We start from the raw sequence: 72,089 nt of genomic DNA on the forward strand, positions 1-72,089 counted from the left end.
ATATATATATATATATATATATATATATATATATAAAAGCAATATCTGCATTTTTATAGTAGCCACCCCCATCACTGCAAAACAGGCATTCCCTACTCCCAGGCCCACAGATACAGAAGAGTCTGTTCCGAATCTGCGCAATTTGAGCGACACGCGGAGGAACTGAAATCTGCTCTCATACGCCAAAAATATCCTCCAAAAATAGTAGACGATGCCATTGAACGCGCCCGCAGCTTAGATCGAGCACAGATAATGGGAGAAAAGGTTAGCAATAGCAATACACAATCAGATCCAAACTTGGTCCTCACATACACCACCGGTGCTCCGCGGGTCAATGCCATTCTCACTCGCCATTTTAATATCATGAAACAGAGCATCCGACTCACTACTATCTTCAAGCAGCCGCCTCGGGTTGTGTATAGAAGAAACAAAAATTTAAGGGATTTGTTAGTCAGGGCGAGGACACAGAAGTCAAACACGCCCAAGGGCTGTGGACCGTGTGGGAAACCTCGTTGCAAGGTATGCCGTCACATGACAACAGCAGACACGGCTGAAGCATCGAACTCGCCCTTCGTATATAAAATTACCGAAAATCTTGACTGTGATTCCAGTAACGTCGTGTACAAAATTCGATGCGAGGTGTGTAGGCAGGAATATATCGGCCAAACAGAGACCCCTTTTCGCCTGCGGTTTAACAATCACCGCGCGCATGTGAAAAGTCTCCCCAATTTACCCTTCTCCAGGCACGTTCGGCTGCCAGATCACTCCTTTGAACGCGTGAGCGTTGTGCTCTTGCAATCTGGTTTCCAACACACCCGTGCACGCGAGCAGAGAGAATCTTTTTTCATCCATAAATTTGGAACGTACACTAAAGGAATTAATGAGAGTCCGGGGCGGCTGACGTGCCTCCGGGATATGCCGTGAAAGTGCATGGGAAACGCGAATACATGTTCTGTACTTAAAAATTGAGACGCTGTCTATTTACTGCTTGCTCACCCCTCCGCATGCGCCTCAAGGGCGCGAGCGTAAAACCAATAAATTCAGTTTCCTGGACCCTGCCACTGAAGTGGTCATTCTGAGCGACTTATTGCCCTTCTTGAAATACGCACGTGCTGACTTGATGGCAGTTGTCTGTTAAACGTTCAAAAATTGGACCACAAGGAGGCTATTTAACTCGGCTCCCTAAATCTAAGCCCATGGGCGCACTTGCTTTGCGAATCCCATGCATATATACTTTTTTGGAACTATGTATATATTTTTTCGCACCGTAGCTGGACCACAGAGTTGCCGGAGCGGGCCGTGCCTTGTATATGTGTACTGTGACACTGTGTTTCTTTCCACAAGTTGCCGCTCTTCTGTCTTCCTTCTGGGCCCCTTCTCTATTGTGCCCCCCGCCACCCGATTCAACTTGCCCTCTCTCCCGCTACAACGGCAGCCCACGCACTGGTGTTGCGGAGCGACCGTTTTCTCCCTCCTTGCCTCGGGTGCACGGGAACCTAGCTGCCGCTACTTCCCGCCCCCCTCACTCTCCGACTCACGTCTCCCTCCTCCTGTGTGCTTTCTTTCTTTTTTCTTTTTTTCTTTTTCTTTCCTTTTTCTTTCCTTTTCCCTTTTTTTCCTCACTGACCTCCTTGCTCTACATACATGTGACTCCGCCTTCCTCTTGCCCTGCATAGCTGCCAAAGGCCGCTGTAAATCTGCCAAGGCGCCGAAAATCAATCACTGTCACAACTGTTCCTCTCGGTTTGATGTATGTAAGAACGACAGGGCACCCGGTCTGGTGTCTTCACTACCAGGGCCGGACTGCCATTTTTTTGTAAACCCTGATGAAGATCGGTCCACCGATCGAAACTGTCGAAATTAAATACTTGTTCTGTTTACCTTGTAGCACCACTCAAGTTCTTTACGTTTGAAAGGTAGCCTGAAGAATCCCTCTTTGCCTACTATATATATATATATATATATATATATATATATATATATATATATATATATATATATATATATATATGTATATTAAGCGTGAGAATTTATGTGTTGAGGTTGTTTTAGGTTGTCTCCGTGCAGTCATAATTTCAGCAAGGTTACGCAGTCTAGTTTTTCAGGCTGTCGAGGGAGTCCACAAGTGAAAAAAGTTTAAGCAATATTGTTTGGTGCGCTAATAAGCCGTAGGTGAAGGCTTGCAAGGGAACCTTGATAATTTACTGAATTCAAGGGCTTCGAATTGCAGTTAGTCAAATTTTTGATCCGAAATGTTGACACTTGAACTTGTTTATCTTTTTTTATCACTACCGCGTGATATATACTGTCTAAGTAACGGATATTTCTTTCCCTATAGAGCCACGTGCAACCTCGAGGAGGTGCCATCAGCAGTAGAGGACGACACCACAGCAGAAGGAATTTGTACGTCGATACAGCGAGGCACATCTTCGCCAACAGGGAGGCAGCAACTGCGACCATGAACAATTTTCAACGGGCCACACAGATCTACATGGCGAGGACGAAGCCGCTGTGCAGGCGACAAAAGAGCAATCGGAAAATACATTAAAAAACGCAAATGATTTATTTGAGCCACAGTTGTTCTCCCATAAGCAACAAAAATGGCCGAAATGAGGCATTTGTCTTGTCCACAGGCATGACCCTGGACAGAATGACCAGGCAAGCAGCAGCCAGATGGAAAGTGCGGATAATGGAAATTATCGCTGAATTTGACGTCTGATCATTCACGAACTTTGCAACGAGTTTTGCTCTTGCGTTCAGAATAAAGCAGATAGCTGCAGTTCCTTGCACCGCCTAGAAAAATACCGACATGTTTTGCACCGTTTGGTACTGTATACTTTAAATCATTTAATGCGGAAACGGCCTTTGTTATTTCATTCGTATCAAGGTTCTCATTATATTAATATATTTTTTTTACTTTCAACTTTACCTAGATGTCAAAGTGCACTGTAAAGTTTCATGCAATACTAGTGCTCACGAGGCGAAGCGAGCATAACCGAGAAATACTCGGGGTCGCTTTCTCGGACCTCCTGCACGAGATGATGGCATTCTCCGAGTTGCGAGCGCTTGTCAAAAAACCCCCGAATGTAGATTGATCGCCTGCGCTTGCGGCGCAAACGATGCAGCAGCAATGCCAGCACCAGCTTCCGTCGTGACCCGCCGTGGTTGCTCAGCGGCTATGGTGTTGGGCTGCTGAGCACGAGGTCACGGGATCGAATCCCGGCCACGGCGGCCGCATTTCGATGGAGGCGAAATGCGAAAACACTGTGTACTTCGTTTAGTTAAGTGCACGTTAAAGAACCCCAGCTGTTCTAAATTTCCGGAGTCCTGCACTAAGGCGTGCCTCATTCTGAGAAAGTGGTTTTGGCACGTAAAACCCCATAATTAAATTTTTTTAGCTTCCGTCGTGCAGGGTTGCTCCATGCCATCCTCGAAAGGTGCGCAATGTTATTAAGCACGAAAAAGAAGACACCTTGCCCGCGACGATGCTTGCAGGTTGGCGCGTAAAAGAAAAAGCGCGCGATTTCGAGAAAAAAAAGAAAACGGCGGGCGCGCGCGTCCGCGGTGTTGATTCTCTGCGCATGCGTATAGACGGTTGCTGTGGCAACGCGCGATCTCGGGGCGCTCGGTGCAGCGGCAGCCGGTTAAGGGCCGTTTATAGTCCGACGTAACGCACGCGCACGCTACGTCACGTCGGCGAAAACGACCCCTCTATAGTCGGGCGCACCGGCGCAGCCAACGTAACCGGCGGCTTCCGACGCGCCCCGACGGGCCCGGCGCCGACATGGCTCCTGAGCCATTCGCGCGTCGGAGTCGGCGGAACTCTCGCACCACAATGCATTGCGCGCGAAGAAAAAGGCGCCAACACAACTCCGCAGACGGCTTTTGCGGACGGCGCGCGACTTGGCGAACGTTCTACGCATGCTCCGAAGACAGCAGCCGGCGCCGCGCGCGTTGAAGTATAGAGGGGATGGTATCTCGGCTGGCGCAGCGCAACCGACGTAGGGTGACTGACCGTGAACGACGCTCGCCCGCGCGCCGAAACATCGGAGTATAACCCCGGGAACGCAGGAAAACAAAGCTTCCGTTTATAATTGTGCGCAATGGGTGGCGGCCGCATCGGTTTCTCCGCGATCCGAGCCAGTAATATTTGCGCAGCTATGATGACATTAATGGTATCTTCGACTGGTCGCTTGTATGCCCCGAAGCAGAGTCGGGTAGATCGGTCGTTTCCCGAGCTCGAAGGAAGGGGACAAGCGCGCAAACCGAACGTGGGACTCACTCTCGGAGGAGGAAATTGCTGATGCGAAACCACGTGACTACTGCCAACGTCCGATGTTTCGCCTATCAAAAGCTCCCGGCGCTGCCCAAAAAGCCGGCAGACGTGCCGGCGGGACGAACGTTCGTCGAGACGCCAGCATGCAGTGGCCTAGGTTGCCAAGGTTACGGTGGGCCGTCGCCAACAGCAGCGACGCGGCGCTGCGATGACGTTTCAATCTCGATGACTGCTCCGACGACAGGGCTCGGAGCGCCTCAGAGCGATCCAAGATAGAGGAGAGCAATCGAGAAGAACCAGCCGAACGCAGGGCGCGCACCCTCTTTCAACCAGTCGAAGACAACGCCGCTCGCGAGAGCACTCCAGAGTGCTCAGAAACGACCAGCCGAAGATAGCATAAGATGCACGGCGCTGCAGCAAACGGGGTGTTAGAACTGGTTCACAGGTTGCTTCGATCTCGAAAACGAATCGCGGTGACAGAATGAATGTTTGATGTTTAATGACGCAAGGGCCAGGTATGGCCTAAGAGTGCCATGCTAGTGTTAATTCGCAGTGGAATGAGGGGTTAGGTGAAGTTGATGTGACATAATTGTAAATGGGCCCTAAAAGAGTTGATGTAAATTGCATATCTACGTGTAATAAAATTATGGCAATGACTAATGACGTGTACTATGAACATTAATATGCATTGCCAAAGAATGATGCAATATACAAAATATGTGAGATGCTAAAATTTCCTAGAGCACTACTGCCTCACCAGAGCCCTTGAAACCCAAGGGTCTAGAGGCTTGTGCTAAACAAAGAAAGCTATCATAGCGGCATCCTCTGGTAAGAGAATGCGCCACGAATTTAATGGGCTTGTAACATGTAGCACATCATTCAAGAAAGTGAGGACTGCTTTGGTCTTAAAAAGTGGTTCTTCACCAAGAAACATAGCCGAATGTAGAGGGACGCAATATCGGTATGCAAAAGGAAAGTGTTTCCTCCTGTCTCTTTCGGCTTTCTGACACTCCAGGAAGATGTGGAGGACAGTCAGCCTGTCACCACATCAACCACGGGTTGGATGCTCATTACCAGTCAAGAGAAAGTTATAAGTGCCAAATGTGTGTCCTATTCTTAGTCAAGTGAATAGGACATCTGTCCTTCGTGTTTTCGTAGTTGGGTGCCAGAAACCTAACTTCGCCTTAATTATGTGAAGCTTATTACTCGTTTCAGCTTCCCACAAGCGTTGCCAGTGGCTTCGCAGTTTCTTTCGTAGGAAAGGTCTGCGGCAGGGACAGCAGCAGAACGAATACCCTGCGATGCTATTGTTTTGGCGATCTCGTCACCAAGCACATTACCCTCGATTCCTCTATGGCCAGGAACCCAGCATATTACTACATGTGTATGCGATAAATAGACATTGCATAAGAGTGAGTAAAGTTCATTGAAGACAGGATTTGTGTGCTTTTGTAAAGAAATGAGTGCTTTTACAAGACTTAACAAGTCTGTGAATATGATTGCTCTGTCAAGTTTTTATTTCTTTATATGTTTTACCGCAGACAGTACTGCATGGGCTTCTGAAGTGAAGATACTTGTCAATGGGTTCAACACGTCAGATTCAGAAAAAGGGGGACCAACAGCAGCGTAAGATACGCCAGCATGTGATTTTGACGCGTCCGTGTAGAATTCGGAGCAGGAGTACTTCGATTGAAGTTCACGGAAATGCATACCGATTTCGAGTTCAGGAGCGTGCTTTGTGACCTCTGCAAAGGTTGCATCACAGTCTATCACCTGCCACTCGCAGGGCGGTAATAGCTTAGCTGGAGGCATTAGGCGACGTTCAAGAATTGGGACATCCATTTATTCGCTAAATTCTCTTACACGCAGTGACAAAGGAAGCCTCATAGAGGGTCTGTTACGGAAAAGTGTTTCACATATCGAGTCGTTAACTGTTGTGAAACATGGATGTTTGTTATTAGAGCGCACTAAGAGAAAATAGGTGAAGCTTATGTATGTTCTCTGAAAATGGAGTGACCACTCATCTGACTCTACGTATAGACTTTCGACAGGGCTTGTTCTAAATGCACCAGTGGCCAGGCGTATGCCCATATGGTGGACGGGGTCTTAACATTTTAGCGCGCTCGGGACGGCAGTGTGACATACCACGGTACCATAGTCTATTCGTGATCGAACTAGGCTCCTGTAAAGATTCAATAAACATTTCCTGTTTATCCCAGGTTGTGTGGGATAGGATATTAAGTTCATTGTTTTTAGACATGTCGCTTTAAAATATTTTATGTGTGGAATGAAAGTAAGCCTGGAGTCAAGTATAGCACCTAGGAATTTGTGTTCTTTGTTCACAGATATTTGTTGCCCATATATTTCTACAGTGGGATCTGCAGCAAGCCCTTTCTTCTTACTGAAGAAACCGCTAGAACTTTTGTTGTGGTTCACTTTAAACCCGTTTTTTCGCGCCACTAAGAAACTTTGTTCAAGCACTGTTGTACTTGTCTTGCACGGACTGTTAAGACTGTAAAGGCTCAACCAGACGTACGCGTTCCAATGCGCTCGCACGCGCCGCACCACGCCTGGGCGCGTACGGCGTCAGGCGCGGAGGCTGTTTCGCGTGTAGGCGCGCGGCGGCGTGGAGACCTACAACCGCTAGAATTTTTGCGCCCGCGCCGGAAGCTGCCGCTCGCGTCAGTAGCATGACGCACCTCACATGACCACGGCGAGCCAACGTCACTTCCGAACGACTCTTCGCGCGACGTTCAGGCAAGCCCGGGCAAGCTCCTTCAGTACCTCCTTGTTGGCTGTGCGTGTTGAGATCGGTCTTCATGGCAGGTACGGAAATTTTCAGCCGTGATGGCTGTATTAATAATGAAACGTTAATAGCCGAAGTGCAATGTCGCCAACCACTGTGGATGGCCTCTCATAAGCAACATAAGGACCGCAACCTCAAAGCGGCACTGTGGAATGAAGTGACGGCCGCCGTCCTGCCAGATATCAACATCCAAGGTAAGCACGAGATTTTGCAGCTTCCACGTGAATAATCGTTTACTAAGCAGTCTTGCATTTCTCTGCGCAGTGGGACTGGAGTTGGTGCAGAAGAGATGGAAGTCTCTCCGTGATAAGTTTCGCCGCATCTTCAACGGCCGCATAAAGACACAAAGGAGCGGCGCCGGCGCCGACGATGTCGAGTCGGTCGACACAGCATGGCCCTTTTTTGAACTGTTGCTGTTTTTAAAGGACACCATGGTGACGAGACCGTAAGCTTGACATTATTGTTGTTGCGAACATTTTGCTGGCCAAAGGAAACCCACCTTGATTACATCTATGTCAGTGAGATGAGGTGCTTGTTTCTTCCGAATGGGCAATTAACCTCATCGTAGAGCGAGATAGTAAGCCTTTTACCGGCTAATAATTTTGAGATATACTTGGCTAAGCCTACTGCCATGAACGATGGTAATGGGCATTTAAATGTAACAAATTTCAGTGTGCAATAAGTGGTTTTTGCGTTGGAGGCGCGTACAAAGGAAGGGGGCCATCCTGTGCTTGGGTATGCACCAGTGGTGCAGCCAGGAATTACGAGGGGAACAGGGTCCGGCAATTAATCAGGGTAGGGGAGTGGTGGGGAGGGGCTTGTGCTCGGTGTTACTACATCCGTATTTTTTGGCTATGCTGATACCCACGCCTGCTCACCGAAGTAAACAAAATGAGGGGGAAAATTGGCAATTCAACGTTTATGCAAGCAAGCTGTAATATACAGGTGGCCTTCATTGTAAATACCACATGCCTAGGCTGTGAATTGTATAGTTTTCGGAGTTATCACAGTGCAATTTCACTTGTGAACAACTAATGGTAAGGGTTTTCACATCTCCATGTTATAGCATGTGGTGCCGCTTCGATCATAGTAATTACCTTAAATCATGAATATGATGTGCATGGCTATGTTTCATGTATGCTTGCCAAATTGCTGACATATATATAAGTTACTTCTAGTATGGCATTTTTACTGCGATTAGACACTTTACAAGGAATATATATTTTCTTTTACAGATACACTGACATGCACGAAAATATTTTGATGCACCTTTACTTATATTTTTCTTTTGCATTTCTCTTTTGCACAATGCATGGTAATACGGATCACATTAGTGAATGACAACTTTAACATTATGAAAGTGCTAGTATTGTTCATAACAGTTTTACAGTGTGTGAGGCTATAACAATAATGAAGAGCAAGAAAAACACTGAAATGGTTTCACTTTGTTTTATTGCAATGTTACAAAACGTCACAACATAGAAAACATGCATTTTTTCCTATGTGCAGCACTTCAGGCAATTATGTAGTGCCTGCAAGTCCGAGAGAGGAGGCGAGCCAGCAGCTGGACACAAGTGAGCCACTAGGGGGGAACCAGCAGCACAGTAGTGCAGAAAGGCTTTTAATGGGCATTGCCCAATTTGAAGACCAGGATTTGGATGAACAATCAGATTTTTCTGATCTGTCAGGCCTGGTATCAGCGTCCCAGGTCTCGTCAGCCTCGACGTCATCCCCAGCGCCAGCCTCAGCATCATCCCCAGCGCCAGCCTCAACATCATCCCCAGCCTCGACGTCTACGGCACAAGGAGCGGCTGCCCCAAGTCACCAGGGAGCCGCTAGCCAAAGACTGCAAAAAAAAAAGAAGAGAAGGCCAAGTGAGGACGCCCTTGTGACTGAAATGGGCGAACCGTCCAAGACCCTTTAGAGGGCTTGCCCTTTAGAGGATGAATTCTATCATATGGCTATGAATATAGGAAAATTCTTGAAGAAAGTGCCAGAGGAACGGCAACTCGACTTTCAGATCGAGTTGCTGCAACTAATAAAGAAATATTCGGAGTGATGAAGGGTCTGTTGCACTTTTCTTAACATGAAAAATGTTTTACTGGTCTTCACCAAGAATTCTAGCATGTACGATCATCACAGAAATGTCTTGAAAAGACAAGGCTTGTTTTCTAGCCCCCCAGGAGATGGCACTATTTTGATATTCTCTCAGCATTGTGCTCATACTGTCTGTGGTAACAACGCAGTTTCGTCGCATGGATTCCCTTTAACGTTCGATTGCCGTATACTGCTTCGCCTTGAATGGCGCCAATTAACAATGCTGTTAAGTGCAGCAGAAAGGCAGTGAAGTTCATGGGCAAATGTCGTAAGACATGTTTCACTTTCATGTTATGAGTGATTCCTATGAAAGAAGGATTAACCAATGTTTCTACAACGCTACAATTACATTTAAGCATTGACAGCCATTCTAAGAGCAAGTAGTATTTTATCAGAAGTTTTCAATGCATTTGCTGGCGTGCACACATCTCGTTCCCCCTTAACAGATAGCAGGCTAGCGGACTTGCTTCAGGCTACATTCGCTGATTTTCCTCAGTTAAATCTTCCTCTCACTGTGAAGCGGATATGTTGTACAGACACAGCCCAAAGTGTGGGATATCTATATAAGCATTCTTAAAAGTGAAGTATCGTGGGATGCAATTGTTTTGAAGGACAATAAGCAATGTTTCTGCATGTATATACTGGTTTTCCTGCATACAAGTAACAAAACAAATAATTCACCATATTTGATCACAGGTTCTAAAATAAGTATACCTTGTCCAGCCATCTAGAGTTAATGCAAAATGAAAGGCCACTGAAAGCAGGAGCTTTGATGTCAGGTGCGAGCGCTTATTGAATTTAAGCATAGCTCTCTCAAAACGAATTAGCTATGCTATGCCTAGGCTCCAGGTTAATTTAGAGCACCTGGGGTTCCTTAATGGCCACCCAGTGCATAGTGCACCAGTTTTGCATTTTGCAGCCGAGAGAATAAGTCATTTCCATTTCATGATTGACAGTGAGCTTCTAGAATGTTTGCATGAATACCTGAAGAATCTGATCATGAAAAGTTACAGAAGAATAAAAATGCGTTAAGGCCCATATGGCAGGCATTACCAAATCATGACTGCCAGGTTACTGCTACCACTGAAACAAAAGTGTGAAAATATTGAATACTAGTGGTACCTAATACAAGGGATACAAACTTGGAGGTTCATAAACCAGCGTGAGTTGATGTGAAGGACCGTACAACGAGCGATGGAACGAAAAGTTAGGTCTAATGTTAAGAGGAAGGCAGGCGGTGGGGTCGCTATACGAGTTGACATTAAAGGAAGAATTGGAGCTAGGCAGGCTATGCAATGTGTAGAACATACAGCCAGCAGTCTATGAAAGTTACAGAGTGTGTGCCAAGGGGAACACAGTCAAGGATGACAGAAAATTAGGGGTGTGATGATGTTAGGAAATGTGAATACAAAGCCTGAAATCAGCTAGCACAAGACAGGAGTAATTAAGGATGCCGAGAGAGGGGTTCGTCCTGTAGTGGACATAAAAAATGGCTGATGATGATTCTCATTTAGCAATGATGCACTGTGGCAGCAATTTTCAGCACAAAGGCAAGAGGACGTGAGGAGACTGTAGTAGGGAAATGATTGGACATCAGTTATACATTCTTAGCAGTGTACTGGAGATATGCATACACCTGCTCATGTTTATCACCATACCATTTGCTTAGAGGATAAAATATGCTTTTCAGAATTACTTGCACATCACCATGTCCAAGTGGATCCCTACAAATGTTTAATTTCTGTTCTAATCTTTGTAATAGATTCCCGAGTTATTTCTGTCACTCTAAAAATATGTACAACCTTTGTGGCAAATGTTATCCCCAGACAATCAGCCTATCCTGCTTACATATTCCCATCAAGATTGCAATGTTACATTGATAATGCACATGTTGTTCATGACCTGGAAGTACTAGGTACCCAGCGTTAAAGGAGGTGTACGTAACACAGAAGCATTGTTGTTACGTGACAAGACAAGTGAAGGGGCACTAGCTTTTTTTTAAAGCTTAACACAACAGAGCCTGCAGGTGTGATGTAAATGTAACGAATAGATTTCTTTACTGTGAACCCATAAACTGTGACATGAGGCTTTAGCCTTGTAACTTTCATAGCTCACCATCACTGAATTGTTAGATGTGTCTGCTCCCGTAGCCGCTTGACAACTGCTTCTTTGGACACCCCAGGGAGATTCCATTGCCAAGGAACCTCCCCAGCACTGCTACAAGAGTATGCTGCGAAAAGGTTCCTGCTGGTTGCCGCATTACCAAGGTAGTTCCTGCAATGTGTTGCCTTTATCGGGAAGAAGTGGGGTTCCGAGTTGTTTCCCGATGCTTGTTGGACACCTTGTCGCCACTGTCCTGCGACGAGGTTACCAAAGCTGTCCTCTGTATCGGTGAACTTGTGTGACTGTGGGTTGTGGACAGTGAGAAAATTGTGCAGAATACAAGCAGCCTTGATAACGAAGTCCACATTCTTCGGTTTCAAGTGGATGGTACGTAGCAGAATTCTCCATCTGGCCGCCGTTATACCAAATGCGTTCTCTGCACAGCGCCTGGGGGAAAATTGAAACACCTTGAATGCCAATTTTAAAGAATACAAATACAGTTGAATCCCGCCACAACGAATACCGCTACAACGAATAATTCTTAATTCCCCGTCAGTATTTCATAGAAATGAATGCCCTAAGTTTCTCTGCACAATGAGTCATTTTTGGGGAACTTTCCGCTTCACCGAAATTTTAACGGTCAAAATCGAAACCGAAACAATTGTTATTGGCAAAAGAGAACTGATTCACGTGAAGAAATGCCGTGATTGTAGTTTCACCATTGTGGTATCAGTTATCAGTTCAGCACATGCCTATGACGTAGGACTGTCAATGCTATAGAAGCAGAGGTGCTCTCGAATAAAGCACATTCGTTCCTGCCCTGGCTTCCTGCGTCGTGGTCTTTCCTTGGCCACAAAGATGGGATGATGCTACGATTCTGAACCAAGCACCGGCGCAGCTGTTGCGGCGCAACGGACGGCTGGGCCACCATCCGAAGGCAAACATTTAAAAATGGCAATCCCTGTAGCTTCGCAACGTTTCGGAAGCATGCCAGAGTTTAACCCAAGAAGCGAGGATATCAAGTCGTATTTCGAGAGGTTTGAAAATTTTGTGGCACTTAACGAGGTTCAGGAGACAAAGAAGTTGAGGTTGTTCTTGAGCGTAATAGGCAGCACAGTGCAGAGAGAGCTGAAGAAAATTTTAGTTCGTGACAGCCCTAATGACAAGACCTTCTCGGAAATATTGTACTAGAACAACACTTCAGCCCAGAGTATTCAGTAATAGTCTAGCATTGCAAGTTCAACAAGCACACGCAGCAGGAAGGAGAATGCTTCGAAGACTTCATGACGGAGCTTAAACGTCTAGAGCGTAATTGAGAGTTCAAGGCGTTTCTGAATGATGCCTTGAGGGATCGACTAGTGGTAGGATTACGCGACCAAGAGACTCGAAGGATATTGTTCGCAACAGAAGGTTTAACCTTTGAAATGGCATGAAAGATTGCGCTCGAAAAAGAACTTGCTGCAAGGCAAACAAAGGAGCTGCATTGCCAGGCTGAACGCTCGACTGACATAAGGGTGGTAAACGAGGGAAAGCGGAAACGAAAGCCAGGCCGTTGGGGCGTAAAAAAAGAAGGGGGCACAAGCAGACCGTTTGTTAAAGCTGCGGGAAAGGGCACAATTCAGACAGGTGCTGGTACCGCAACGCGAAGTGCCGTTCATGTGCAAAGACTGGGCACCTGCAAACGATCCGCCGAGAGCGAAAACGTCGTCCAGTCAACTATGCTGAAGCGAGAGACGAAGAAGTGGATGATTCCGAGACATTTCACGTGTTACTATGCGCGTGAGATGGAAAGCGAGGCTACAAAGTTTCCGTGCAGATTGAAGGGAAGCCAGTTTCTATGCTTTTGGATACGGGTGCAGCTGTCGCGTTGATGCCTGAAAGTGTTTTCAGAGAATGGTTTCCGCGGACTGAATGCAAGCCAAGGTCAGTTTTGAAAACGTATACAGGTGAGCCTGTAAAGCTGCAAGGAAAGGCGACCGTAACCGTTGAGCATAATGGCTGCATAACTGAGCTTCCATTGCATATAGCAGAGGACCAGGGTAAGGCTATGCCTACACTTCTAGGCCAGGATTGGCTAGAAAAGTTGCAACTTGATTGGAAAACCGTCAGTGGTGCCACAGAAAACGCTGGTGTCAATTCTCTGCGCGAAATATTTCTGGAAGTTTTCCGCACAACACCGGGCGGGAGTAGTTTCGAATTTATAAGCCAAAATATCCACAGAACCAAACTGTACGCCTGTGTGTTGCAAAGCCAGGCCTTTGGCTACTAAAGAAATAGTCAGCGAAGAACTTCGGAAGCTAAAAGTCAAGGCGTCTTAAGAAAAGGTACCACCAGCAAGACTCCCATTGTACTGGTTTCGAAGCGTGGTGGCGGAATCAGAATTTGCAGTGACTACAAAGTAACAATCAATCAAGTGCTAAAGACCGATTGTTACCCGCTCCCGCTTCCTGAGGATTTATACTCGATGCTAGCCGGTGGTAAGGTATGTTGTGTGCTGGATTTGTCTTCTGCGTACCAGCAAGTGCCTCTTAGTGAAGATTCTAAGCCACTGCTCACGATAAATATACATCAAGGCTTGTACAAAATTCAAAGGCTTCCATTTGGAATTGCGAGCACACCAGCTATATTTCAGGCCATGATGGATAGAGTTCTACAAGGAATTCCCAATGTCGGGTGCTATATAGACGACATCATCATCAACGGTAACAGCGCAGAAGATTTCTACACAACTACCACAAGCGTTCTCAAGAGACTTAGCGAGCACAACATAACGCTGAAAGAGGAAAAATGCAAGTCTTTTCGTGATTCAGTAGTCTGCCAAGGCTACAAGGTTTTGAAAGAGGGCATCGATCCCTCCGCTGAAAAGATAAAAGCAGTACGAGATGCCCCAGAGCCCAGCAACATCAAAGTGAGGGCTTACTTGGGTCTTCTAAACTTCTATGGCAAGTTTTTGCGGCATTTGGCAACTGTGGTAGCCCCTCTTTATCAGCTTCTTCAATAAGATCACAAGTTTAAATGGATGCAACAGTGCAAGAAGGCCTTCGAAACAACTAAGTAAATGATTCTCAACAGTGAAGTATTAGCCTTCTAAGATGTCACAAAGCCACTCGGACTTAGTTACGATTCTTCCGCTTACGGCTTGGGAGCAACTGCTTGGAAGGTGAGCAACGTGGCTGGCATCTTAAGCAACTTCGTGCTGGCAGACATCGACAACGCCGATGAGACCGGGTTATTCTACGAGATGTTGCTGGCTAAGACGCTCGACTTCAAGGGGCAGCGCTGTCACGGCAGCGAACACAGCAAAAAATGTGTGACCGTGCTGCTTTGCACAAACATGGATGGCTCTGACAAGCGTCTGCCATTAGTCCTTGGAAAAAGTGCCAATCCGCGCTGTTTCAATGGATCCCATAGCCTACCTGTGCAGTACAAGGCGAACAACAAGTCATGGATGACTCGAGCTATTTTCACAGAGTGCATGGTGGCATTCGACCGCGACATGAAGCGGCAGGGCTGTAAAGTTTGCTTGCTTCAGGACAATTGTGGATGATAAAATTATGCCAACTAGCACAAGTTTCAGTTATCTTTCTACTGTCTCTCAAATCCTGCAAAATTATAATGAATACAGTGGAATGCAAAAAAACCTTCCATAATTTTTAGAATTGATTACTGCAATAACTGCAAGGGTGGTCTCCACAAACTAAGATAATCGGTCTTGTATGTTGCTTACTTTGCCTGCTACATGTAATAGTGACATGAGGGATTGAATGCCACATACCTTGCTCGGCTTAGCCTATAGTTGAAGACCCGTCTTTCATCATCAAGCTGCCTGGCTGGATAAGGACGAAGAAAATCCTCTCTCAGCTGAAAAGCCTCGTCGCCTACGAAGGCATATGGTGCATTTGTTGCAGAGCCAGGAAGCCAATTCAGTGATGGTATATCCAAGTCTCCTTGAGTGAGGGCACGTCCAAACTCAGAGTTTTTGAATGTGCCACCATCACTGAGGCGACCCTCGGCTCCCACATCGATGAGGGTGTACTTGCAGTCACTGTCGACCACAGCCATTAGGACCACAGAGAATGTGCCCTGCAATTATGAGCACAAAGCACAGAATCAATACCAGTGCAATAATTGTGACAGCTGCACCACTCTGAATAAGCGCAATATCGGTATATCTCATTGAAGTGCAAAAGCAGCTGCCCATAATGTGAAGCCTAGAATCCCGGTACAACAGTTTGTGTAAAATTTCATCGTAATGTATGACTGAGGAAGTAAAAACATCTCACACCAAGTGCATCCATTCTCCTGTCGTTGTGATTGTTGTCTGCATGACAGTAAACGCTTATGGCATGTACAAAGTAATAGAAAGTTTATTGAGCGACTTGAAAGTAATCACAGTTGTTAAATGGTCTCTGGCAGTAGCACTAATACAAGCACTTGAAATTGTTAAACGTCCTTAGTCACCTGATGCCAAGAATCAATTCTAGAGAAGTAACTTGTTAAGCTCTCACAGCTAACATCTTTTCGCACTTTTTTAAAGTCTTTTTTGCACCTGTCAAATAATTCTGAGGCATCGAGCAGTCATGCTGCTCCCCGTGATCCCTACTGTATATATGAGATTATATCTTGTGATTTATTTGTGTTCATTGCCATTGGTATATAGCAAGCTTTTGTACATTTTTAATAATGCACTAGAATATGTTCACCTTTCTTGATTGATTGTGTAGATGTCCACTGTTATATGCATGCGTATTTTTTTTTGTTCTTGCTGTTCGTGCTTGCTACCACCCTGTATGCTTTGTAATGTTTGTTCTCTTCGCCCCCCCCCCCCCCCCCCCCCCCCGCTATAATGCCATGAGGCGCTATGGGTATGATGTAAACATAATAAAATTCGGGGAATAAAATAGAAAATAAGGCCAAAAGCTTAACAGGATTCTGCTGAACCATTACTTTTTAATAAATGACATTTATGAGTCATTTGTTCTGCTTTGGCACTGAGTATTTGAAAGTGCCTCTCCACCCGTGCAAATACCAATATTACCAGGTGATCTGAGTAATGTGCTCATCTGGTCAAATGCAAGTAAACAAAGGTAATGCTACCTTGTAGTTGAAGTAGACGCTGCCAGAGTTAGGAGGGCTAACAATGGCAACATGTTTGCCGTCCACAGCACCTAGGCAGTTCGGGAACTGCCATCGCATCGAAAAGCCCTGGGCTATCTTCTCCCACTCAGCTCTGCTGGGTACCTAAAAGAGTTGCACAGAATCATCAGTGCTCCACTACACCACACAGTAGCTGATTTGATGTCTGCAAATATGGGATGCTGTTTTGAAATATGATCTCAAAAGTTCGAATGATACATGGGAATGATTTGAGGGGAATACGGCAAAGTTGCTTACAAGTCATATTCAGAAGAAACAGTTTCGAGAAATTTTTTGTGCAGGGGCCAAGGCAAAAAAATTAATGTGAGCACTTTTCTAAGTTACCATTCATGAAAAAGCATGGTGGTGACAGGCGTACTCACTCTTACAAGCCACTCAGTGGATGCAAGGGCAGTGAATTCGCAATTCGCAGTTTCTTTATCAACAAAGCAAAAATAACAAATTGTGCCAGTGAGCACCATGAAGAGAGGAAAGGCAATGAAGATAAATACTGACATAATAAAGATATATGGTTTCGCACTGGATAGTCGCCAATTAAAAATTCTACGGGGCAGACAATGAGGCTGCAGGAGCCAATGTCGTTTAGAAAAAGGTTCACGGTCATACTTGCAGCCCTCGAACAACATCTGCATGATTTCTAAACAGAACAGTCACCCACAAAAGTTTACGCGGCAGGGGTTTCACGACAAAGGGGAGTTTCTGCTCTGGCAAAGCGCAATGCTTCCAATTCAATGGATCACAGTGTAGACAGCAAAATTTACTACGGATCGAAGCTTTTAATTAGAGACTATGTGCACGGGCTTCGCGGAAATGTAGTCATGTGTAGCAACGCACATTGCGGTGAATAGCTGAGTATGTGTACGGGGTGATCATTTTAAGTGTTCCAGAATTTTTAAATATCGTCTGTGAAAGATAGAAGAATTCTTGTCCTTAGGCTGGATTATTCGAAGAGGCAGACGTTACTAGCATGAAAACAGATATTCAACTTATTAAGAAAAACTTGCAAGTTAACTTCCTAACTTTACGGCACATATTGCAATTTCTGAAATGTGCTGGTGATTTTAAGACATATCTTTTTAAAGTTAATCACTCGGATGACACCAGTTTCGAGAAAGTATTTCCAAAGTGTGGGACGAAATACATCGGAGTTTGTTACTTTTGCGTGGAAGAGTGCAATCTTACGGCGAGTTTGACGAGACATATATCTCTAAACTGGTCTCATTCTGAAAATTAATTTAACGTGTACACACCTTCCAAACTCACCAGAGACAATTAGTAAATTGCCATATGTGGCGTAAATTAATTAACTGAGAAGTTGAATAGCCAATTTTGACTTCTCATGCTAGTAATGTCCGCCTCTCAATAATCCAGCTCAAGCACTAGAATTATGTTATCTACACCAGGCGACATTTAAAAATCCCGGGAAACTTAAAAATATTCTGCCCATGTTTTGGTGAAGCACACAAGCAGCACATCTCAGACGCATTATGAAAGCATTCGCTTACCTTCATATAGTGATCCTTTAGTCGTGCCCAGAGGGACCGACATGTGACGTGTATGCACATTCGTGCAGTTTCAATGCCAACACGATATGCAAGTGCGACATTACCGATGTCTTGGCCTGATGCCAGGTAACTGTAACACAGAGAAACAAAATCCCAAAACATGTTTTTGAATATTTGGTTCCATTTATTACCACAATAATTAAGAATGTTTCTTTTTTGAAGTGCTGCTACCATTACAATCTTTAGGTGCCACTTTCTTTCGTGAACAAAGAACAAAAGTGCTCTTGTAAAAGTGCCTAGTATAGTCTAATATGGTACTGCTAGTTGAGTAATTTTTTCTACAAAAATTGATACCACATTTTAATGTCTTCTTACACATGTATCTTAACCTTCCACATTCTATGCCGTTCCGGTGGCTCCTTTCTTTTTTACTTATAATGCCAAGGCAAGCAAGTTCGAGCAAAAATTCCCAAGTTAGACGGGCCTCACCTAGCACTGCTTGTCATAATAGCTTGCAGGTGTTATAAGCTCAGTACAGGAAAAGTGAGAATTAAATTAGATGCTATGCTACGCATAACTGAAAAAAGAAAACGAAAAGACAACACAGAAAGACTTGTACCCAAGTTTCTTTGCCTCATATGCCCAGTTTTGTGCAGCAAACAGCCCATTAGTAAGTATGAAACTAGTCCCACAAGGTCTCCATTTGTAGAACCCTAATTGATAGCACAACACAGGCACTACCCGCTAGTGAAAGCACTACATACGGAGAACTGAATACATACGTACCTTAATGCTATTGCCAGCCGTTCAGCTGGCTCCAAGGGTTCTCTTATGAAGTTCTGACAAGTTAGGTCTGTTACAACAAATGTCAGCAATGTATCAAACATCTGAGGCGTCATACGGTAAAACTTGAAGAAGGCGTGGTCGCCTTCACGCATACGGCGCATCTGTCAAAGGAAAAAAAAAATTAGCTGTGAACAGGTTTTCCAGGCTGGTGCCCATGTCTGTGCAGCAAGTATGTCATTAAGTACGCCATACAAGTATGTCCCACAATGTTTTGGTGACATATTTCTAAAGTCTCACAACTCCTTCATTCTCGTGCGGCACTTAAGAGAAAAGTCACTACACAAGACCTTTCACGATGTCTGGAGCGTGCCAGAATCGGCGAGAGAGGACAGTTGATATCCCCAGCACCACTAGGGCTCGGCGAGTCCGCAACCTACGGACCAGTCAGGGTTCCGTCCTCGATGCCCCTTAGCCCCTTCGGATTATCGGAAGTGCCAGCAAAGATTACTGAATAATGCTACGTTGTTGACATTTAGTACTCGCCCAAATTTCCTCTAAAAAACCAGATTACACAACTGTATGGCGCTGAGCCTATCACGGACCCATTTTTCATCATTCCGACCGAGATTGTAGCAACGACTTCGGTGTCAAGCATGTGCATGTGTATTCGGCAGCTAATTGCCTGGCTTGTTTGCTTCACAGGGAAAAAGAACAAAGTTACTTACTGCTGTGTAGTAAAGTCCTTCTTGCTTGCGTGCTGCAAACACGGGCCGAACCCACCATCGTCGCGGTTGCCGCTGGTACCGACGTCGCCTCCTCTTCAGCATTAGCAGCAACGTCATCATTTTCATGACAAGCAACACTTTCTTTTTTCTAGATAACGGTCTCATGATTGAACAGTTAGCACAAAGGTCGAAAGCTTGCAGCGCAGTTCGAGGTCTGACACACCGTACAACACGCGAGGCGCGTAGCACACGAGTGATGCTATGCCGATGCTGCTGCAGGTTTCGCCGGGCTCACAATACTCATATTAAGTCGCAGTTGAGCTGAATGACCCACAAGGAGTCGTAAAATATGTTTCTGAAATATAAAAACAAATTTTAAGCTAAAATTATTGCGTTTTCTTGCAATATGTAACACATTGCTTAACGTGGCCGTTAAGCGAAGGCTAGACTGCCTTGAACATGGCAAGCTAGCAACACTGCGCCGCCGCGACGAGACGCGCGGCTACGCGCGGCAGCTCGTGCATCGTTTGGGTGCGCGCCCTCTTCCTCCGCCGGGCGCGACGCGACGTCGAGCCAGCGCGGCGTGTGCGAGCGCATTGGAACGCGTACGTCTGGTTGAGCCTTTAGGTTGCAGGATTTGAAACATACTTGTATGTCGTCTACGTAGACGGAATAAAAGATAGATGGTGGTAATGCTTTACGAAGCGTGTTCATTTTAACGACAAAGAGCGTGCAACTGAGTACGCCTTTCTGGGGTACCCCAGTTTCCTGTATGAATGGATGCGACAGTGCATTGCCTATCTTCATCAGGAATGTCTGGTTGTGTAGATAGCTTTCTATGTTTAACATTGTGCCGCGGATGCCCAGCGTAGATAGGTGGCGCAGGATTTCGTAGCGCCAAGTTGTATCGTATGCCTTTTCCGTGTCGAGAAACACGGATAAGGATTGTTTTTGCACCAAGGCGTCGCGAATGTTTGCTTCGATGCGCACTAGATGGTCGGTTGTAGATCATCCTACTCTAAAACCACACTGATATGGGTCAAGAAATTTATTTAATTGAAGGAAGTGTAAAAGTCCACGGTTCATAATTTTTTCAAAAAGTTTGCATATACAACTTGTTAAGGCAATTAATTGGGCGGTAACTTGTTACTAATGTGAGGTATTTGCCCTGTTTCAAAAACGGAACGACAAGGGCTTCTTTCCATGTGGTTGGGAGGTACTCCGCAGCCCACATAGCGTTAAAAAGAGCTAGCAGAGTAATTTGGGTATCACTGGGGAGGTGTTGAATCATGTCGTACATGATCCTATCCGGTCCAGGTGCAGAGCTCTGACATGCCGTCAGGGAGGTGCTCAAAAAGGCAATGTTAAAAGGTGCGTTAAAGGGTTCGTTTTGTCTGTATTTACGGCCGATAACCTTGCGTTCTGCTACTTGTTTGCGTTTCAGGAATACAGTGGAATAATCAGAACTAGAAACGCGCTAAACGTCTGCACCAAGAGCGTCAGCTTGGTCTTCCAAGTGGTTTGCTTCATCGTTCACTAGGAGCAATGGATGAATTTCTTGTCCCTTTAGCTTTGTCAGTCCATCCCATACTTTAGCTTCTTGAGTATATGAATTTAAACCCGAGAGAAACCTCCGCCAGCTTGCCCTCTTTGCCTGTCGTCGCGTCCTTCTTTCCTGTGATTTAACCTCTTTAAATTCTATTAGATTTTTGGATGTAAGATCTTCACTTAGTTTGCCCCCAGCTTTATTTTGCCTCTTCCGTGCCTCTCTACAATTGTCATTCCACTAGGGGACCCGTCTTTTGAATGAAGTGCCTCTTGTTTGAGGAATGAACTTTTCAGCGGCGTCAATGATAAAAGCGGTAAAGTATGAAACAGCATGATACATACTAAAATTATCTATAAAACCCCGTAATATGTGGGTGGATGCCCTAAAACGTTCCCAGTCAGCTGAAGCCAGTTTCCAACGAGGGAAGTGTGGAGGGAAGTCATGTTGGTTTACGACGTTCAGCGCTACTGGGAAGTGATCACTTCCGAATGGATATTTAATTGCCCACCATTCTAAATCAGGGAACATAGAAGTAGAGTCAATGGACAAGTCTATTGATGAGTATGAGTTATGATGTGGATTATAATACATTTTTTCATTCTTATTAAAGAGGCACGCACCGCAGATTAAAAGGAAATGTTCAATGAGTCGACCTCTCGCGTGGCATTGTGAGTCTCCCCACATCGTATTATGAGCATTAATATCTCCCACAAGTATGGGAGGCTCGGGAAGCTGATCAATGAGATTATAAAATACTGTCTTTTCGAGATGGTGGTTCGGGGGTATATAAATGGTGCATACAGTGACCGACTTATTAAAGAGAATGGCCCGAACTGACACTGCCTCAAGGTATGTCTGAAGGGTGACGTATCGGCAAGCTACCGCCTTGTCGGCTACTATTGCTACACCGCCGGAGGCATTAGCCTCGTCACGGTCTTTTCGGAAGATGGTGTAGTTTCGAAGAAAATTTCTGTTGTTAGGTTTGAGATGTGTCTCTTGAACACACATTAACTTGGGATTGTGTTTGTGTAGTAGTTCTATAATGTCGAGGTTATGTCCTCGTACATTCCACTGTAGTATTTGTGTTTCCATTATCATAAATGTGTTTGGTGCTGTGTGCTTAAGAGACGGAGGTTAGCTCACGGGCCCTTTCCAGGTGCCATGACGTGCGTTTTTTTTTGAGCGGTTGGAAGAGGCTCGTCGCTCCTTAGGAGCGCTGTGTTTGTCGTGAAGACCTCGGCACTTTCAACGAGACCTTTGAGGCCACCGGCCCGGAGGTCGATGGTCCCTTCTGGGGTGGTGGAACAGCGTTAGCTGTATCCGCCGAGAGGGCAAATGGCGTTATTTCCGGCTGATTGTGTGTGGGCCGGACAGCCGCCGGAAGCTGTTGTGTTGCTGCCCCCTGACGCGTCACTTCGGCAAAGGTGCTCGTTGGAAGGAAGGATACCCGCCTGCGTGCTTCCTTGAAACTTATGTTTCCTTCTACTTTAATTGTAACAATTTCCTTTTCCTTTTTCCAAGATGGGCACGACCGCGAGTATGCAGCGTGCTCCCCATCACAGTTTACACAGTGGAGAGAGTTATCACAAGATTCAGTGGTGTGCTCATGAGCAGTACATTTCGCGCAGGTTTGGCGGCCTCGGCCGCTCTGTGAACTGTGACCGAAACGCTGGCATTTGAAACATCGCAGGGGATTTGGCACGTATGGCCTAACATGGAGCTTGATGTACCCGGCCTCGATGGACTCGGACAGGACACTTGAATTGAAGGCGAGTATTAGGCGTTTGGTCTCGATTTCTTTACCATCCCGCTTTATCTGTATTCTTTTCACATTGACAAGATTCTGCTCACTGAAGCCCTCCAAGAGCTCTGCCTCTGTCAGCTGAAGCAACTCATTGTCTGAGAAAACGCCGCGGGTAGTGTTTATAGGGCGCTGCGGAGTTACTGTCACTTGAACGTCCCCAAGCGGCACTAGATTGGGTAACCTTTCGAATTGTTTGAGATCATGGAGAGCACCACTTGCCATCCTTGATGCCTTAACCTGGACCAAGAGCCTCAGTTAAAGACTTTGAAACTAGAAATGGGGAGATTGTTCGTTCTTGTTTATCTGATCTTTCCGAGTGAATGACGGGAAATCGTGGGAAGTTGGGTCTTTGACGTCCAAAGAACTGTAATACATCTTCGGTGCGCCCGTTTTTCTGAGGGAGATCAGGAATGGGGGGAAGGAACTTGTCATAGAGGAATGTACTTTTCGGCAATTACGCCAGCCACCCACCATGGAGCCCTACAAGGGGACGCTACAGGGACTGTAAAAACAGGTCCTGCAAACGCCAGCTGTACGTTATCACTATAACCAAATATGAATTAACCTAGGTTGGCTATTCACACAAGGTTAACCCTTGCTGCCAGGAAAAATTGGAAGTAAAGGGAAGCCAGGAGAAGACATGAAAGATGGAAAGTGAGAGGAGACGAAGGTTGGAGGGAGAGAAAGAGAGAGACACGAAAAGGCAACTACCGATTTCCCCCGGGTGGGTCAGTCCGGGGGTGCCGTCTACGTGAAGCCGAGGCAAAAAGGGTTGCCTCCGCTGAGGGGCCTTAAAGGTCCTGACACTCAGCATCGGCTCAACCCCTAGGAACACCTTTCCCGCAACACGGCTAAGCCACGCACGGTTAATTGCGGGAGGGTCCAACCCTCGCATGCTCGGGTGCGAGGTGTCGCCACACACCAAATGCCTGCTGACGCAGGCAGACTTTTGTGTTGTAGACAGCAAGCAAATAACTCATATAGGCCCGACCCTTTGAGGAGACATTCGAGTGACAGTGCGAAGACTGCAGTTTCACGTATCCGTCACACTGTAGATAAATCCATATTGCGATGTTCGGAGGCTGCTGTAAACACAGCGTGTGGCGACGTAAACGTGGGCATATACTGTGCGCTTGCAGCGCTTGTCGTTTGCTACGCACACGCTCGCCAAGTGACGGCGCCCAGAGAGGAAACGGGGAAGAAGCGTGCGTGTGCGTGCGGCCCCACCACATTCCCTCGGGCTCTTTGGTGACGCACTGGTGATGCGCCGCATGAGACGCTCAATAAAATTGCTTTCCATCTATGCAGGCTAGATAATATAATATATTTCTGCCTTGTAATACTGAACGCTGACTATTATATGGAGAAACGCATGGCAGTAGGGTTGAAAATATTTTGCGATGATTTTTAATCAAAATGTGTTCATTAATTAACGCATAAGACAATTTTATTTTATATCGTTGTAGTTGAACGCATAGTTTAGTAAACGTTGGCGTATTTCAACTGCATTTAGTCTAATATAATGGAGTGACATCACTTTCGTGCGTCGCAGGGGTCGATTCTGTGAGAAGTCATCTGGGGAGCTGCGCGTTGCACGAGACGATGCTTTTTTTTTTCTTTTCCAACGAACATGTTTCTCTTTCCGTATTTCTGTCGTTATTATACTTAGAAGCTCACTATACTCCCCCTCTTTACTTGCTGATTTGCCGAGTTCTTCCTTGGCTCTTGTGACTATATTTGTTATTTGTTCAGCGTTCAAATTTGGACTGGACATTCTGCATTCCTTGCTCTTTTTCCCAACTACATATCGAATTTTCACCATAATGCATTTATGGTGCCTCCCTATGCTCCCTTCGTTGGCAGACGGAAGTGACGAGATATCAGCACTCCTTATAGGAACAAGGAAAAACGCAGGTTTACTATCGTAGGGCATTGTCTTTATGCCCCCAGATCACAGGGTAAGGAGAAGAAAAAACGGGGAAGTGAAAGTGATAACCACCAGATACTCGTGATAGCTGCCGCGCGCTGCGTGCGCGCTGACGTCGGAACAAACTTCTCCGCACCGCTCCCCTATCTAAGGGGAGAACTACTTGGGAGGCCTTCGGATCCAAGTGGACCTCCTCAGCAGGGGAGTGGCAACAAGGGACGGTTGGTGTGTAGATGCAGGCGACCCTGCTGCAGGTGGGTCATCTGCTTCTGGACGGCCCATGGTGCTTTCCGACCGGATGTCTGTGGGACGCTGGCCTGGTTAATTGGCCAATGAACTGTCCGAAAGTCGCATTTCGCCTTGGTACAATTTCGCCGCGGTGCACGATCTCCCCCGTAGCGCTATCTGCCGTTACCATCCGGGCGCCTTATGTTTCCCGGATCGTGGCCCGGCGTCCAAGACTCCTTTTCCAAAGTTACGTACGCACACTGGATCGCCTGTCTGCAAGAAGCCGGGCACATGAGTATGCCAGAGGTTACGTTCGACCGGAGCAAGAGGTACCACAGCGTTGTCTACTCTAGAATGCGGCTGCAACCCCACCAGCCGCTTTGCAGGTGTTTCCCCACAGGTCAGCGGGGTCCTTCGGTAACTATGCAGGATCCTTGCTAGACGTGTTTGTAAACACCCTTGCCGGGTTTTCTGCAATCTCTGCTTTACGGTTGGCACAGCCTGTTCTGCCAGTCCGTTTCACTGCGGGTGATACGGTGCGATGTGACCCGCCGTAGTTTTGTCAGTGGCTATGGTGTTGGGCTTCTGAGAATGAGGTCACGGGATTGAATCCCGGCCACGGCGGCGGCATTTCGATGGGAGTGAAATGCGAAAACACTCGTGTACTTATATTTAGGCGCACGTTAATGAACCCCAGGTGGTCAAAATTTATGGAGTCCTCCACTACGACGTGCCTCATAATCAGAAGTGGTTTTGGTACGTAAAGCCCCATAATTTAATTTTTTTACTGTGCGATGTGCAAATGCACGATGTTATTAAGCCGCAGGAAGTCGGCGAAATCTTCCGCCGTGAACTGAATACCATTATCCGACACGATCGTTTCTGGTATACCAAATGTGCTGAACGTGGTGCGCAATGCCTCGATGGTTGAGCATGCTGTGGCACTTTTGATGAGCACAACCTCAATCCACTTAGTATGAGCATCTACTAATATCAGCAACATGCACCCTTCAACAGTACCGGCGAAATGTATGTGCAACCTCGACCAACGTCGACCCGTTTCCAACGAGGGCACCGCCGCCTGTCTAGGTAGCATAGGAGCTGCTTGCACGCAAACATGACAACTTTATACGAGACGCCTATGTCAGTACGATTCACGGGTACCAAAACAACGAACGAGCTAGTGCTTTCATCGTCCCGATTACTTGATGCGTGTCGTGCAACAGATGTAGCATTGTTGTTCTTGCCTCAATGGGCACCACCACGCAATGGCCCCATCTACAGGAGTCCGTGACTAACAGTCAGCTTGTCTCTTCTGTTAAAGAATACTTCCAAAGGCTCGTCCTGACTCGCCAAATGCCACGGCCAACGTTCTTGTGCCCATTTTCGCACCTTGCTTAACTCTCTGTCTTTCGAAGTCAAGGCCACTAGCTGTTTGGCTGAAATCACCACATCGTTGAGGCTGTTCGTGAGGACATATATATTCACCACCGTTGCAATCTTCAGATTCATCGGGATGTGTCAATGTGGTTACTGGAATTTGGCTGAGTGCGTCGGCTAGAACAGGCACCTGTGTTGGATCTTTGTGCTGGATGTAGCTGTAGGCGCTCAAGATCAGGGCCCAGTGCAGCATCCGGCCCGCAGCAATGGCAGGCACAGGCTTGTCGGGATGCAAGAGGTCCGCAAGTGGTTTGTGGTGGTTGGTTATCAAGGTGAAAACTCTGCCGAGCAGATAGGCACGAAATTTGAGCGCACCAAATAACAATGCGAAGGCTTCTCGCCCTAACTGTGAATAGCTCCGCTCCACTTGGGTGAATATGCGGGTACGGATGCCAACCGGGCGTAAAACATGGTCGCCCACATCATGTGACAGCACCATGCAGATTCCGGCTGACGATGCATCGCACTCCAGAATTAGTGGCTTGTCGCCGTCAAAATAAGCTAGCCACTCGGCTTCCTTGAGCCTCGTCAAACGCTGCCTGCTGTGTGTGGCCCCAGTGCCATTTGACATTTGTGTGGAGAAGTTCGTACGGGTGTGCCATCACCGAGGACGTGTTATTAAAGAGCCCCTGAAAGGGTTCGGACAAATTGTGTAGACGCATAGGGTACAGCTAAAGTTCATGCACCACAGTTTGCGTCTCGTATTAAGAGAACTATGGATGATTACAAGTTACCCTCCTCCGTAGTCATGCATTTTCCCCTTAACTCGTTCGCCGAGTGATCGGGGCTAAGCTCCGCCTTCACTGGCTCTGCGTCATGATGACACATTGTGTCGTCGACTTCCGCTTCTCTAGCCCCTGAACCCCCTGAACAGCTTTCAGGCCTGCGCGTCACGTGATCTGACGTCGACGACGTCACTACGCTCTGGCTGGGAGGGCCGCGAGCACTTGCTGCGCGCTCACCTATTGGTAGTGGCTCGCCTCGCGAGAACTGATGACACATACAGGTTCGCACGATTTATCAAGGTAATTGTAATAATTGATACCACGAAGGGAATTATACATATTTATTGATCACAGCCCCCGCAGGGGCGTCTGCGTCAGCAGGAGTTTGGTGTGTTGCGACACCACGTGCCCGAGCACACGAGGGTTGGACCCTCCCGCGTGTAGCCGTGCGCGGCTTAGCCGTGTCCGGGAAAAGGGGGATAGTGGGGGTTGAGCCGATGCCGGCTGTTCGGACCGTTAAGGCCCCCCGGCGGACGCAACACACCTCTTTGGCCTTTGCTTCACGTAGACGGCACCGCCGGACTGACCTACCCGGGGGAAATCGGCAGTCGCCTCTTCCTGTCTCTCTCTCCTCAAACCTTTGTCTTTATCTCTCACTTTTTGATCTTTCATGGCTTCTCTTTGCCATTTACTTCCTTTCTCCACGGCGGCGAGGGTTAACCTTGTGTGGCTATCCTACCTTGGGTACACCATATTTGGTTATAGTGACGGCGTACGGCTGGCGTCGTGTAGGCTTGAACACAAGCTTTGCCGCGTCCCCTCGTTGGGCTCCGTGGTGGGCGGTCGGCGCTGTTGCCGAACATACACATTTTCCTATGGCAGCACAAGCCTCTGTTGTCTATGATCGGCGTTTGAAAAGATGCCGCACTGAAGTGCCATTCCAATTCTCCTTTCGAAGCAATGCTCAATCTTTCCCGAAGTACTATGTAGTCCACAGCGAAACCAACATGCCAGTAAGAAAGCTGTCTCCATTCCTTGTAGCCAAATGCCTGAAAGATAAATCGGACCGACATACAAAGCCTCCAAAATGTCTAGCGGGGACCTCCTCCTAGAACTGAATGATAAACATCAAGCAGAGAAGCTCTCTGAACTTACCAGTATTGGCGACGTGACAGTGACTGTTTCAGCCCACAGAACACTTTATACAAGCAGGGGAGCAATATCTGAAGAAGACTTTATTGGTTTAAGCGATGAGGAACTGCTAGAGGGTTTCCAGGAAGAAAATGTTACTAAAGTACAAAGAATAGTAATACGCAGAAACGACCAAGAAATCCCCACCAAACATGGTATACTCACCTTCGGAACAAGCGTAATGCCTACTTCACTCGATGCAGGTTATGTCAAAGTCAAGGTGAGACCATATATCCTGAATCCAAGAAAATGTTTCAAGTGCCAAATATTTGGACATGCTTCACATGCATGCCGAGGGCAAACAACTTGTGCTAAATGCAGCTCCAACGGTCACCAACCTGAGAATTGCACCTCTTCACTACATTGTGTTAACTGCAAAGGAGATCATCCCGCTTACTCGCGGTCTTGCCTTTGTTGGAAAAAAGAAAAAGAAGTAATTGCACTAACTCTTAAAGAAAAATCTTGTTCTTCGAAGCCAGAAAGCGACTGTCGTACCTTTCGCGACGCAGTTAAGCCGATGTGACGAAGGTGGGGGCATCGTCACAGAGGCCAGAGGAGTCCTGCGAGCCCACGCACAGTGGTCGCGTAGTGACGCCTCCCGCCCCCGTGGTGGAAGCAGCCAGTGCTGCTACATCACCTTCACAGGCCCTGAAGACACCAGTCCCGCAGGGCCTGGTGTCTCAAAATAAGAAAGCGTTAATCTAAAAGTTATCGCTCATTTGTATTAGCCTTTTAAATCCATGTCACCTATACCTCACCTCTTAATTTTTCCGTAGTGCCATTTCTTATCTTTCAATTTTAATATGGCTTTTATTATCCATTCAAATTGTAGGGGGCGTTTACACAACTTGGGTGACATTAAAGACATGTTAATAAACTTCTCTCCTGTGGCCCTGTGCTTACAGGAAATAAACCTAGGCGAAAAACACAAAAAAACATTTTAGAAGGTTTCACTGTTGTACGGCGCGTCCGTACTCAGGCGAGCCGGCTGTCAGGTGGTGTAGCCATTGTTCTGCCAGGTGGTATAGCAGCCAGAGAAGTTCCCATTACCACTCACATAGAAGCCGTTGCTGTCCCCGTTTTACCTCACAAAACCATCACCATTTGTTCAGTATACATTCCGCCGCATTGACATTTTACCGTAAGAGATCTAGAGTTAATTTTAAACCAGCTACCTGGACCATTTTTAATAGGCGGTGATTTTAATTCACATGACAAGTTATGGGGTAGTAAAACTACTGACAACAGGGGTCAAACGCTTGAAGATTTTATCCTAACAAATGACATATGCCTTTTAAACACCGGTGAGGCAGCTTACTGCTCCCCAAGCACAGGAGCTATGAGTTGCTTAGATCTGGCACTGTGCTCTCCATCTCTCTTTGGCGATTTTCAATGGAGTGTTAGTGACAACCCCTATGGTAGTGACCATATGCCTGCTATTATTAAAAGAACATTTCCTTTTCCTACAGTACCATTAAGACCATCCCGTTGAAAACTCCACCTAGCAGACTGGCCTCTCTTTTCTGAAAAGGCTACCATGGATAACATATCAGATGAGTTAACAATAGATGAAATGAATGAGAAGATTACCGCCTGCATACTCGTTGCAGCAGAACAGACAATCCCACAATCCTCTGGCTTCTTAAGAAAAAACCTGAATCCCTGGTGGATGAAGGAATGTACGCAAACAAAAAAAACTACAAAACAAAGCGTTGAGTATGTTTCGGCGATACTCAAGACAAGAAAATCTACTCTCTTTCAAGAAATCAAAAGCGAAAGCCAGGTACACACGCAGACAAGCAGAAAGACAGTCCTGGAAAAATTATGTTTCGTCTATAAATAGCTCAATAACATCCAAACGAATGTGGCACCAGGTTCGTCAGTTTAGACGCGACTACGCTTCTTACACTATCCCCATACTATCACCTCCAGAGACGCAAATAAATATAGAAGAACAAGTAGACACGTTAGGGCAACATTTCCGTGATATATCAAGCTCGAAGAACTACTCTGCTGCATTTCTAAAACATAAGCAATTAGCAGAAAAACTAAAGCTTCCAACCACAGGAAGTTCAGAAAGACTGTATAATGCCGCTTTAACACTTCCAGAAATCAACAGAGTACTTACCAGTGGCAAAAGAACAGCACCCGTTCCGGACAGGGTGCACTATGCAATGCTAGCTCACCTATCCCCTAAAGCAGTTGAGACCTTGCTTCATTTCTTCAACATAATCTGGGAAATGGAAAAAAATGCCAAAAGTGTGGAAGAAAGCCATCATAATCCTTATCTTGAAAGCTGGAAAACCTCCCACAACAGCAACCAGTTATAGACCCATAGCACTCACAAGTTGTCTTGCGAAGTCCTATGAAGCCATCCTCAAAATAAGATTGACATACGTCCTTGAAACGGAGAACCTGCTAGATAACCATCAGTGTGGATATAAGAAAGGTTGCTCCACAATAGACCACCCAGTCCGGCTAGAAGACGAGATACGTGCGGCCTTTCTACACAAGCAATATTGTCTCACAGTTTTCTTTGATCTTGAAAACGCGTATGACACAACATGGAGGTTTGGTATCTTAAGGGACTTAGCAGATTTAGGAATCCGAGGTAGAATGCTGAAATGTCTAGCCGATTTAATGTCGGACAGAACATTCCAGGTGCGTTTAGGAACGGCGCTTTCACGTGTATTCATTCAGGAAAATGGTGTGCCAAAAGGATGCTTACTAAGCACGACACTCTTTATTGTAAAAATGAACTCTGTTAACAAAGTCATTCCCCCCTCTGTTATGCACTCCATATACGTCGATGATCTGGAAATATTGTGCCGCGCGTCAAACTTACGAACATGTGAAAGGCAGCTCCAGATAACAAGGAATAAACTAATGGAGTGGGCTGAGAAAAATGGCTTCCGCTTCTCTACTCAAAAAACCGTTACAGTGCTATTCTCGCAAAAACGAGGATTGTACTTAGACCAGGTTCTAAAATTGAATGATGTCGCGCTGCCGGTAAAACAAGAATTTAAATTCTTGGGAGTAATCTTTGATAAAAACTAAACTTCCTAGCCCACATTAAAACACAAAAGATTAAGGCAAGTAAAGCATTGAATATCCCAAAAGCTTTGTCTCATTAGCACAGGGGTTCCGACCAAACCTGTCTTTTACGTATTTACCGGTCTCTTGTGCGTAGCCTTCAAGACTACGGCTCCGTGGTTTACGGCTCAGCCAGGCAGTCCTACATCCAACTACTTGATCCAGTACATCACCTTGGATTGCGACTGGCAAGTGGTGCCTACAGAACGTCACCCATCCAAAGTTTATATGTTGAGTTTAATGAACCCTCATTACAGCAGCGCAGAGCATTACTCACATTTTCTTACCTACTCAGAATTCAGTCATCACTGCAACACATCTGCTACCACATCGTCACACAGTGCAACTCACGCTTACACTACACAAATAAACCGAACATGATTAGGCCGCATGTCCTGCGGTATGAGCAATACTGTCGGGATTATGACATTCCTCACGAAGTCCTCCAGGTTGCCAAGAACCCACAACGGTTGGCCCCGTGGTACGATTTTACACAGTTGTGCGACTGTACATTAACACATTTAAAGAAAAGAGACACTCCACACGAACACATCATACAAGAATTCCGTGCTCTTCAGGACAAGTACCAAAATCCCATGGAATCCTACACGGATGTCTCCAAAACAAAAGAACACGTGGGTGTAGGGGCTGTAACAGAAAATTAGGAAAGAAGTATTCGTCTACCAAAACATGCTTCTGTTTTCACTGCTGTAGTTTATGCTGTATGGGTTGTAGTTAAAACGATTATCACTGGCAAGCACAAAAACACAGTCATATACACTGATTCGTTAAGTACACTGAAGGCTCTAAATCTCAAATCTGAGTGTGAACCCCTGTTAGGGGACATACTAAACATGGGCGCGCTTAACAAATATGGGTGATCAATCCGCTTCTGCTGGATACCAAGCCATGTTGGGATACCAGGTAACGAAGAAGCCGTTAGATGTGCATCGATGGCAGCATACAGACATAATAAACACAACACTTCCATATAAAGATAGTATCCGTGCCATTAAGAAGGCCTTAACATCAAAGTGACAGCACGAATGGGAACATCGTAGAGAAAACAAGCAATATCTCACTAAACCCCTACTTGGTGAGTGGAAGTCGTGCAACCACCAGGAGCGCTTCTTTGAAGTAGTTCTATGCCGACTACGCATTGGACACACACACCTCACACACAATTATCTACTTACAAAAGAAGAAGTGTCAACATCTGAAAAATGCCAAGAACAACTAACAGTGATGCATATATTACTCACATGCACACACATTGAACTACAAAGACGAAACCTTTTGCACAACCTATATCAAAGGCACATACCTTTACATCCTGCTTTAGTTTTCGGAGATGATTCGATAATCCCATTACCTGACCGGCCTAAATTCTTAGACGACACTGGCTTTTTAAACAAAATATAGATGAACATGGCCCTTTTCGTCTTATATAGTAATATAAAACGCCTCGTGTTTGGCGCAGCATAGCCTTAGCCGCTTTTGAGCCACTAAACCACATTTAGGTAACTAACTAACATATTGATCACAGCAGATACTGTCTGCAAATATATTTACCACTACACAATGTTCGCCGCTGAAATGGTTGACAGCAAACGATCTCCCGCTGTAATATAGACACATGTTGCCTTTATACTGTATACTCTAAGATCATAACTGACAGCCAAAAGAAGTCATTGCACTGATAAGAGGCCCGTACAGTAACAATACCCGAAAATAGCCATTTGTTTTTAATATAAGCACTAGGAGCCTCAGTATAACGACAGAAAGCAGAGCATAGCACACTGCAATGCCAAAGCCATGCCAAAAGTTAGAACACGAAAACAACACGGCAATTTTAATTGCAGGTTAGACAAAAATATTGTTACTAAGAGTTGCGAAGAAATGGTTTTCTTTACAAGAGATGGACGATGATCGAGCGTGATAGTAGCGCACCTTGGCCTCTCAAACTCCTCGTTCTCTTCGTCTTCTCTTCTTTCTTCTTGTCCGTGCCTTTCGTATCTGTTACATTTCCCCGCAAGCAGACGAAGCCCGTGGGGCGAGTCAGGATGGACAAGCAGGGTAGCAAGGCTTCAGGCGAGCAATATGAGTCAGCTGAGTTCTGCTTGAAGGCCGACCATTGCACAGTAGGCGAGCTATGACGTGAGTGAGTTCGCTCAGGCGGTCCACAACTACAAATGGGCCTGAATATTGTGACAAGCACTCTTGGCACAATCCACGCTTGCGTTGCGGTGTCCAAAGAAGGACCAAGTCACCTTTTTCCAGCAATACTTGTACGTGACGGTCGTCGTATCGCTTTTTCGAACGACTTTGCGAGGCCAGAGTACGAAGACGAGCTATTCGACGGGCTTCTTCGGCGAGACACAAAGTCTTCAATACAGAATCGTCCCTGTGCGGAACGAAGGGTAAAAAAGTGTCCAGAGGGCTTCGCGGTAGCCTTGCATACAGAAGATAGAATGGGCTATAGTTCGTGGTTTTGTGTTTCGCCGTGTTGTATACGTAAGTGTTGAAGGGCAGCACGTCGTCCCAGTTCTTATGATTGGAGGAGACGTACATGGCAAGCATGTTCGTCAGCGTTCTGTTTGTCCTTTCAACGAGGCCATTGGTCTGTGGATGATACGGCGTGGAATGACGGAATTGTGAAGGGCACAAACGAAGTAACTCTTTAATGGCATCAGCCTGGCGACCACGGCGACTGGCGACCACGGTCGCTGATGATGGCACGTGGTGGGCCATGACGAAGGACCACAGAACGCAGCAGGAAGACCGCCACGCAAGCGGCGGTGGAAGATGGTATGGCTGCAGTTTCTGCATACCGTGTAAGATGGTCTACGCAGACAATTATCCAACGGCCCTTGTTGTTAGATAACGGGAATGGACCCAAAAGGTCAATGCCTACTTGCTCGAACGGCGTACTGGGCGGTGTCAATGGCCAAAGGGGACCCGGGGCTGCGGTGGTCGGTCGCTTGTGACGTTGGCACGTTTCACAACTAGCGACATAGCGCTTGGTTGTTTCGTACATCTTGGGCCATTAAAAGCGCTCCTGCGTGCGGTGTAGCCTTCGTACGAAGCTGAAAGGGCCGGATGTCACATCGTAATGCATGGCGCGTTGAACGTCGGAGCGAAGACTCTCGGGGACAAGCAGAAAACACGCTCCATGCGCGGAGTAATTAGTTTTGTAGAGTAATTTATCACGAACAGTAAAGCGACCGCTGCCTTGAGGAGCATGGGCGGCGACAAAAAGCGGACCAAGGGTAACATCACTCTGTTGTTGTCGCTGAAAGCCTGTCGCGTCAGGGAACGTAGAAGCAACAGCAGCGAGACAGTCGTCAAAATTCTCAGCATCGCTGTCGGTAGCCGCAAGAGGAATCCGACAGAGGCAGTCTGCGTCAGAGTGACGACGGCCACTCTTGTACGACACCACAAAGTCGTGTTCCTGGAGGCGCAGCGCCCAACGTGCGAGGCGACCAGAGGGATCGCGCAAACCGACCAGCCAGAATAAATAATGATGGTCGGTCATAATCGTGAATGGTCTACCGTAAAGATAACACCGAAACTTCTGTATGGCGAAAACAGCTGCTAAGCATTCCTGTTCCGTAACCGTATAATTGCGTTCAGATTTGCTCAGGCAACGGCTGGCATATGCGACAACATGTTCTGCGCCACTGTGACGTTGTACAAGCACCGCTCCTATACCAATTCCTCTAGCATAAGTGTGAACTTCAGTTGGGCAAGATGGATCGAAGTGACGCAAGAGGGGTGCTGACGGTTGTGTAAACTTCAGTTGAAAGAATGATGCGTCACACTTTGGTGTTCAATTGAAGGATGCATTTTGTCGGAAAATACTTGTCAACGGGTAAACGATCTCGGCAAATCGGGGAACAAAACGACGAAAATGCGAACATAGGCCAATGAATGAGCGAAGTTCTCGTGCTGATTGCGATGGCTTGAAGGAGCTCACCGCTTCAATCTTAAGAGGATCGGGTCTGACGCCATCCTTGTCGACTGAGTGTCCCAGAACCAATGTTTGACGTTCGACAAAGCGACATTTTTTTTAGTTTAGAACCAGTCTAGCTTTCTCGATGCAGTCTAGAACAAGGCTGAGGCGTTCGTTATGTTCTTCAAACGTGCGGCCAAAGATTACAACATCATCGAGGTGACACATGCATAGCTCCCACTTTAGACCACGTAGTACTGTGTCCATGAATCTTTCGAAGGTGGCAGGAGCATTGCAAAGGCCAAAAGGCATAAGATTAAATTCGAATAGGCCATCTGGAGTAACAAAAGCGGTCTTTTCCTAGTCGGCAGGGTCCATAGGTATTTGCCAATACCCCGATCGCAAATCAAGTGTTGAGAAGAAGCAGCGTGTAAGCAATCAATCAATTCGTGGTAGTGGATAGACATCCTTCTTCGTCGCTGCGTTTAGACGCCTGTAATCCACGCAGAATCTCCAGGAGCCATCTTTCTTTCGGACCAGGATTACTGGGGCTGCCCATGGACTAGACGACTCTTGAACGACGCCTTTGTTCATCATCTCCTTGACTTGCTCTGCAATAAATTTTCGCTCGGAGGATGACACTCAGTAGGGCTTCTGGCGGATGGGGTGTGCTGAGGCGGTATCTATTCTGTGACGAGCGTGGGACGACAGTAAATGAAGGGGTGCATCTCCATGCGTGAAGCCGAATGCAGTCTCATGCCTGGCAAGGAAATGTACCAGTGCTTGCCGTTCCGATGTACCGAGAGCCTTGCTGATCATGCCAAGCATTAGCTCTTCAAGATGACTATTATCGCAAAGAGAGCAAGCTGTTGCGACGTCCGTAGTTAGTGCCGCTATTGAGTTACATGCGGCTTCATTGAAGAGAGCGATTTTCATACCGCGAGGAAGGACAACCGGCGTGGCGGAACAGTTCAGCGCCCACAATGTGGCTACTCCTTTCGTCATGCACACGGCCGAGCAGGGCACAAGTCTGTCTTTTTTAGCTCAGTTTATGCGGAGGCCTAGCTACAAGGTCAACACAATCAGCGTGAACAGTAGTTGCAGAAACACGAGCGGGCGTCAGGCTCCACGATGGTGCAATGACTTCATCAAGAACACTGAGTGTGCTGTGTCCCTGTCTTCACCACGCGGGCTTTGTTCGGAATCTGCTGATATAAATGACTTGTTCAATGATATTTCGCCACAAGCACAGTCCACGGAAGTGCCGCACTGTTCAAGAAAATCGATGCTAAGAAAAACATCGTGCGAACAACAAGAAAGAACAAGGAATCCCGACACAAATCTTTCCCAGCCAACAAAACACTCATAGCACAAGCACCAAGGGAATGAAGCCACTCGCCACCTACTCCTCGAGTAGGCGGCGAGTGGCTTCGAGTGGCTTGGAACCGTTGTTCCAAGAAAACATAATTTTGTGGCCTAGAGGGTTTTTGAAAGCCGCCTACTCCTCGAGTAGGCGGCGAGTGGCTTCGAGTGGCTTGGAACCGTTGTTCCAAGAAAACATAATTTTGTGGCCTAGAGGGTTTTTGAAAGCAAGGCTCATCACAGACACAGTCGCCCCAGTATCAACTAATGCCATGGTCGGTATTCCATCAATCAAGACATTCACCTTGTTTTTGAGCATCACAACAGGCAGAGGTATTTTTTGCAAGGACCGTCCGGCGACCTTACCTCCATTGGCCACGGATGCTAGTTTCCCGGCGGCGGTGACGAAGAATGGCGCAGCGGGGACGGAGAGCAACGGGGACGGTTTTTTGGTGGCGTCAAACTCCGCTCAGAAGCTGGCGAATCGCTGTGTCTGGTCTCGTCTGGGAAGTGGTCCATTGGAAGCAAATCGGTCGTCCGCAAGTCATATGAAGTACGGGTTCTGGGTGGCGAGAACACCGGTGGTGCCCTACGTGATTGACAGCCTTGGCGGCAATACCGAGCTATATGGCCCGTGGAACCGCAGTTGTAGCACACGGGAGGGTCGCGGCTCACAGCATCTTCCTCGAAACGGATGCTAGGCTGCTGCGGGCGGCGAGAATGTTCGTTATCATGTGGATAACGTGTCTCTGCCGCTCGCTGAAATCCGTTATATCGTTTATAAGTCACGTCGTGGTAGTAGGATCGGTGCTTTTCTTGTCGCGTCCTGACAGAAGTCACAGGGCCTCGGGGGTAAAACGTGGCTGCTCTCGTTGTGGCCGAGCGTCATAAGTAGGGCCTCTGCCGCAGAGACGTGGCTGCTGTCGGGGCGCGAGTTCATAATCCTCAGTGCCCCTCGCCGCGGGATACGGGGAGAAGGATGCCACGTTTGGCTCAAAATCTGGTGGTAGGCGGAAGCTATGAGTGCCTGGATGTGTCACTTGCGTGTGCAGGCTGAGCTCTTCCCGAACTATTTGTCGGATCGTTGATGCCAGATCGAGGAGCTGGTTGGTGTCCATGCTTGCAAGTGTTGTCACATTGGCTAGCCTGCCAAACTTCGGGGTGATGCGCCTCGTCTTCAGTTGCTCGAAAGCACGACAGTGCCGAATGATGTCAGTGACGGAAGCCAGATTGTCTTTTGCGATGAGGAAGTTATAAACGTCTTCGGCAATTTCTTTCAGGATGTGCCCGACTTTGTCTTCCTCAGCTATTCCAGAGTCCACCATCCTACACAGTTTTATTACCGCCTCAATGTTGGTCATGCAGGTTTCACCTGGCACTTGCGCGCGTGGAAGTAGCGTCTGTTCTGCCCTTTTCTTTTTCGTCGCGGAGTCGCCGAATCGCTCGTTGTTTTCGGAAACAAATCTTCCCCATGTTGTGAACGTTTCCTCGTGATTTTTGAACCACAACAACGCAGTATCCGTTAGAAAGAACACGACGTTCGAAAGCTGAGAAGCGCTGTTCCACTTGTTGGCGGCACTCACCCGGTGATAATGGATGAGCCATTCCTCGACGTCTTCGTCCGATCTTCCGGCGAAGGGACGCGCATCTCTCAATTGTAGAACGGAACTTGTCGGCGCAGCTGTTGGAATGGGCCGTTGTTCGTCTGCGTCGTGGGACTTATTCAACTCCGGTAGATTCGGTGGGAGTCAAGCAAGGTGACGGCTCCATCGAAGAACTTCTGGTTCAGCCTCCGTCTTCGGGTGTTGATTACCCCACACCTTCCACCATAGCTGTTAGGAAGAGTTGCGAAGAAATGGTTTTATTTACAAGAGATGGACGATGATCGTTGCGTGATAGTAGCGCAGCTCGGCCTCTCAAACTCCTCGTTCTCTTCGTCTTCTTTTCTTTCTTCTTGTCCGTGCCTTTCGTATCTGTTACAATATTATTTCACTCATTTATCAGATTGAAAAATGCGGCACTACAAAGGCATCAAACACAACACACTGCACTTCAGAGTCAAAGACACGCGAAAAAACCACTGTCCATTAAACACTGGTGGCCAAATTGTGGACTATATATAGTAGGATAAATAAGTGACGCAAAGAACCACTTATTGCACTGCTACAGGTAGAGGGATCCACAAGAAATCCCAACGCACAAACCAAATTGCACAATATCTCTGTATGCACTCTGCGCAAGAAAAGCACACACGGCCACAAGTTATCACAAATAATTCATTCAATAACCACAGCAAGAACTGTCTGAGGTTTAGTTCAATGAGAAAAAAAAGAAACCTATCGCATTGAGATGCCGAAAACACAATTTCAAACTATAAATGAACGAACTGCCGTTTACATCTAGGCTAGAAAATATGCACGACACAAACAAAAGAAGGCTCATTGTACTGCAATAGGCAGAAGGTGGCCGAAAGAATCACATCAGGAAACTGCAATAAAATACCTGCAGTGCAATTTAACACAAATAAATGTGCTGATTAGAAGGTACGGAAAATTACTTTTCAAGAAAGATTTGAACTTTTCGCTTTTTTGACTGTGTTCTTTCTAATATTTAGACGTTCATTCCTTTATTTGAACAAGTTGGTCAGCATTATGCTTGCTGCACAGTGTGCAACCAGTGCGACAAGGAGCTCGTAAGCGTGCCCATTTTAACGTGCATCGATGTCTTCAAGCCTCGGCAGAGAATCTAGAGTCAGTTGCCGAACGACGCTCCTTTGGTTGGGCCCATGGAGAAACTGTGTGGAGACAATTTGTGTCACAAGCTTTGTAACTACAACCTCCGTGTACATGACTACTGTAATCACAATGGAGAGGGAAGTTTGAGGCCACCTCGGTCCAGTTGTCCGATTAACGAATGGGTGTCATCATTCATTTCGGTCTCATTTCCAGTAAAAACCAAGTGCCCTCGGCAACTTACACACTTTAGAACTTTCATTGTAGCATGCGCACAATACCCGCCAACATAACCAATAACTGGCATTTGTGCTCTGAGCACGTCAAGGTCATCGTTGCTAACATGAACACTAAAGGAGTGTTCGCCTGAATCTCTGACACTGTTTGTTTCTTCGATGCCCCTGAGGTCATCAGTGCCCATCCTTGAGGGCATTTTGAAGGCGAATCCTGTACTCTGTTTCACAGAGTTGTCGAACAGATATGTGGTATTGCCCACCAGCCTTCTGCCGGTACTGTCCAAAACGACTCTCGAGAGGATCCGTCTGGACTTTCCCTAGTAGGACGCACTCGAAGTGCAGCTCACTTATGCTGTACTTTACCGATTCCAACAAGGATTGAGGAGAGAGCCTTAGGAGCACTCAATGTTTCCTTGGTAAGGACTCCAGTGTCGTGCCGATAAAATTCCCAGACGTCGAGCCATGTAATGAAATCATTTAGAAAAGCTACTTTTGGGTCACCTGTATGGTATGACATGGGTTCTACGTAAACTATGATGGAATACTTTATTCGGTGTCTTTGCGTTGTCAATACTCCACCAGCGAAGAATGATTCCGATGAAATCTGCTGCTGCTCACGCATGCTGAAAATTGGCTTCACCACTGCGAGCTGCCAGGGCTGCGGCTACGTGCAGATTAAAAACCTGCAATACCAGCTTAACATTCTGCCTTTCCAAGTTGCTTGAATTAACATAAAGAGCAAATGACTCCTCTTTATGTAAATATCTCAAATGCCTAAATGAAGCAGTCATTTTGAATTCAGGACGAGCATGATTGGTGAAGAGCTCGAAGCGTGGGTAAAAAAAGCAAGTGTCTGCATTTTTATGGTTCAGCCAAAATTTTCTTATGCACTTAAAGAGATGCACAGTATCTACCACGTAACATAGCGGTCGATATGGGTCTGCCGGATGGGGGTAAACATGATGAAGCATCAGTTTTAGCAGAAACATCTTCATTGCCTTCCTGTTTAGTGAGTCATTGTCAGAGGCAACAGCTATGACCCTGTAGCCAATCTCTTCTAAGCGTAAGTTTACCTTCTTCAATATGGCATGAAGTTGGCCGCCCTGTATGGTTTTTACCGGAAGAATGTGTGCTACCTCCTTGAATGAGCCAAGCACACTTCGAACCCTAAATAGGTGTACTGATGTGGATTTCTCGTTGGAATTCACTGCAGCACCACATATGTTCTCACCCTTGTAGTCAAAACAAGGCTCCGCCCGACTCCGCCGGCTCCGACACCTGCTGCCACTTCGACGACCTACATCACTCTCCCCGCTCCCCGTGATCCTGGCGTATTCTCGGGCCAAGATGGGGAAGACGTCGATGACTGGATCAGCCTGTATGAACATGTCAGCCGCAATAACCGGTGGGACCCTACTATTATGCTCGCCAACGTAGTCTTTTACCTCGGTGGCACACCTCGAGTTTGGTATCGCACGCACGAAGATGAGCTCACCAGTTGGGATTCACTTAAGACACAGCTTCGAGACTTGTTCGGCAACCCCTACGGTCAACAACTTGCCGCGCAGAAGGCGCTTTCCGGCCGTGTGCAGACGTCAACAGAGCCCTATGTCACGTACATTCAGGACGTCTTGGCTCTGTGCCGCAAAGTTGACACCCACATGACTGAGTCAGACAAGGTTTCCCACATCCTCAAAGGCATTGCCGATGACGCCTTCAACTTGCTCGTTTGCAACAACGTAGCGACGGTGGATGCTGTTATAAGAGAGTGCCGCCGCCTGGAACTCGCCAAAAGCCGACGTATTGACCAGCAGTTTGCCCGTCTGCCCAACACCCCAGCGACATCTTCCTGTGCCGACGCTCCTCGTCCCAACAACACTGCCGATGTTACCAGGATCGTCCGGCGTGAGATCGAGGCCGCCTATCCGGCTGCCTTCGACTCCAGTCCCACCAACACATCTGCAGTCACGGTCTCACTGATCCAGGCAGTTGTCCGCCAGGAGTTTGAAAACATGGGTCTTCACACCATCTGCTCGGCCCATCGCCCTAATACCCGCCCGGCTTCTTCGATTTCGCCCCGTCCCGCATCTTCTTACCCGCCACGTTTCCGCAACCCATCTGAATGGCGCACTGCTGACGACAAGCCTATTTGTTTCCACTGCCATCGAATCGGGCACATTTCTCGGCACTGTCGTAGTCGCTGGAGTTCCCCGAGCCGGCCTACTTATACTGCCTACTCTCGCCCCTCAGGTGGCCCTTCTCGTCCCTATGCCGCACGCTCCGATAATGCCGCCACTGATTCTCCTGCAACGAACCGCCCCTATTCTCGTTCGCCTTCGCCCCAACGACGACAATCTCGCTCTCCCCAGCCCCGTCGCTCCTATTCGCCGACTCCCTTCGGACGCCGCTCCCAGCCGGAAAACTAGACGATGCAGCGCCTCGAGGTGACGCTGCATTGCTCCCTACGCCGCCAAATCCTCTACTGACTTTGCCCACTCATCTGAACCTTCTTGACGTGCAAGTCGACGGTGTTTCTGTGTCTGCTCTCATAGACACTGGGGCGCATTTGTCCGTAATGAGCGCTGACCTTCGTAACCGGCTCAAGAAAATTATCACGCCCGCCACGACGCCTGTTGTCCGTGTCGCCGATGGCGGAACAGCCCCCGTAATTGGTATGTGTACCGCCCGCGTCTCCTTCGCCGATCGCTCAACAATCGTGCTATTCACAGTCATCGCCCACTGTCCCCACGACATCATCCTCGGCTTAGACTTCCTTTCCGCACATTCTGCTCTCATCGATTGTTCCGCCAGTACTCTCCGCCTTGACCTGCCTGTTCTGGATCCTGCTGAACCACACCCCAGTCGCCTCAGTTCCGCCGACTTCGTTCGCTTGCCACCTTCGGCACTGACCTACGTTGACCTAGTGTCATCCCCACCAGTCCCCGACGGTCACTACATCGCGGCTCCTATGCAAGACGTCCTCCTTACATATGGGATCACAGTACCCCATACAGTTTTATCTATTACGGCGAATTGCGTCTGCCTGCCAGTGGTCAACTTTGGCTTGACGACACAAGTGCTGCCACGTGGGATGTCTTTGGCCCAGCTTTGTTCATTCGAGGATCACTCAGTAGCATCCATTGCAGTAGACGACACTTCATCCGATACTCCTCTACCATCGCAGTCGGCAAATTGTACCATCGCTGACTTACGGAAAATGATTGCCCCCGACTTGCCCTCCGAGCACGCTCGTGAACTCTACCGCGTTCTGTTTTCCTACCACGATATTTTTGACTTTAACGATCGTCCTTTAGCCCAAACTACAGCTGTCAAACATCGCATTAATACCGGCGATGCCCCTCCTATTCATCGCCGCCCGTATCGAGTGTCACCAGCTGAGCGTCAAGTTATTCACGCAGAAGTTCGCAAAATGCTTGCCAAGAACATTATTGAACCATCATATAGTCCATGGGCGTCACCTGTAGTACTGGTCAAAAAGAAGGATGGCTCATGGCGCTTTTGCGTGGATTATCGGCACCTTAACAGGGTTACCAAAAAGGACGTGTATCCCCTACCTCGGATTGATGACGCCCTTGACTGCCTCCACGGTGCTCGCTATTTCTCTTCTATTGACCTTCGCTCCGGCTACTGGCAGATTGCCGTGGACGATCTCGACCGCGAGAAGACTGCTTTTGTCACACCCGACGGTCTTTATCAATTCAAAGTGATGCCGTTCGGTCTATGTAACGCCCCTGCCACTTTTGAACGCATGATGGACTCCCTTCTTCACGGTTTCAAATGGTCCACGTGCCTGTGCTACTTGGACGACGTTATCGTATTCTCCCCAACGTTCGCTACGCACCTCGAGCGCCTCTCAGCAGTCCTGGACGTTTTTCGGCGAGCCGGTCTGCAACTCAACGCATCGAAGTGCCAATTCGGCCGCCGCCAGATTACCGTCCTTGGACATCTCGTTGACGCGAACGGAGTGCAACCGGACCCAGGCAAGATCCATGCTGTTACGCACTTCCATGTTCCGAAGTGTGTCAAGGATGTGCGCAGCTTCATCGGCCTTTGTTCGTACTTCCGCCGTTTCGTGAGAAATTTCGCCGCCATAGCACGACCACTAACCGACCTTTTGAAAAAAGACGCTCCTTTCCAGTGGGGCGATAACGAGGCCTCTGCATTCTCTCATCTAATCGACATTCTCACAACGCCTCCCGTTTTGGCCCATTTCGATCCTTCTGCGCCTACCGAAGTCCGTACTGATGCCAGCGGTCACGGAATTGGAGCAGTACTGGCACAACGCCAGCGTGGCCACGACCGTGTTATCGCTTACGCCAGCAGGCTCCTCTCACCCGCGGAGCGCAACTATTCCATCACTGAGCGTGAGTGTCTGGCCCTAGTTTGGGCGGTTGCGAAATTCCGCCCATACTTATATGGCCGATCCTTTTCCGTTGTCACAGACCATCACGCGCTTTGCTGGTTATGCTCACTGAAAGATCCTACAGGAAGACTTGGTCGCTGGGCCTTACGCCTCCAAGAATATTCGTATACTGTCACCTATAAATCTGGCCGACTGCACAAGGACGCTGACTGCCTGTCTCGCTACCCGGTCGACGAGCCTGACGACGCCGACAGTAGTAGCGCCAACGGCATTTTCTCTGTCTCTGCCTTCGGTAACATCGCCGATGAGCAGTACCGAGACCTATCACTGCGAGCACTTATCGAGCGTCTGCGCTCTACACCTACCGACGCATCCGTTCGCCGATATGTCCTCCAGGGTGGCATTCTGTATCGAAGGAACTTCCTCCCTGACGGCTCTGACCTTCTTCTTGTCGTGCCAAAACAGCTACGACAGACTGTGCTCTTTGAGATGCATGACGCACCCACTTCAGGACATCTTGGGGTAACCCGCACGTACGACCGCGTCCGCCGCCGCTTCTATTGGCCTGGTCTCGCTCGCTCCGTTCGACGCTATGTTGCTGCCTGTGATCCCTGCCAGCGTCGGAAGACACCTCAGGTGCTACCTGCCGGTCATCTCCAGCCGATCACCGTCCCTGTGGAACCGTTCTTTCGTGTTGGATTAGACCTGCTCGGTCCCTTTCCCACGTCATCTTCTGGGAACAAATGGGTAGCCGTCGCGACTGATTACGCCACCCGATACGCTATCACTCGGGCTCTCCCTACCAGCTGCGCCACTGACGTCGCGGACTTTCTCTTGCGTGACATTATCTTGCTTCATGGCGCCCCGCGACAGCTGCTTACTGACCGTGGTCGAAACTTCCTCTCGAAAGTTATCGCTGACATTGTGCGTTCCTGCTCCATTCAACACAAACTGACTACTTCATACCATCCTCAAACCAATGGCCTGACAGAGCGGTTAAACCGTACTCTTACCGATATGCTGGCCAAGTACGTTTCCAAGGACCACCACGACTGGGACATTGCCCTTCCTTACGTAACATTTGCATACAATTCTTCCCGGCACGACACCGCCGGATTTTCTCCCTTTTATCTACTGTACGGTCGCGAACCTACCTTGCCCCTAGACACGGCACTTCCTCCTGCTGCGGTCTCAACAAGCGGGTATGCGCGCGACGCCATCGCCCTCGCTGACCATGCACGCCAGCTTGCCCGTGCTCGACTGACGGCCTCACAGACCACTCAGCAGTGTCAGTACAACGCCCGCCATCGTGACGTACAGTTTTCACCTGGTGCGCTCGTGCTCCTGTGGTCGCCCTCTCGTCACGTCGGACTTTCAGAGAAGCTCCTTTCGCGATACACAGGGCCCTACCGCGTGCTGCGCCAGGTGACGCCTGTGACTTACGAAATTGCTCCTGTGGCCTCAACCTCGTCCTCTCCTGTGGCATCTAGTGATGTCGTACACGTCAGTAGGCTCAAGGCCTACTACACTGCTTCCGAGTCCGATCTTTAGTCGCTCCGGGACGGCGCTTTTGCAGCCGGGGGTAGTGCTACGGCACAATATGCGCGATCACGAAAGGCCAGCAGTGTGAAGACGACGACGACGATTAGAAGCTAGCGCGGGCTGTTGCCTCTTGGCCAAGCGCAGCGTATTTTCCTTGTAAATATATTTGTACATAGCTTTTCGTCTGCGTCTTCCTACGTAACAATATGAATTTCGTCAAGCATCAACGTGATGGTGCGTTCATGTGGCTGCAGATGTTTGTCTTTCTGGGAAGCATACTGAAAGAAAGTTTCATCGCAAGAATCAATTTCTGGGCACATTTGAACAGATGAGCACACTTTCCGGATAGTGCTCGGATGGCCAAGGTTAGTGTACTTGTTCCTCTCAAAAACTTATAGGAATGCGGCAATATTGTGTGCAGAATGCATGTAAATACCATTACCTGCGTGCTGTAGTGAATAGGCTCTGCATAAAGCAGTAGTAGCTGTTCCTCTATAAACTTTACAGCCCATTTGTTGTCTTTATTAGTGCTTCCTTACAATACGTATAGAAAGGAATGTATTGTAAGCGACAAATGGTGAGAACTACAGCGCTCCTCACAGCAAGCACAGGTTGTCCAAAATTTCGAACAAGGAGCTTACTTTGCGAACTGAGTACGGCACAACAGCGTTACCAAGGTTTTTGATCGTGGAGCCTTGACAGCGGGCAGACACTCTAAGGTTTTCGAACACCGTCAATGGCGTTTTATAACAAGGTTCACGATCATCGGTGATGTTCAAAAACATCGTGCACTTTTCTTTATGGATCACAGTCCACTTCGCCGACACTGATGCCACTTGCAAGCGCGCCTTGAGTTCTTCGAGGGACGAAAAATGGTCTCACTCTTGCTCCGCTTCATGTGAAGCCAGTGATTCTTCGACAGCACGGGCCAGTTAGGAAGCTTCTATTCGGCTCCTCTTGGCATCAGGTGCTTCTCTCGTGCTGGTGCTGGTGCTTAAAGGTACGAAGGACAGCTGGAAAAAACTGTACGCAGAGATCCACGGCGCAACCGCGCTACTGGCAGTGTAACTAAAAGAACGTTTAGTGTTCTTAGATCCGTGTATGAAGTCGTGCTCTCGATGCATGAAGCGTGGAAATGATCCGCGCAAGCCAGCAGCAAGGTACGAACGTCTCGTAAACGCCTGAGAAGCCACTTATTAAAATAACCTAATGCTCTCCCTTTTGTGCAAGCGAGTTTATAGTCCGTGTGGGCACAATAAGTCTATCTGAGCTTCGGAAGTACCGCAGTAAAAGTGCTTAACAAGTACGAGAAACTAGGAGCACACAACCGGACCATAAAGAATTCTTACCTTAGTATACGAAGTGGGCGCGAAGTCCTTCATAGGAATGGCGCGTAGCCACTTCTTGAAAGTGTCGTCGTCTTTAGGGAAATAAAACACTTGTATCCTCTTCCCCGTATCGTAGTTGCCGGTGCACCCCGGCACACAACACCTATTTGCCATTTTATCACCCACTGCATATCGTGCACGGAAAAAAATTGCTGCAAACAACAATGGGAAACGATAAACGCGGCCACACCGCTCCAACCAACCGGTCCGCGCGCTGCCAGGAGCGTGAAAGAACGAGGCGAAATTCAGGTCGCTGACGCTGCGGCTTCTAGAAGTGTCAGCCTGCCGGATATGACGTCAAAATTTTTGGCGCAGGCCTGAAAGCTCTTCAGCGGGTAATGAGCCAGCGCGCTAAGCCTCTCCAAACTCTCCGCCAGCTGCTTGGCCGTCGACCCCAAGCGAGAGCTATCGAAGCAGCGTGCATTGCGAGCATTCTGTCGCAGCGCCGAACGTATCTGGTATTCCGGTAACCACAGGCGATCTGGGCGTTTCGACGGATGGCTGGAGGCATAAACTCAAGCTGATGAAGGAGCTTTAGCGTAGACGTACGTGAGCGGCCTGATCGGTCTGCACGGTCCAGCCACTTGTTGGCGCACAGCTTACCCAGCCAAACAAAACGCTAATATTGCTCTAACCGAGTGTAAAAGATTTCAAACATTTACAAAAACAACATGTGAATGATTATACTCCTGCGAAAAATTTACACCAGCAGCAAAGAAGAATACATTTCATTACTGGTACTTTGTGTTCTTAAGCTCTGTGCCACCTGGTGGCTGCACCGTGCAGACCATTCACATTTGCACTTCTGCTTATCTCGTGAATCGACACGGCCAAAGGGCCAGGCCTTGTTCCTTTGCGCTTGCGTTTACCGTAACACCGGACTCGCGAAACGTTATTGCGTTAGTAGTGTTCCGGTGTAAAGTGACGGCTGCAAATGCGCAAATCCTGGCGCCGATCGGATAGCGGCAGCCCGATGCACTGCAGCCAGTCCGCTCGTCTGCTGCCTTGCAGAGGCACACAATGTCGCAGCTAGACATATTGCCAGTCGCTACGTTTGCACTCCACAACGCAACAAAGTCGAATCATAGTGCTCGCGAAAAGACTGAGATCGACTCTGACCGCGGAGCTCTCGTCAAAATGGAGCACGTTGTAACAAGCAGACGACGCTTGCTGTGTGCCGGAAGCGCTTAAGAATAGTGAAAAATTGTTCTTGTGCGTTCTCTTTCTGTTACTACCTTTTTATAGAAAGAAAGAAACTAACATTCCAACTATTACGAACATGATTTGTTCACCATAAAGGTGAAAAAATTATCGACGACCTGCCTTGGGCCGCCAATCGGATAGCTCGCCCTACTGACGTCAATTCTGTGATTTACGTTATGAGTAGGGGCGGCTCAGTCAATCGAACCTTCAGTAGAGCTAAGTGTGACTACAAGCTAGTACAGTTAATCTCAGACTTCGCAAGCCTTCTTTCGCCCAAAAAAGCCTACGAACCCTCAACCTTTGGAGCTGATTAAGGCGAAGGGTTTTAAGTCGAAGAAAATTAAGCTGGAGTTAATTAGGGCTCCTGCGAAAGCACTCCCACGAACTTTGGTGGGAATCGTACCCACCACCTGAGGTACGTATCGAACCCTCAATCATAGGTGACAGTCGAAGCCACGACCTTTCGTGAATGAGAGCAGAGCCTGCCCGCGGTGGTGGCAATGCGTTTCCATTCATCCACGATGGAATAACTAAGTGCCCCTTGAATTCTTTTAGCCCTGTTTGTACACATATCGCCTAAGATGAGCCACGGTCGTAAATTCGGTACAGGTCGCGTATTTGAGCGTCGAGATACTAAGGCAGCAATGCAGGAAAGACAAACGACACAAGAACATAAACCTGAAGTGATGCGCTTCACTATACGAACTTGACGTAGTAGTTCTGCGGAAACTCACAAGGCGGAGAGAAGTAATGAATAAAGGAAAAATCAGACATCCACCCGTTTGTAGCAATTGCTACGAACGGGTGGATGTCTGATTTTCCTTTTATTCATTACTTCTCTCCACCTTGTGGGTTTCCGCAGAACTACTACGTCAAACACTTGCCTTTGCTACGTGTTGTCGATAAATTCGACTTCGCCCTGCCATCTGCTAGCCGCCTGGTTAGCTCTGATGGTAGAGCGGCTGCCCCGGAAAAGCAGTGGTCCCGGGTTCGAGTCCCGGACGAGGACGAATTTTTCTTAAACTCTGAGGCTTTTCTTTCGAGGAGCCCGTATGGGTTTCCTTGTAGCAATTGCTACGAACGGGTGGATGTCTGATTTTCCCTTTATTCACTATAACAACTTAAGATTTTATTTCCTCAAAGAGCGCCAAAATTTTATTTGGTCCCAGGTTAGCGCCCGACAGGGACTCATATGTGCCAGCAGCAGTGCCTCTTGACGCCTGTTAGCCGGCAACTCCAGCTCTTTCACTTTACTGCCAGCAATTGGGTTTCAGTGGCATAGAAGGCCGTCTGAGACAAACATGTCTGCCTTCACTCCCGTCGCGTCATGCTCGCGCTTTCTTTAAACTTTCGTCCGCCAGCTGGGCGGTTCGGGGATTTCGGTCGCTCGGAACCTCGTCGGTATCTGCGTCATCAGCAGCTTCTGCTGCCTCCTCCTCTGATGTGGGCAGTGCGGTTACGGGTGCCTCCTCCGGGCGAGTCTTGTTCACGCGTGCGCAACTCCGACGTGGCGTTGCGCCTCTGGCACCTGGTTGTTCAGGCTCCGGTATTCTATACACCAATGCGTATTCCGCGTTTTTGTTTACGCCTGGCGCGCACAGCGCCGGTTCCCCGTGGCTGCTTCCCATGTCAACGAGTAGCTCCCAGTCTTCTTTAGAAAGTAGACAACGGTCTTCCATAAACTTGTCTGTTATTGCGCAAACGATCTGCATGACGCCGGGGGCATTTACGAATGTTGTATGCTTCAGCCTAAAGACAGAGCCACTAGCTTGACCTCGACCGTATCGCCGAAAGCTGAAAGGAGCTTAATTTTGCCCGACAATTCCTGAACAGCATCGGCCACGAGGCTCTCTTTGACAATGGAGACCTCGCTGCCGGTATCGAGAATGGCGACTATGGGCGTGCCCACGCACTCTAGCTCGATCTCCTGCAGCTTAGACTCGCACCTCTCCAGACGACAACGGCGAGTTGACGCGAGCCACCAAAGCTGTGTTTTCGTCATCTTCAGAGTGGCCATCGCCTGTGTCCGGCTCGGCCGCTAACACTTTTCGTGCGGGTGCCCATTGCTCTGGTTTGTGCGCCACATTCTGTACCGGTAAGGGGCAATCTTTTGCTTGGTGCCCTTCACCCGGGCATACATAACACAGCTGGCGTTTGCCGCTGCCACTTGCTTGTCGTGAGGCGACCCTCCCCTGCTGAGCTGATGCTGTTTGTGGCCGTGTTACACGACCCTTGCCTTTCGCCTGCTGGAAAGTCTGCAACACGCGCGAGATTTCAACCGGTCTCAACTAGCACTCGCCATCGCGTAGACGTACTTATTCTAAATCTTACGAACCCAGGCTAGCCTTCATACGGTCGGCGAACACTAGCTGAATGACCTCGTATTTTGACTTCGCTTTTCTCGAGCGCCAATAATGGTTGAAGGATGTCCCTAGACGCTAAGTAAACTATGCATATGTTTCATCTTTTCGTTATGCGGCCGTCTCGAATTGCTCGAGATCAGAAGGGGTGAGCATCAGTTCATTGTGGACGGCAGCCTTGACCGCGTAGCATTCACCGCACTCGTCTTCGCTGACACGGCGAAGCAAGTACCTCACCCCCTCCACTAAAACTGGCATTACCAAATCAGCGCGATTCTCCGACGGCACATCGTGCGCAGTCAACACTCCTCCGCCTCATCAAACGACAGTGGTACGTCCGCATCGCGCGAAAGCTTGAGTTCCTTGAGGACCCTTCCCCGTTGGACGGCAGGGTCTAGGCCTGAGCGCCACCGTTCCTCAGCGTCTGATCTCGAAGGGGCCTGCCCGCTACATGCTAACTCCAACTCGGCGCGCCACAGGGCAATTCGTTCCTGCGATTCGAGCTGCATAATTTGTAGGTGGAACTGAATGATCTGCAACTCAAACTGCAGCTCTAGGCGCCGAATTGCTACTTCTGCCGGTTCTGACATTCCGTCGCTTTGCTCAAGTTTCGCGTACGCGACCTTCCTCTGGCTGTCCGTTGGGAGAGCTCGCCATTACGCTCGTTTTATAAATCATTATAATCATCATTATCATCATCATCATTTATTCTCTTAAGGGTCTCTTCAGGGACATTACTAAGGGGGGAGACAGCGATGGGAAAGTGCGATACATCAGCTCAAAAAAAAGCAAACAAAGGTAACAGAAAAGTAAATAATAAACTGTGTACAAAACATCAGGTATAAACAGAACAATGAAAATGTCTCAAACTGATTAGCAATAAATTGAAAGAAAACTGTACACGTAAATGGGAAAAGCACTAAACAAAAGTGGCAAAAAGAAGAGAAGGAAAAATTGGCGATGACACAAGCAAGTCTGATTGCTGAGAGGGGAAACGTGAGGAAAAGTGACGATTTTGGGTTCAAATGGTCTGAGAGTAACTGCCTAAATTTGGAGGGGTTTGACTCTGAAACCACGGCTTCCGGAAGATTATTCCATTCTTCTAAGGCGATGGGGATACATACACTACTCTAACATTTGAGCCACAGCCACCTCAACGAAGCGCAACGAATCCCATTCACCTGTGCCGCCGCCGATGCCTGCTGCGCCCGGTCAAACTTCTGCTGCGGTGTCCACGGACGTCGTTTGTGGAAAGAGCGCTCGATGCTCTGCACTCGTGGAGCTTTTCGTCGGCTGTAATAATCCGAAGTTCTACGGGCCTCTGGTGCCTAGTCACTTGGTGGCTTGATGATCTTCTGCTAAGAAGTGATGGATGCCAAGCTCTGTCGAGCTGTGACAGGAAACTTTCTCGTCCCATGGTGTTGAGGGACGAGGTGCCTGTGATGTTGCTCGGTGGGGGTGAAGTACCACACAGTAAATGTTAAGTAAATGGGACAAACTGTATTCACAAGCGAGTTATTCACATTTACAGAGAGTGCGAGGAGCAGGCCCGCACTCTTTTACACCTAGCTGTGCGTTAGGGCCTAGGACGCTGTTAAGGCATACGTAGTACGGAACCTCACCGTCCTACCACTGCGTGGTTACAGCCAAGACTGCCCGAGAGTCCGCCGTACTGTGGTTATAAAGGCAATACAAAAAGAAAAAAAAACGAAAAGGAGAAGGTAGAGTTGTGATCTCTCTCTCGCTGCTAGCGCTGGTTCCTTCCCTTTTCTCTGGTCGCGGCTCTCGCATTCTCATTCACTACTGTCCATGCTTACGTGCACTGGGCACTGTTTCGACCCTATCGTCGCCAGCGATGGCCAAGGCTGTCGTACAATACGGCGTGATTATTTGGGTGAAAGCTGGTAATCAGTTTCGTGGTCTGTTCTTCTTCCTGTGTGACAAGGGAAGAAAGGATTTAGTGCCTGGCGGCAAGTGCTGTGTTTGGTCGACCTGTGAAGAGCGAGAGCTAGGTGATTTACCTCCCTTAGCCCCTCCTTTCTGAGAGACACAGCTGGTCACTGATGTCAGTCATTCTCTGGCTTACACCGACGCATGCTTAAACGAGGCATGCCCGGCCCCACCGTGGATATCACAATTACATCTTTCGCTTGTACGGCACAGACATCTCCATAGTCGATAGCACTGCCCTCGTGCGAGTCAAGGGTGTCTGGTTGTGCATATATGCTGTCTTTGCGCACATGGCAACGCTTCCTGCTCGTGAGTCCATGTGCTGTTCACAAACGATTCCAGTATACCCATCGACTTGAAACAATGTACGTCGATTTATGTTTATCACTTAATATTGTTATTACTTCAAGCGCAATACACGACTGATCTTCATCACCATATCATCATCCGTAATAAGTCTTCGTCATCGGCATGTATATCAACATCAGCTACAAAGCTTCATCTTCGTGTGGCAGCCCGAGCTCGGCTCGAATAAAGCGATTTCTTATAAATGGTGGAACGTGCTTTTCGTTGCACAAGACCTCTCGCACGTCATCACTGCTGCTACGCTTGGGTCGCTGCATAACACCACCGGCCAGCGAATCCAGGCTCATCCGATACCTCCGCTCCAGCGCAGCCTTCACCATCCGTCGTGACCTTCAACAGCCGCCAGTGTGACGCACAAATCTTCGCTAGTCTACGAAGGGTTGACGTCAAGGACTGGCTCCCAAACTACGACCTCGTAAGCGACTTCAACAAGTGGGACAGGTCACAGAAGATTCGGAAGATCCCGTTCTACCAGTCCTCATGTGGCTAAACCTGGTTTTGCAACCATGAGCTAGGTCTACCTGACTGGGAGATGTTCACGCAACAGTTTCGGCTGATTTTCGGTGCTCTCGCTGTTCGCGCTGCGGTCGCGAAGAAGAAGATGCAGTTTCCTGGTGAACCGTACACCCGTGTATTGAGGATGTGCTTGTATTGTGTAAACGGGTGAACGCCACCACGTCCCAGAGCGACCGTATACGCCACATTATTAAAGGCACTAATTAACACTGTCGCCTTCAACGCCCTTGCTAAGCGAAACACTGCTACCATCCAGGATGCCATCACTACTCTGCGACTAGAGGAATCCCGGTCACTCCGGCTATGCACCCATACTTAGGGCATTCGTCTTCCTTCGGCCACGCACTTGCGCATGCTAATCCGCGACATCGTTCGTGAAGAGTTTGAAGGCCGCTGCTCTTCCTGCGCTGCCGAAAACAGCGCTCCTTCTTTACCGATCGACTTGCGCGGCATCATTAGGCGTATTGAAGTATATTATCGATACTTGCAGAATCGGTGCGCCGCTCATGCAAGAAGAAGATGACGGTTGAGAAGCTCGAGGCATTTACGCTTTTCTCTTCTTTTGCTGGTTCGCTGACTACGACAGGGTTTTTCGCAGCGCCGAGGTAATTTTTTTTTAATTATGGGGTTTAGCGCGCCAAAACCACTTTCTGATCTTCAGGCGCGCCGTAGTGGAGGACTCCGGAAATTTCGACCACCTGGGGTTCTTTAACGTGCACCTAAATCTAAGTACACGGGTGTTTTTGCATTTCGCCCCCATCGAAATGCGGCCGCCGTGGCCGGGATTCGATCCCGTGACCTCGTGCTCAGCAGACCAACATCATAGCCACTGAGCAGCCACGGCGGGTGCGCCGAGGTAAACGCAGTGCCCGTCTACGCATGACTATATCGACCGGTTGAAACAGCGCGCAGGACGTTGCTGAGCAGTATTGCTGTGTGCTTGGTGGTGCTGTACTATTAGGCGAGCTCAGAGGCGATACTCAAATGCGCGAGACCTCACTCCGCAATGCCGGCACGCCTACAACGCTTACACACGCTTACAAAATGGGACAAACGCTTACAAAAGGAGCAAAGAAACTTGCCTTCCGTACTAGCTAGGCAGTGGCATATTCAAGGAGTAAAATAGTCCATATTTTGTCTCTCGCAGCGGATCTTACTCGCGCATGCGCACAAATGTTGGGCGACTCCTGAAAGGCCAACCCCAGCTGAGCTGCGTAGCAATCGTAAAGTCGCGACCCGCTCAAACGTGACAGCCCCAACGCCTTCATCCAAAGGGCTCGCATTCATCGTCCGACGGCGCTATTTCCTGTCCAATACACCAGCAAGTCCGTCCCCACCGGAGCTGCCCAATGACTACACGTTAGATAACTTCAGTCGGCGCACTCGGCGAGCTCCATCTGTTCGGCGGCTGCCCAGCGGTCGAGAATTTCAGCGTGATTCAGGGCGAGCGACTTCCCCTTCTCGACCAGACGGTTGCCCGGGCTGGAGAAGGCTACCGCCGTTTGCTGCGGACACGTAACTGCGTGTAACGCTCCGTCCATAATTGGCAGGTTGAGTTGGGAACTCATTAGATGGTCGACGGCGCCTCAAGGCACTTCGACTGAATCACGGCGGTGCTCAGTGCGCTCAGTCGTTTAGAACCAGGTGAAAGTAAAGTGCTTTAGCTACTTTCCAAAGCAGAAAATCAGTAAAGCGGGAACAGGCGACAACACTGCAGATGGAGTATGTTATTTACGATACCCTCAGGGGCAACAGACATTACAGAGGGGGGTGGTACAAAATACAGAAAAACAACGAAATTATACCTACAAGAAGCAGCACAATGTTTCTAATTATGCGATAGTAGTTATGAAGAGGCAAAATACATGTTAGAACAATACTATATATATATATATATATATATATATATATATATATATATATATATATATATATATATATATATATATATATATATATATATATATATATATATATATATATATATACAAAGAAGCACTCCAGTTTTTCTAATTGTACAATAATAGCTATAAAGAGGCAGAATACAACAAGATGTTACAGAGCATTGGTTAATGAAGTCACAAATGTTTTATGATCTGACATTTTTACTACCAATTTGGGAAGGCAATTCCAATCATTTGATGTGCGTGATGTGTAGGACTGTAGGAATGATTCTGTTTTACACAACGGAATGACGCCTCTATGAGCATGATCCAGACGGTGCGAAACGTAATGAGGAGGAAGTATTAGTAAATCGCGCAGGTAGGGATGATGATACAGTTTGTGAAGAAGGCTTAAGCGAAGCATCGCACGTCGAGAAGCAAGCGTAGGTAGTTCAAGATTAGCTTTTATTTCTGTGATGCTCGCGATTCGATTGTAATGAGAGAGTATAAAACGGACCGAATTATTTCGCACCATTTCAAGCGAATGTACCAAATTATTATAATGCGGATCCCAAACCGAAGTGGCATATTTTAACTTAGGGCGGATGAGTGTTTTATATAGCATTAGTTTGAGAGGCGAAGGTGATTTTGCAAAGTTACGATGAAGATATCCGAGCAGGCGATTAGTGTTGCAGATAACACGAGAGATGTGAGTATCCGGTGTTAGATTGCTGCTGATGTGAACTCCGAGGTACTTATATGAAGATACGCTGTCGAGTAGTGAATTATTTAAGTGATAAATGGGTAAACTAGTAATCTTTCTAGACACTCGCATGAATTTGTATTTTTTAATTTTTAGCTCCATAAGCCATGTATTGCACCACTAAAAGACTGCGGTAATGTCGGCTTGAAGAAGAGCGGCGTCATTTGGACTTGTTATTCCTCGTAAAATTACGCAATCATCGGCAAACAATTGAACGGATGAGGAAACGCAGGATGTTAAATCGTTAATATAAATGTGAAAAAGAAGAGGACCGAGGAGTGAGCCCTGCAGTTCAGCAGAATGGACTGTGCATTCTTCAGAATTCACGCCGTTAGCTGAAACAAACTGAGAACGGTTAGCAAGAAAACTTTCACTCCAAATTAAAATACAGGGATCGAGCTTAAGTAGTCGTAATTTATAGATGAGTTTCTGACACACTTTGTCAAAGGCTTTAGCAAAGTCAAGGAAAATGCAGTCAGCCAAGGACCTATTGTCAAGAATGGTGTTCAGTTTGTGTACAAAAAGTGTTAGTTGGGTTTCACACGAGTATGATTTGCGAAATGCATGCTGTGATGGTGCAAAAAATGAATTCGACACCAAAAAAGTTGCAAGATCAGAAGCCAAGATATGCTCTAGTATCTTACAAGGTATACTTGTGAGCGAAATCGGTCTGTAGTTTAGAGGGGAATGCTTATTGCCTGATTTATGAATTGGAATTACCTTTCCGGCATTCCACTCGGATGGGAAAAAACCATCGTGCAATGATTGCTGGAAAATTTTAGTCCAGATGATTGATGTGTAACAAATTGTGCTTTGAAGGAATTTCACATTAATGTGATCACTACCCGGCGCAGAGGATGGTTTTAGTGACCTAATGATGCTCGCGACACCATCATAGCTGATAATGAGAGGGAACATTACATCATGGTCATATGGTCGTAGGTGTGGCGGAGTGGAATTGCTAGCTAACGAGAAATGTTTTGTGAAAACTTCATTTAGTACTCCGGGAGACACTGGTTGGCCGGTATAGCGTCACCACTAACATCACTGAGCGCTATTATATTATTGTCTTCAAAGTTAACCGTGCGCCAAAATTGTTTAGGGTTAGTTTTAAGCATACAAGGTAATGTGCTGCTTAGGAAGTTATCTTTCGCGTCTCTTAGGGCCTGCGCACACTCATCGGCACTGTGTTTCTAGGCTGACCAACGAACATTGGTACGGCGTAGTTTAGCCGATTTAAACAGGCACTTTTTTTTATTAGACAAGCGTTTTAGCTGATGATTATACCATGTTTTTTTTAGATTAGAGGTGATCGTGTAAATAGGGATATGCCTATCTGTTAATTCAATCACTTTATTAACAAAGATACTCCAGTTTGACTGAACATTACGGCATTCAAATTCACGCAAGTATTCATCAAGGAACACTGTGACTTCATTATTAACTGAAAGTCTGCCTTTTTATAATTTCTTAATGTCTTCATCTTTTTAATCGGTTTAGGCCGCTCGAGGCAAACTTTAAATGAAAGTAGGCAATGATCGCTGATACCTGGCAAGCATGTTAGGTCGGAAATAAGATCGGGTCTGGTAGTAAAAACAAGGTCAAGTGTATTGGAAAAAGACGTGGTTATTTTTGTTGGTTCCTTAACGATTTGGGTCAGCCAAGAGGTATTGCACAATTCTAAGAAATCTTGCGCCATAGAGGAGTTAGGATACACTGTGGGGGATCATTATTGCACGTAATAATCGGCATATTAAAATCACCAAACAAGAAAATTGGCACTGTGGAGTGACGAGAGCAAACACTATGAATGGCATAGTGCAAATCGCTCACAAATGTTGCAGTGAAATTCAGGGGGCGATAGAAGACAACCAAAATTATTTTTTGATGTGCTAGTTTTACGACTACCCATACAATCTCCAAACTGGATGCAATTTTAATGCAATCTGAAGGCAGCCTTTTATTTATCGCCAGCAGTACACCGCCTCCTTGGCGTGTATCGCAGTCACACCGGCAACCAGAAAAATCGCACGAGTTCATGAATAATTCATGGTCCCCGATTTGTGGATGAAGCCATGTTTCGGTCAACGCGATAATGTCCGGTCCTCACATGTCGAAAGCCGATGCCAGTGCAACGCGTTTGTTGATAATGCTTCGGATGTTAGCAAAAACAACTGAGGTATTCGATAGGTTGCGTTCGTTGACCCTGTCGCGTTCCTATCTCACAGAGCGAGCAGGGGACGTCGACTGCCCAGTAACAGGTGTGCACCCAGGCGCATGCTCTGTATTGTCTGCCGTTCTGCGGGTTAGTGCAGACTCGTTTTGTTTGACACATGGACTTATCGGGTCGTAGACATTGTTTGTTATTTATTATTAACTTTTTGTAACGCACTTGGTAGGCGGGTGCGCCAGGTTGATCATTAGCAAACTGGAATAGTTGGCGCCTCACTTCACGTGTGGCTGCACAAAAGTCTTCGCTAACGCTTACATTTTTCTCTTTCAGTATTGTTCTTGCTGAAAGAACTTTTTCTTTTGATTTGAAATCAGAAACTTTGACCAGCATAGGGCGGCATTTGTTTCGCGAATATGATCCTACGAGATGTGCGCGCTCGATCGCGTTGTCCGACAGGGCGTCAAGCGCACCTGCTAAGATGGACTTTATCTTGGACTCGCATTGTTCCCACGAATCTTGAGAATCTGGAATGCCTCGAAGAATTATGTTGTTGCGCCGGGAGTGGTCCTCTTGCTCGTTCCGGCGGGATTCTAAGTGGCCAAGACGGGCGTCAACCGACTTGACTCACTCCTCTGCGTGATCAACAGCGCGCTCTAGGAGCTCAATCGATTTAGTTTTTGTTTCAAGCTCATCAAGCCTCTTCTGGATTGATGTAACTTGAGCTCCGATTTTCTTTAGGCTCGTCTTTATATCTTTAACATCAGTTGCGAACTCGTTATGGACTTTAGCGGAATGAGTTGAGCGCGTACGAAGGCCTTTAATGAAGGTAAATATGACTCATCTTCTCGGAAGGGTCATCAAGCAATGAACCCATATCTAGCAGGGCTTTAGTTCACCCGTCAGGGCCCGCATTTGCTTCCACATCAGCAGAAAGAAGTAACAAAGAAAGCATCGAAAAACAATCACAGGCAATGTTAGCAAGCACGTCCGGGCACGGAAGCAGGACCAAACAACGATTACCATTTTTCTTAGCGTACAAAGACTATGGCTTACAGAGCTGTAAAAGGCAGAAGCGTGGAAATTGAAGTATACTGCTCCTGGCCGTGCTTCCGTGCCCACTGAGAGACCGTTGCACCACCGTCCATTTATGTCCGCTACTGGCTGTGACGTCATCGTGCAAAAAGACCATCCGCAGAGGGATGGGAGGATAGCGCTTGCATCTGGCCATGATTTCTTGTGCGGCTGAAAGTCAGGCAGTCGGTAACTGCAGCTGCGGGACGGGAACGGCCATGCACGTGTGGAACATAGCGAGGCTTGCAGCGACGACGCTTGCAGCACCAGAAAAGAAGCCAGGTAAACCTGTAAAAGGCAGAAGCGTGGCAATTGAAGCACACTGCTCCTGGCGGTGCCTCCGTGACCACTCTCCGTAGCCTCTAAAAGCTGCGTAGTTTGTATTGGGCTCACGTGCGAGATGTAATGTATGTAGGCAAAGTTGTTAGCTACAAAACACTTGTACCACTTCTGGTAAGGCTCGGCTCAACGAATGCGTGCACTCGTGGCACGAGGGGATATGTTGCTGGCAGTTTTCGAGTGCCCGAGGGCTACGTCGGTGGGATGCCCGATTTGGACCACGGGGAGCTTGGCGTCCCTCTGTGTCCATTGGCTCAGGCGACACGAGCACGACTCTCGGATTTCGGCAACCATCCGACGAGCATCGCGGTTTTCCCGCTTCGAGACCAGCTTCTCGAAGTAATGGTGGAATATCTGGCTGCCGCAGAACAGGTACGCCATTCCGAGACAGAAGGGGTCGTGGTGTATGTCCATGCTGCTGTCACTGTCAAAGTTCCCGCGCTGATTGAGTCACTCTATGCGGACAACACAAACGCACCCGGAGTAAGAAAGCAAGGACACAGCACTACAAATGACACACGCACACACGCACACACACAAGCGCACACACACACACGCGCACACACGTACACGCACACACACATATCATAAGAACATAGGGGAAATTACTTGTAGCCCCTCATTGAAATAAAGAAATGATCGTGAAAGTGAAAATGGATGAAACAACTTGCCGCACGTGGTGAACGATCCCACGTTTTCGCATTACGCGTACGATGTTCTACCAATTGGACTACTGGGGTGCCGTGTTTCCATCTACTTTCATGGGTGTTTTTGTTTTACTACTAGAACTAACCCTGGGATTGTTGCCCAGCGCCACCGCTCACGATCCGCCGCCCCCGATCTCACCAAAACGTGTTTATAACATATAGAAATTGAAGTCGGATCTGACAGCGGGAACACTAATATTGAGCTTCTACTTACATTTGATTACATGCAGATTGCCTTAAGCCATTCCTCAAGCATACTCATGTAACTTTGTAATTTTTGGTATAGCACGCAAATGTCACTGTCAGCCAGGAAGAATGGAATATCATCTGCATGGAAACAAACTTGTATGTCCTGACAACTGGGGATGGAGCTCATAATTATAATAAATAATTTTGGAGACAGGACTGCTCCTTGAGGAACACCGCGAGTCCGTCTGAACTTAGACGAGGAACAGCCTTCTTGAAGCAATAAAATTACATTGATCGCAAAAATTCTGCCAACGGCGCGATAATATAATTTGGAAAATTATGACTCTGCAGAATATCCAGTAAAATTCAGTGTTAAACGCTGCCATATGCCTTAGATATATCAGATGTTAAGTTGGCGCTTCTTCATCACACTTTGAATAAATTTTCGCTGACATTCAGAGGGGACCGCTCGAGTGGCCATTTTGTAAGGAAACGTTTAACAACAGAATTCAGTAGCTGAAAATTTCTATTTTAAGTTTAATTTCTTATTAGAACACTAGGCAACCACCAAGGAGACAAAATTTGTTGCATTCTACCGATTATAATAACCAGAATTAGGCTTACGACCTGAAAGTTCTCTGAGTAGCTGCGCAAAAAAAATTCTGAGAATTCATGAAAATTTCCGAAAACTGAAGCAAAACGTTTACAACCCCAAAGGTCCGCACCAAAAATGAATTATCAACTCTGAAAAGTGCACCGCAGATAAGCCTGACTTTTTACCCACAAAACTAGACACCTTGGATAGGATGTCTAAACAGCTTATGTGGCTATCCACAATGGCCTATCCACAAATTATTGCTCTTCTTCACTGACACAATTAATACATCAAATTTGCCAAAATCTCACGTACACATAAGGGCCGATAGAGTTTTCAACATCATGTTTCAGCTTGGTTACGTTGTTGGGATGCTAACCGACTTTTGTAAAAGAAAAGCTGGCAACCTAAAAATTAAGAGAATCATACGCTGGGCATGTTGGTATTCCGTACTTGTGAAAAACAGCGCGAATTGACAAAGGATAATTTAGTCGACTAGAGGGTCACAGCGTTGACCTACAACAGAAAGTTCTTTTGAAGGCGTGAGAATAAATGAGCTGCGAGGTTAGACATGGGAAAAAAATAGCGCCAGGGATCTAAACATGTGTATCGCGGTAATCGATTTCTATGATGTGCAGACAGACAGACAGACAGACAGACAGACAGACAGACAGACAGACAGACAGACAGACAGACAGACAGACAGACAGACAGACACAGACAGACAGACACAGACAGACAGACAGACAGACAGACAGACAGACAGACAGACAGACAGACAGACAGACAGACAGACAGACAGACAGACAGACAGACAGACAGACAGACAGACTGACAATGTGCTTTAATTACAAGGTCCTGAGAAGCTTTGCCCTAGGGCAGAGCTGCGGGCCGCTCCCACGTGGGGATTGGTAGGCCGAGCCTAACCGCCGCATCGTGGGCTCTCTGGGCAGCCCAAGTTTGACGTGAAAGTTCTGACGTGAAAGAATGGAGCTCTGGATGGCAGAGTTCCATTATTCATCCGTGAAGCGATTGGGTCCCTGTAACGAGGGGCATCGCCAGAGCATGTGTGCGAGATTGCTAACAGCCCCACAGTCGGGGCAAGTAGAGCTAAAAGCCTCTGGAGTGATCGTGTGGATAAGGGCCAGGTTTGGATAGCACTTAGTCTAAAGCATGCGTAAAGTGGACGCCAGAGATCTAGCCAGTTTGCTGTGAGGGGGACGATAATTCCTCCAACCCAGACGATAGTGCGCAGTAATTTCGCTGAAAGTAGTGAGAGTGTCCCGAAACTCGAAAACCCCTGAGTTTGAGCTCGATCCTGCTTCCTTGCGGTGGGTTAGTGCGCGCGCTTGGGAGTGGCCGATGTCATTGAGATTGGGAAAGGAGTCAAGCTGGGGATCGAGGTGAGCCGGAAACCACGTGATGGTGTGCGGAGGTTATCTTGTTCTTGACATTCTTCTGAGCCTGCTCAGCGATGGATCCCAGCGAAAGCCCTGACCGCTGATCTCGAATCAGTGAAGATTTGTGATCTGCTGTTGTTTAGGAGTACTATCGCAACTGCGACCTGCTCCGCTCTAGCTGGTGTTGAGCACTTCAGGGAAGCCGCATTCACTATCTCTCCGTTGTGATCAACGAGGGCAATGGCGAATTTAGACGACTGTCCATATCGGGCTGCGTCGACAAAACATGCCGAGTAGGGATCACCCTTGGTACGCTTGAGGAGGGCGAGGGCCCTGCGTCTGCCTACGTTGTGTTGAGGATGAACATTACGGGGAAACGGCGCAACTCGTATGTTCTTCCTTTGATCTTCTGAAATTTCATATTTCCGCTCTTCCATGAGGATAGGGTTGATCCTAAGAACCGCCAGGATATTCTTTCCGGCCGGGATACAGGATAAACGGGATAGTTGGGCTGACTCCTGGGCCTCAATTATCTCGCCCAATGTGTTGTGCACTCCTAGTTGCATAAGGAGGTCCGTGCTCGCCCGTAACGGAAGACCTAGTACTTTTTTATACTTTTTCTGATGAGCGTGTTTAATGGTTTCTTCTCGGAGTTATACCAGTCGTGCATGCTGCCGCATAAACTATATGTCTCATGAGGAAGGCGTGGAACACTCTCAGGAGGTTGTCTTCCTTTAAGCCTCCACGTTTCGAGACTGTTGATGAGTCTGATCACGTTCTCAGTCTTGGCTGTGAGCTTGTTGAGCGCCGTATTGTTACTGCCATTGGATTCGATGAACATGCCAAGGACCCGAATAGTGTCTACTCTGGGGATGGTACAGCCGCTTTTAGTCTGGACTTTGATGTTTATTTCAGACAACGGTTTCCAGCCTCTAGGTTTGGGACCTCTCCTGACTGGCCTGTAGAGGAGGAGCTCAGACTTGCTCGGGGAGCACCTAAGCTCCGTATTTTCCAGGTACATCTCTGTTTGATCTACAGCCTCCTGTAAGCCTAATTCAACAGCTCCTTCACTTCCTCCGGTGCACCAGATTGTGATGTCATTAGCGTAGAGAGTATGATTGATCCCTTCTATGTTGGAGAGCCCTTGCGATAGTTCCTTCATGGCGACGTTAAAAAGCAATGGTCAGACTACCGCTCCTTGTGGCGTGCCTCTGGGGCCTAAACTGAAATTGTCAGACTTGAGGTCACCGATTTTGAGCGTGGCCTTTCGATACCGTCGGAACGAGCTTATGTATCTGTGGAAGGTGTCTCCCAAATTGAGCTCCGAGATGGAGTTCAGAATGTGAGCATGGGATACATTGTCAAAGGCCTTCTCCAGGTCTAAGCCTAGGATGCCTCTTATATCTCTTGTGGTGTTGTCAATGATTTGACACCTGATGAGCTTCATCACGTCTTGCGTTGACAGGGCCGGAAGAAAGCCGATCATGTTGTACAGAAACAATCCTTGTTTCTCCATGTGCTTGGAAATTGAACTGTGTATGACATGTTCCGCTACTTTCCCCACGCAGGACGTGAGGAAAATGAGTCTGAGGTTTTAGAAACTCGGGGGTCTTCCAGACTTTGGAATGAGGATGGCCGAGGCCATTTTTCGCGACTCGGGGACAACACCGCGTTACCATATTCCATTAATCTCCTCTGTCAACCACTCTATAGAGCAGTCATCCAGGTTTCTGAGGGCCGGGTTGAGGATGCCATCAGGACCAGGGGCCGACCTGCCATTTAGATTCTGGAGAGCTTCCCTTACTTCGCATGCCTTGAAGGGGTTATCTAGCTCGGGGCAAGATGAGCCTTTGTAGAGGGATAGTCATCGTCACTCGAGTTGCTCAGTGGCAGATATTTGCGAGCGAGTCTCGAGTATGGTCCACAATGTCTCTGATTGTGATGCCTGGTGTAGAACCTTCGCTTATCACTTGTTTTGGTTTGACTTGGTATTGGTATCATCGAGCAGATGTTTGAATATGTTCCATTTAGCTTCAACTCTCATCTGGCCATCCACGGGATTGCAGACCTCTACCCACTCGCCCTCGTCAGCAGCAGTCCTTGAGATTGTTATTCTGGCGGCTAGCTTCCCACGCTATGCGTGCCGCCATCGCACCTGGTTAAGCTTCTCCTAGACGCTAGAGTTACACTATGTCCGCGCAACCTTGAGCGATTGGAAAGCGCGTTTCCCCCTCTTGGCCGGCGGAGAAGCGAGGCTTTGTGTCCGGCCCGCAGAGCCCCCCCCCCCCCCCCCCCCCCCCATCTCAGTAAGGTGCCTGGTGGTGGTCCCGTGCAGACGATGACCTCTCGGTGAGCGCATATTTCCCCCTCATCTTCTAAGAGGTTCAATACTTACAAGCATTTGTCTCGCAAACAATATTTATTTCAAGGGAATTTTCCACGTCTCAATAATTTCTCTCGTCGTATTCGAGTGCTGATTGCCGTGGTATAGTTTGTAAACGAAGCTTTCCCTCAAGTCTAAATATTTTAAGGTAGCTTTCCTAATCTCTAAAGCCGCTCGAGTTCGCTCTTCTCCTCGGGCGGCCATTTTTCCAAAAAAGTATGCCTTCCAACCACTCGGAACCGACTATCGCGGACAACATGAGTCTCCTTCCACGTAAGTGTGAGGCTCGGAGCAGGAGCTGTGGCGCTTGAAAGTAGCCTGGGGCCTGACGAACCAACCGACTGAGCTATCTTTCCGGGCAACATCGAAGGGTCACGAGTTCAAATCAGCTGTTATGTTCCTTTTTTTTCGCCCCTTTTTCTTTCTTTTTTTATCTTTCTTTTAATGTCTTTTCCTTTATTTTATCACTGTACGGGAATCCTCCTCACCCTCCTATATATCTTCAAATATGTATGGCCTCACATGTGCAGATCATAAATACCAGGTTATCTAGCCGAGTGCCATCCGTGCGGTATAACCGAGCTCAGATTGGTCCATTTCGACTGATCAAATAGGGCACCACTGTATATTAAATGAGGCGTACAACTCCTGCGGGACCCGCCGTGGTTACTCAGTGGCTATAGTGTTAGACTGCTGAGCACGACGTCGCGGGATCGGATCCCGGCCACGGCGGCCGCATTTCGATGGGGGCGAAATGCGAAAACACCCGTGTACTTAGATTTAGGTGCACGTTAAAGAACCCCAGGTGGACGAAATTTCCGGAGTCCTCCACTACGGCGTGCCTCATAATCAGAAAGTGGTTTTGTAACGTGAAAGCCCACAATTTATTTTTAAATTTAACTCCTGCGGGGACGGTACAGTATCCGCCTCCCGTGCAAGAGGACCGTGATTCAAATCCCGGACCGCAGAATTCTCCACCGGAAAATACCAGAAAAAAACAACAACCGTGTGTTGAGAAAATTGCACAAACAGGCCTGGAGTGCGGCCTGATCTCGGTGACCAGAACCGGTAACGCACTCTCTCACCAGAGCAGGATTGGCCACCCTGGTGCAGTACTTGGCCACAACCTCCTATATGAACACAACAATCAAACCCCGGCCCTCAGTCCCCAGCAGCTGCGAAGCAACTGACCACGGCGGCGGTCAGACCTGCGACGCTGCAGAGGGTGCTAAGAATGCCTGGCTCCGGACAGGCCGCCATTGGAATATGAACCTGGCAACGTTTAACGCTAGAACGTTATCTAGTGAGGCGAGTCTAGCAGTGCTATTGGAGGAATTAGAGGGCAGTAAATGGGATATAATAGGGCTCAGTGAAGTTAGGAGGCCAAAAGAAGCATATACAGTGCTAGAAAGCGGGCACGTCTTGTGCTACCGGGGCTTAGCAGAGAGACGAGAACTAGGAGTCGGATTCCTGATTAATCAGAACATAGCTGGTAACATACAGGAATTTTATAGCATTAACGAGAGGGTGGCAGGTCTTGTTGTGAAACTTAATAAGAGGTACAAAATGAAGGTTATACAGGTCTACGCCCCTACATCTAGTCATGATGACCAGGAAGTCGAAAGCTTCTATGAAGACGTGGAATCGGCGATGGGTAAAGTCAAAACAAAATACAGTATACTGATGGGCGATTTCAATGCCAGGGTAGGCAAGAAGCAGGCCGGAGACAAGTCAGTGGGGGAATATGGCATAGGCTCTAGGAATAGCAGAGGAGAGTTATTAGTAGAGTTTGCAGATCAGAATAATATGCGGATAATGAATACCTTTTTCCGCAAGCGGGTTAGCCGAAAGTGGACATGGAGGAGCCCGAATGGTGAGACCAGAAATGAAATCGACTTTATACTCTGCGCCAAGCCTGGCATCATACAAGATGTAGACGTGCTCGGCAAGGTGCGCTGCAGTGACCATAGGATGGTAAGAACTCGAATTAGCCTTGACTTGAGGAGGGAACGGAAGAAACTGGTACATAAGAAACCAATCAATGAGTTAGCGGTAAGAGGGAAACTAGAGGAATTCCGGATCAAGCTACAGAACAGGTATTCGGCTTTAACCCAGGAAGAGGACCATAGTGTTGAAGCAATGAACGACAATTTTATGGGCATCATTAAGGAGTGCGCAATAGAAGTCGGTGGTAACGCCGTTAAACAGGAAACCAGTAAGCTATCGCAGGAGACGAAAGATCTGATCAAGAAACGCCAATGTATGAAAGCCCCTAACCCTACAGCTAGAATAGAACTGGTCGAACTTTCTAAGTTAATCAACAAGCGTAAGACAGCGGACATAAGGAACTATAATATGGATCGAATTGAACAGGCTCTCAGGAACGGAGGAAGCCTAAAAGCAGTAAAGAAGAAACTAGGAATAGGCAAGAATCAGATGTGTGCGTTAGGAGACAAAGCCGGCAATATCGTTACTAATATGGATGAGATAGTTCAAGTGGCTGAAGAGTTTTATAGAGATTTATACAGTACCAGTAACACCCACGACGATAAGGTGAGAGAGAATAGTCTAGAGGAACTTGAAATCCCACAAGTAACACCGGAAGACGTAAAGAACGCCTTGGGAGCTATGCAAAGGAGGAAGGCGGCTGGAGAGGATCAGGTAACAGCAGATTTGTTGGAGGATAGTGGGAACACTGTCCTAGAAAGATTGGCCGCCCTATATACACAACGCCTCATGACCTGGAACGTACCGGAATCTTGGAAGAACGCTAACATAATCCTAATCCATAAGAAAGGGGACGCCAAAGACTTGAAAAATTATAGACCGATCAGCTTACTGTCCGTTGCCTACAAAGTATTTACTAAGGTAATCGCAAATAGAATCAGGAATACCTTAGACTTCTGTCAACCAAAGGACCAGGCAGGATTCCGTAAAGGCTACTCAACAATAGACCATATTCACACTATCAATCAGGTGATAGAGAAATGTGCGGAATATAACCAACCCTTATATATAGCCTTCATTGAAACCTCAGCAGTCATGGAGGCACTACGGAATCAGGGTGTAGATGAGCCATATGTAAAGATACTGGAAGCTATCTATAGCGGTTCCACAGCCACCGTAATCCTCCACAAAGAAAGCAACAAAATCCCAATAAAGAAAGGCGTCAGACAGGGAGATACAATATCTGCAATGCTATTCACAGCGTGTTTACAGGAGGTATTCAGAGACCTGGAGTGGGAAGAATTGGGGATAAAAGTTAATGGAGAATACCTTAGCAACTTGCGATTCGCTGATGATATTGCCTTGCTTAGTAACTGAGGAGACCAATTGCAATGCATGCTCACTGACATGGAGAGGCAAAGCAGAAGGGTGGGTCTGAAAATTAATCTACAGAAAACTAAAGTAATGTTTAACAGTCTCGGAAGAGAACAGCAGTTTACGATAGGTTGCGAGGCACTGGAAGTGGTAAGGGAATACTTCTACTTAGGGCAGGTAGTGACCACGGATCCGGATCATGAGACTGAAATAACCAGAAGAATAAGAATGGGCTGGGGTGCGTTTGGCAGGCATTCTCAAATCATGAACAGCAGGTTGCCACTATCCCTCAAGAGGAAAGTGTATAACAGCAGTGTCTTACCAGTACTCACCTACGGGGCAGAAACCTGGAGGCTTACGAAAAGGGTTCTGCTGAAATTGAGGACGACGCAACGAGGCATGGAAAGAAGAATGATAGGTGTAACGTTAAGGGATAAGAAAAGAGCAGATTGGGTGAGGGAACAAATGCGGGTAAATGACATCTTAGTTGAAATCAAGAAAAAGAAATGGGCATGGGCCGGACATGTAATGAGGAGGGAAGATAACCGATGGTCATTAAGGGTTACGGACTGGATTCCAAGGGAAGGAAAGCGTAGTAGGGGGCGGCAGAAAGTTAGGTGGGCGGATGACATTAAGACGTTTGCAGGGACAACATGGCCACAATTAGTACATGACCGGGGTAGTTGGAGAAGTATGGGAGAGGCCTTTGCCCTGCAGTGGGCGTAACTAGGCTGATGATGATGATGATGGTGATGATGACCCACTGCTGTCTGCTCAAGGTTTGGCAGTGATCTTCTATAGTTTTGTTGAGCTCCGCGATCTTTTATCGGAGCCTTCGGTTGAGTTATTGCCCTTTCCATCTGTTAAACAGTGACGCATTAGCTTGTAGAAGATGAGCGAGGTGGCTATCCATCCTGTCCACCTCCAGTTCAATCTGGACTTTCTTTGTCGCCGCGCTGATATCCTCCTTTAACTGGTCCGCCCGCTGCTCTAGGCTAAGTGCTGAGTAATGTGTTTGTGTTCGCTCTTCCCTAATCTTGCGAAAGTAATCCCAACCTATAATAGTAAACTCTTTGAGGTCCCCGCTTCTCACGTTGACGGAGGTGGCCAGGATATTGTGATCACTGCCAAGGTCCACTTGGAGGTTGGACCAAGATGCCGATTCTACATTCCGTATGAAAAAGAGGTCAGGTGTGGTATCCCTAGAGCAGGAGTTGCCGATCCTGGTCGGAAAAGCCGGATCTGTTATAAGCGTGAGGTTATTATTGACTGTAGTTTGCCATAAGTCAACGCCCTTGCAGTTAGCTTGTTTGTACCCCCATGCTTGATGCGGAGCGTTGAAGTCTCCGGCCACCAAAAGTGGGAATGTCTTGGCTTTGCTTGTAGCCCTGTTGATAATTGCCGCGAATCTTTGCCTGAGGTCTTTGAGTGTACTCTATATGTTAAGTATAAATATACTTGTCTTGAACTGTCCGCTGGGGATGATTTCAACGAGCGAGTGTTCTACCTCATTGGATTCAAGATTCAGATCGTGGGCTATGAACGCACATTTGTTGGTGACTAATGTGCTAATGACCCTCTTCCCATCACCATATTGGGTATGCGATATATAGCCCGGTAGGGTGACCGTATCCGTGAGCGTTTCTTGTATTATGATCACATGTGGCTTTTCCAGGTAGGTCCGAATGAATTGCTGGAGGACATTCCTTTTACGATGGAATCCCCTACAGTTCCACTGCCAGCTATTAATTACCCTGTGATGTGCCGCCATGGTGGGACGTAGCAGTTAGCTTGCATTATAAAATGCTGCGGAGTGCAGCTGCTGCCGACCTTTCAGTGTCAAGGATGCACCGCTCATGCACAAACTCAACGCACAGCCATCCTTACCAAGAAAACTCTCACAACGCAGGAACACGAAATAGAAGGCATCCCCATCGAGCACACCATAGTGGAGATTATACCAGACAGAAAAACGCAGCAAAGCCTCTTTATCGCCAGCATATACAGCCCTCCTCGTGATCAACTTCCGGAATTCGACCACTTTGTCCGTGAACTCAGGAAACGCGCGAAAGGCCATCAAGTTGTCATAATGGGAGATTTCAACGCCCCACATACAGCATGGGCTTATCCAAACACCACCAAGAAGGGAGTGCGAGTGCACGACACTGCTCAACAACACAGGGTGACACTCTGGAACGACCCACTGCAGGCCACGAGAGTCGGGAACAGTGTCTCCAGGGACACCAACCCGGACCTTACGTTCACAGCTAACGTCCACAGGGCCGAGTGGAGTCGACTCTCGGAGACGCTCGGAAGCGACCACCACATTATCCAACTTGACATCGCGCATAACCGGAAACCAACCAAGAGTGGAGTTGCTCGACTAACAGACTTGAAGTCCTTCAGAGACAACCTCAACGGCAACAGAACAATCGACGACATCGACCATTGGCTCAAGGGCCTTCTCATCACCGCAGAAAACCACACCAAGAGCATCCAGCTAAGCACCAACACACCCGCAGTCGACCCGCATCTCCTTCATCTCTGGAAGGCCAAAAGAAGCCTCCTGAAGAGGTGGAAGTGAAAAAAGCTCAATCGAAAACTCAAGCAACGAATCGCCCTTCTCACCATACAGGCCCAAGATTACGCGGAGCAACTTAGCAGGCAAAATTGGCACACCTTTTCTGACAGCATACAAGGGACACTCAGCACCAAGAAAACCTGGCATATCCTACGCGCTCTCTTAGCCACAGATCGATCCAAAACTCAACAGAGGCAAGATCTGCGCAGACTTATCCACAATCATGCTGGATCGGAGCACGATCTCCTTCGTGAGCTTCAGCAAAAACTTAGCAGCGACAAGCCCACTTCATCAGCGAGCGGAAAGACGTACGACGGTGCACCAAACCCAGATCTCGATCGACCATTCACCCAGGCAGAGCTCCACACAGCATTAGCCAAGCTCACTAGAAACACCAGTCCCGGCAAGGACAGAATAACTAATAAGCTCCTACGCAACCTCCCGCAATCTGCCACTACAGCACTGCTACAGTATTACAACGACTGCTGGGAAAAGGGGGACCTACCAGCAGCCTGGAAGCATTCGGAGGTCACCATGATCCCCAAACCCAACAAACCCCTTCTCATCGAAAACCTACGTCCAATTTCCCTCACATCTTGCGTGGGCAAACTCTTCGAGCACATGGTGCACGACCGGTTAACAACATACCTCGAGGACAACGGACACTTGCCGCACACCATGTTCGGATTCCGACAGCATCTGTCCACGCAGGACGTACTCCTGCTCCTCAAAGAAGACTTACTTGATCACCTCGATCACAGACGCACATCATCAATCCTGGCAATCGACGTAAAGGGCGCATTCGACAACGTGAGCCACGAAGCCATTCTCCGCAACCTCGAAGATACAGGCTGCGGAACCCGGATCTATAACTACATCAGCAGCTTTTTGACACACCGAACAGCAACAGTAGGCGTCTGCAACCTCCGCAGTGATGAATTTCGGCTACCCAACAAAGGAACCCCACAAGGATCGGTTATTTCACCCCTCCTTTTCAATATCGCAATGATGAAGCTACCGAAACAACTGAACGCCATCCCAAACCTATGCCATGCCCTTTACGCCGACGACGTCACGCTCTGGACCAAAGCACCTACTACTGGACAACAAGAACGCAATCTACAAGAAGCCGTCGATACTATCGAAAGATACCTCCGACACTGCGTTCTGCAATGCGCACCCGAAAAGTCGGAGCTTCTCGTCCTGAGAGCACGGACACGAGGAAGACCACCTAACTATATCGAACCCGATCCTAGTGTCTCGCTCAACGGCACCAAGATC

At 47.7% G+C, this 72,089-nt stretch overlaps 1 protein-coding gene across 1 annotated transcript; it reads right to left on the minus strand.

Moving 5' to 3' along the window:
- Positions 1-8,268: 8,268 nt before the first annotated feature.
- Positions 8,269-19,598, minus strand: LOC140218830 (uncharacterized). Its single transcript, XM_072288560.1, has 7 exons — positions 19,456-19,598; positions 18,731-18,891; positions 17,945-18,074; positions 16,380-16,523; positions 15,058-15,365; positions 11,295-11,729; positions 8,269-8,928 (listed from the first exon to the last, which is right to left on the minus strand). The coding sequence occupies exons 1-6, from the start codon at positions 19,579-19,581 to the stop codon at positions 11,297-11,299; spliced, it is 1,302 nt and encodes a 433-aa protein (XP_072144661.1). The 5' UTR covers positions 19,582-19,598; the 3' UTR covers positions 8,269-8,928; positions 11,295-11,296.
- Positions 19,599-72,089: the final 52,491 nt, after the last annotated feature.

This window comes from Dermacentor andersoni, chromosome 6 (genome assembly GCF_023375885.2).
Source record: "Dermacentor andersoni chromosome 6, qqDerAnde1_hic_scaffold, whole genome shotgun sequence".
Taxonomy (NCBI): Eukaryota; Metazoa; Arthropoda; class Arachnida; order Ixodida; family Ixodidae; genus Dermacentor; species Dermacentor andersoni.

Excerpts from the sequence above, each read along its gene's own strand:
- LOC140218830 (XM_072288560.1), bottom strand. The coding sequence starts at position 19,581 with ATGAAAATGATGACGTTGCTGCTAATGCTGAAGAGGAGGCGACGTCGG. Across the intron at positions 18,892-19,455 it reads AAGGACTTTACTACACAGCA|ATGCGCCGTATGCGTGAAGG; the intron begins GTAAGTAACTTT and ends TTCCTTTGACAG. Across the intron at positions 16,524-17,944 it reads TAAAGGATCACTATATGAAG|GTACCCAGCAGAGCTGAGTG; the intron begins GTAAGCGAATGC and ends CAACTCTTTTAG.